General features: G+C 47.3%; 1 long non-coding RNA gene across 4 annotated transcripts; it reads left to right on the forward strand.

The window, feature by feature from the left end:
- The first annotated feature begins 5,898 nt into the window (after positions 1-5,898).
- On the forward strand, positions 5,899-54,512 carry LOC131405009 (uncharacterized). 4 transcript variants are annotated; one of them, XR_009219896.1, is made up of 4 exons: positions 5,899-6,050; positions 51,055-51,176; positions 53,777-54,089; positions 54,261-54,512. It is a non-coding gene; the product is annotated as an uncharacterized LOC131405009 (long non-coding RNA). The 4 variants fall into 4 exon arrangements; XR_009219895.1 differs by lacking the exon at positions 5,899-6,050 and adding an exon at positions 40,929-41,060 and having other exon boundaries at positions 54,261-54,510; XR_009219897.1 differs by lacking the exons at positions 5,899-6,050; positions 51,055-51,176 and adding an exon at positions 40,930-41,060 and having other exon boundaries at positions 54,261-54,487.
- Positions 54,513-72,089: the final 17,577 nt, after the last annotated feature.

The following is a 72,089-nucleotide window of genomic DNA, read 5'->3' on the forward strand; positions in this document are numbered from 1 at the left end:
CAATACCAATTACTGGTGAGGGGTTAGGACAATAAGAAATCTCATTCACTGCTGATGGGAATACACACAATACAACCTCTTAAGAAGACATCTTGCTAATTCTTGTGAATCTAAATATAGTGTCACTATATGGTGCACCAATTGTGCAGCAGTGTATTTCTCCAACTACTGTGAAAATATACATCCACACACAGACCCCTAAGAACATCTAAAAAGCAGCTTTATTGACAGTGGCCAAAACCTAGAAGGAACCAATATGTCCTTTAACAAGTGAATGACACCCAAGCGTGGGACACTGAGTGAAGACACTTGAGGCACACATGGGCTACAGGCACAGGGTAAGGAAACACACGAGTTCAGACAAGGGCTAGAGGAACAGTAGATGAAAACACTGGTTGTCTAGATAGGCTGGAGGCACAGAGAATGTAGACAAACACGAGCTGGCATGGGCTGAAGCACAGCGGACAGGCACACTCAGGGGTGGAAAGGGATGCAGACACATGGAGTGAGAGAGACATGTGAGGTCTGGTATAAAATGTGGGCACAGGAGATAGAAACACTCGAGGAAATGTATGCGCTGCAGGTACATGAGAGAATTACATTAGTTGTCTGACATGGGTTTTAGAGAGAGGGGATGGAAACTCATATGGGTTGGCAAGGGCTACAGGAACAAGGAATGGAGAATTTTGAGAGGTGGTATGGACAGAGGGGAGAGAAAATCTTGACAAAACAAAAGGGCAGACATGGGCTGCAGTCATATGAGATGGTGACACTCGACACAAGATATGAGCTTCAGGTAGAGGGACGGAGACACACAAAGGCTGGCATGGTTGCAGACCATGGGCTGGAGACGTTATGGGGCAGACATGGCTTGCAGCACAGAGTTTAGTAATACACTAGGGAAAACAAAAGATACCAGCTACATCTGTGTGTAGCCTTAAATGAATGTATGAGTATGGAAGAAAGACAGGAAATCCACAATCTCAGCTTCTGTCCCAAGAATTAAAAGAGAATAACACTGGAAAAAATACAGATAGGAAACAATAATAAAGATAAGAATCAATGAAATAGAAAAATACTAAAGAAATAAATCAGGCTAAAAGTAGTTATTTTTAAAATATTAATAATGTTAATAAACCACTAGCAACACTGATTAAGGAAAAGAAAAAGAAGTGAAACACAAATGACCAGTATCAGAAATCAAATAAGAAGTATTGTCTACAGAGTGCTTAGATCTTAACGAGATACACCATTTTGTGAAATACTTAGCACTATGAATTAGACAGCAAAGGTCAAAATTCACTTTATAAAAAACCCATATACTGAAACTGACACACAAAAAACATAAAATAGGAAAACTGACATATCTACTAAATAAATTGAATTGTTAGAACGTCAAGCCAACTAACCAACAAGAACAACAAACACTTTCCACAAGCAAAACTCTAGGTCTGGGATCATTAACTATTCCAGACAGTAGAGGGAGGGAGGAAGGAAAGGTTCAGATTCCAGATTAGACTGAACACAAAAGTAGTATAGATTTTATTCACATTGAGTACAGTACAAAGATGATTCTTTACCACACAGGACCTCTGAAGTCACCTTTCCACTATACTACCCAATAAATTGAACCTAGAGAAGAACTGCAGAAAAAAAGCACAACACTTAATAAATATTTTTAATACAGTAAAGAAACTGAGGTTATCTAAACAGAAGAGGAAAAGGTTAATAGGTGACAATTACCATCTTCAATGTATGAGGAAGTCCAGAGAAGGCTAACTTTAAAAAGTGGATATAAAGTGAAAATTATTTAAATAACATGAAGAAAAATTTTATCATATGGCAAAGTAATATAGCAGACAATCAACCAATCAATAAAAAACCAATTAATTAATGTATATCATTGATTAGAGATATTAATATTCAACAGAACTAGTTTCTGGAGGTTGTGGAGTTTTTGTCCCTGGAAACTTCTCAGAAACCAACATTAAGCCATTTGTCCTGGATAGACTTTAGACCTTCTCCTGCTGGGGTTCACGACCCCTTCAAGTTTCTTCTGTAATTTTAATCTACTGCTAAATTAAATGAAAGAAGGCATGGTGAAGTCAAATATGAGTGTGGTCTGGGGGGTTCATTAGAGGAGTGGTGGAGAAACAGTGAACACACATGGGATGCCATAGGGTTCTGAGAAGCAGAGGAATAAAAGTATGTAAAGGGCTTGAGACATATTACGTCCTCAGTAAATAACCATTGTTATCACTAATAATTTGTTTCCAATAGTGTAGATAAAAGAAAGTTGGCTATTCTGTCAAAAAAAATCTTACTCAAAAATGTCTTAATTGACTGAAGATTAAATAATCAAAGCTGGCTTTGTTTTTAATATTCTTTCCTAGCCAGGTAGGGGACAAGGGAAGCAAGCAAAGGAATTGGGCGACACTTAGGAGAGTCACAAACCTTGAACTTAGCGTAATCTTTGCTTTAGTCTCTTACAATTCAGGAGCCTCTAGATCCAAATGCCAACACATTGAAGTTGTTGGTGAATCTTGATTAAGATTTTGATAGTTTTGGCTGTCTGCTCAAGGAAAGCATCCTTTGAAACCTAAGGTTTCTAAGCCGTGGTTCTCAATGTGTAGCTGGTTCAGGAGCATCACCTAGGAAATGGTCAGAGACGTAAATTCTTGGGTCCGCCATCCTACTGGATCACAAACTCTGGGATGGGCTCAGCATTCTGTGTTGTAGGGGACCTCCACACAGTTCTAATGCACACTGGAGTTCGAGAACCACTGTCTTAGGAGAAGCCAGTCCTAGGTACAACATAGGGTTAGCAAGGATTCCTCTCTCACGAGGGCTTCTCCTGAGGCCCCATGGACAAAATAAGGATTCTTTTTTATGGTTCTTTTTATAGGAAGAACTATCCACTCAACTCCAGGCAGCCTTCTTCAGGAATTTTTCCAATACAACCAGGAGCTCTGAAATTTGGATTCAAAAAAGAAAAAAATATAAAAAATTGGTTCAACGTTCAAGAAATTTTCCTGCTTCAGATTGAGGGTGGAGAAGTAGCTGAAATAGAGAAAATTTTCCCAGAACACTGATCTATCATTTCTTGATGGAAACCACTGACTTCTTTCAGTGGAACTAAACAATGACCAGGAAGGTTATGGTTAGTCTGATGTGTTAGAGGAGAAAGCACAAAGAGGAAAAAAAAAAAAAAAAAGGAGAGAGGGAGAGTGAGGAAGGGAGATAGAAACAGCGACCATCAGTCAGTGGTAGTGAGAGGCGGGGTAAAGGAATAGAAGATGCAGAGGGAGAGAAGCAGGTGCCGCTCGGTAGGAAACACACCTGTTGATACTGTGCACGTGTGGCTTTCGTAGAAAGGTGTAAGGTTTCTAAAAAGCAAAGAAAATAAAAACAAATCCACCCAATATAGTAATTTGTCCTAAATATTAATTGATCAGGTCTGATCACGCTGATGTCTTCCTTCTCCTTTATTTCATTCCTGTCTCAAAGTCTATGTCCTGCCCTTGTCTAAGGCTTCAGAAACACACCACAATTCAAACTGTCACAAGGTGAACTGTTTAAATCATTTCACCTTCTTCTTTCCTTGCCCTTCTGCACAAAATAGATGCCTTACACTGTTAAATTACCTTTCAGTGCCTTTCAAAAAAACTTTAAAAAATTTGATTCTTAAAAGTACAGTTTTAGATTTACAGATAATTGAACAGAGAGTACATAGCATTCCATACACCCACCGCACTGCCCCTCTCCTCTCCTCCAAGCCCCATCTCCCCTATTATTAACACCTTGCATTAGTGTGATACATTTGTTATAATGAATGAACAATATTGATACATTGTTATGAACTACAGAGCCTAGTTTGAGGGTCACTCTTTGTGTTGTACAGTTCCATGGGTTTTGACACACATATAGTGACATGTAGCCACCATTATGTACAGAACAGTCTCACTACCCTAAAAATCCTCTAAGCATCAGATTAGCTGTTAATGGCTTTTTAAAATATTAAGTTGTCAGAATAACGTAAATTTTTACGACGAAAAATGTTCCACAGGTGCTAAGTTTTGTTAGTTTCACTATTATGATCACTATTAGAAATAATGGGAAAAAAATGAATCCCTATATAAATAGCAAAAATCATAGAATTTGAAAGATAAAAAGATCTTGAAGATGAGGAAACCCCATATTCTTCAAGACCCTGCCCTCCAGTCTCTCAGCTTTCTGTGTCATTTATCTGCCAAATCCACTGAGGAGAAAGAAAGACATCGATAAAGAAAAACAAAGCAAAAAACAAATTTTGGTTCTAAGTGGTCCTCTTGAGCCCAATTTAATCAAATACGGATTCTTTTTTATTGCCTATTTGCATCAGGAACATAATTACTAGCTGGAGCCTAATTTGAGAACACTCATTATGAATGAAATGTCATATCTAAGAACAGAATGGAATTCACTGAGGCTTTATTCTTGGGACAATTGTAGGATTAAGTCAGGACACAGTGTGAGAGTGATAAATAAGTTCTGTATATTTTTCTTCTCCAAGACCATGGATTTCAGCCACACTTTATACCCATGTACTTTGCAACAATGAAAAACAATTAAACAATGACCTTGAATATTTAGCCCTCAGATTCATTAGTCTTTAAAATATCAATTGAGCAATTTAAATGTAGATGACTGAAAGACTATGGAGATTTCTAGAATGTCACATTAGGTCCTTTAGAAGTGAAGAATTGACTCTATAAAACATTTCTATTCCTTCTCATACCTTGACAATAGTGCTACTGTGACTCTGTTTTAAAGAGGATAATGGCAGGCTTTACTTTAATTTACACGTTTTTAAGTACATGTACTTAATATTTCTCAGTCTCTTGAAAACTTTTATCATTAAACTCAAACTTCATTTAAATCACCAGACCTATTTGATGAAGGCAACATGAACATTTAAGTAAATGTTCCTCAGAAAATTACTAATTTAACCTTACTTTGGATGATCCATTCTAGAACTCAAACTGGATTTGCCAGGCCCGTCAAAACGGCTCATAGCTCTGTGTTTGTACATTTATCTGGGAAGATAGCAACTAAGGGTAATTGTTCTTCCCAGATGCTTTCTTTACCTCAAACAGCAATACTTCCAAAGTTTTAATGAAAATGTGGACAATTTGGTGAAAACCAAGTGACTTGTTTGTTTTAGCATGCCAATGAGATTAAGAAAATAAGTATTTTAATTATTGTTATTGATTATAAAAATCAGAAGAAAACAAACTTCTTTGTCCAAAGACATTTCTGCAAGTGAAATTGTCTAAAAAACTGACAGCTCGCCTCCTCTTTTAACCACTAAACCATAAGAAATGTAATACCGTGGGCAAACACTTGAGCACTGTCACCTGCACAAGTCCCCAGCGCTGTCACCCCATCAAGGCCACAGATCAGGGTGAGGAGTTGGCGGAGGGGAGACGGCTTCGCACTCAGCGTCTTTCCTTCCTGGGTCAGAACTCGGTCCCAGCTGCTCGCTGTCTAGTCTTCTGGGGAAGCAGAGAATTCTTCTGGGGACACGACACACTTCAGGTGTTAAGAATGTCATCATTCTTTTTTAAACAAATGTTAGATCATGTGACGCACTTCTCAGGACAGGAGGAGCCGCCTCAAGGGAAGGCAGATCTTCTCCAGGAGCTGACGGTCATCCAGGGAGAGCAGAGTCAAGGGCTGCAAAGCGCCAGCCAGCTCCTGCTCGCGTCTCATGGACACCTCGGTAACCACGCGCCCATGCCCAGGCCGTACCCCCCCCCAGCCGTTCTCATTGTAGCCTCAGAGGCCCGCGCATGCGCAGAACCTGCGCTCAGAGCGGCAGAGGGGCCGGCGAGCTGGAGAGCTGCGTGATGCGCGTGCACTGGAGGCAGGGTCCCTGGTGCGGAGGTGGCGGCTGCGCTGGTTTGTGTGTGGGGATTGGCAGTTTCTGGATCCTTCCTCCAGGATTTTCAGCGCTGTGGAGCTCTCCTTTCTGCAGTGTGGAGGAGCGCTGGGCAGGAGGCGGCGCCGAGGTAGGCGGTGGGCGGTGGGCGGTGGGCGGCGGGCTCCGCGAGGAGATCTCCGCCGCTGATGGCGGGAGCGCGGTGTCGGGGGCGGTGGATGGGGACGGGGCTGCTGGCGGGCTGCCTCAGGCGGGGGAGCCAAACCTCTGTCCCTTGGAGGAGCAGAGGAGCATCGCCTGGCCGGCGGGCCCCTTTGCCTTGGCGGGGCCCCACCTCGGCAGGGCCTCCTGCCCACCCAGCAGAGGTGCAGGGGGCGGCAGGGAGTCGCCTGCCCTCTGTGTGCGCCCTTGAGTTCGCGCTCCCCCAGGACCCCGTCTAGGCCAGGTCGCGACATCCCGGGGTGAACACTTTCCTTCAGAAGACGCCCGTGGTCAGCGCTCCTCTGCCTAACTTCGCGCAGGCTATTGGGCTCCTCACTGCGTTCTTTAAACAAATAAGCGCTCCTGCTTCCTTGGGACCACCTTTATAGAAAAGCCTAATCCCATTAATGGTTTCTGATAATTGACTCTATATTTGCAAGGGGAACTTTGAAGCCTGTAAATTGTTGTAAACTGCATTTAATGAAAGGAGCTTCAAACAATCCTTGGTGAAAATTATGTAACTTCCTAATAATAACTCACCTTTGGTTAAGATAGATTGATGACTGATCAATTGATGATTGACATAATGTGTATGGAATTTAGGTTTCAGTGGAAAGGTTTTTCTTGGCAGTTGGTGCTAAAATTAAAATCGGATAAGGAGGAGGTTTTTAGAAGTAGTATGTAGTGTGTGTTTTGTCTCCGTACTCATTTAGAATCGTAAGAATTTAGATTTGGAAAGCCCATAGAACAAGAATTTTGAAATTTTGATTTGACTGACATGGTGAAAGGTCAAAAGGCCAAATACGGTAGGATTTCATTTATATGATATTCTAGAAAAGATAAACCATAAAGAAAGACAACAGATCGTTAGTTGCCATTAGTTTTAATATTTAGTTAATTATTTAATTTAATAGTTTAATCATTAGTTTTAATATTTCTGATTAAAAAATACATTTTAATGATAACATCCTAATTATGCTTTTGGATGATTACAGAAGTTAATAACCTATTAAATTCTGCAGTAGGAACAAATGACTTGTTATTGGTGTCTTTGAAGTGTAAGTATTGGTGGTACTGAAATTTTTAACTAAGCTTTTTGGATTCTGAACTACTGGTTTTTTTACTAGATCATGTTGGACGTGGCATATTACAAGTTTCAAAAGGCTCTTTAAATTATTGTAGCAGGCTGAAGCTATTAAATTGTAATGTAAGAGCTTTATAGATGAAACAGGCAAAATACAAAAAGCCATTCATCATTTTATCTTTGTTAAAAAATCAAGTAAATCTTATCATATACATGAATGACTTTTGGCTAGACAGACCTGAACTTGACAAGATGGACTCATTAGTATGGGGAACTTGTTTTGGAATGTTAAAATGGGAGAAGATATATTAGTTTTACCTGAGGGTGACCTGAGTCAATGTGGTGGGTTTAGCTGCTTATATGCTCTTTCTGAGTTACGATCTTGATTAACAAGCTGGTCATAGACATACCAAGAAATTTGGACCATTTTATGTATCAACATATTAAGAAGTCCTATTTCTCTGATAGTTTCTGATTTCAGGGTATCTGGGAAGAACAGTTTCTCAACATAGGTACTTTGGAATATAATTTTTGATAGTTGGCTTATTGAATCATAGAATTGTGGAGATGGAAATAATTTCAGTGGTTGTAGAGCCTAAACTCTTCATTTTCCAGGAAATGGAAAGTGAGGTTTCTTGAGTTAAGTCATCCATAGTCTGACTGCTACTTAGTGACAGAGTTGGAAGTAAATGCTCGGATGCTTGTCTCCAGATTCTTAGTACAGTGCTCTCTGTGCTGTATACATACTATTAAGGAGACAAACTAATGAGTTGCCTTCTCAGATCATATATGTAGCCAGCAGGGTTGATTCTTTCCCATATGCATTTTTTCCTTTCTTTTTAAAGTAACTACTAACTACAATTAATTCATTCTCCTACCATGTCTAATGACTATCCTTATGTGTGTCTCCTCGAGCACACATGGATTCCCTAGAATGGACACCTGCCTGTGAGTGGATTGCTGGGCCAAAGGCTGATGTGCATCGGCAACTTGACGAGCTGCAGCCAAATCATCCTCTGAAGTTTTAACAATTTCCATTCCCACCAACAGTGTATGGGTCATCCTTGCCCTGGGAATTGTCAGATTGGCATTGTCAGATTTTTAAAGGTTTGCCAATCTGATGGGTGAGCAATGATGTATTTGTTTTCCTCTTGTTACAACTCTTTTGACAAATGCAGAGAGCTGTGCCACTACCACCTTCAATATACAGAACAGTTCCAGCACCCAGAACTCCCTTCAGCTGCTCTTTTGTAGTCAACTCTTCCCCCACCCTTAACCCCTGGAGACTAACGATCTGCTGTCTTTCCCTATGGTTTGTCCTTTCTAGAATATCATATAAATGGAATTCTAAAGCATTTGGCCTTTTGAGTCTGGATTCTTTCATTTAGCACAATACATTCATTTTAGTGTTCATCCATGTTGTTGCCTGTATCAGCACTTCCTTCTGTTTTATTGCTGAATGTAGTATCCATTGTATGAATGTACCACAGTTTGTCCATCCACCAGTTGAAGGACATTTGAGTTATTTTCAGTTTTGTCTTTTTTGACTATGAATAAAGCTGCTATAAATCTTTGCAAACAAGTTTTTGTGTGAACATAAGTCTTCTTCTCTTGGGTAAGCACTTAAAAGTGGAATTGCTGGGTCACATGGTATGTGTATGTTTAACTTTATTTTAAAAACTGTTTGTGTAGCAAAGTCATGGCCCACAAATGTGTCTTAATCCCTGGAACATAGGAATATATTAGTTTACTTGCCAAAGGTGAATTAAATTTGCAGATGGAATTAAGGTTGCTAATCAACTGACTTCAAAATAGGGCGATTATCCTGGATTATCTAGGTGGGCCCAGTGCATCACAAAGGCCCTTAAAAGGGAAAGAGAAGCAGCAGAGTAGAAAAAGATGCAACAAGGGAAGCAGGGCCAGAGAGATGCAGAGTTTCTGGTTTTGAGGGTGGAGGAGGGGGGCCACAGCCTAAGGAATGTGGTTGTCTCTAGAAGCTTGAAAAGGCTAGGAAATGGATTAACCTTTAGAGTCCCCCAAAAAGAACCCAGCTCTGCCAACACCTTGATTATAGTCCAAGGAGACCCGTGTCAGACTGTTAACCTACAGAACTGTAAAACAATAAATCTGAGTTGTTTTTAAGCCATGAAATTTGTGCTAATTGGTTACAGCAGCATAACAAACTCCACTTTAAAACTGTTTTCCAAAGAGGCTGAACCACTTTGTGTTCCCACCAGCAATGTAGGAGTGTTCCAGTTACTTTCCATCCTCATTAACACTTGGTATGGTCAACCTCTTTAATTCTAGTCATTCTAATAGGTACGTAGCAGTATGTCAATGTGGTTTTTATGTGCATTTTTCTCATGATTAATGACATTGAGCATCTTTTCATGTGCTTATTTGCCATCTGTGTATCGTCTTTAGTGAAGTCTCCAAATCTGTGCCCATTTTAAACTTGGATTTTCTTATTGCCGAGTTTTGAGAGTTCTTTATAGTCCTGTCAGATATGTGATTGGCAAAAGTCTTCTTCCAGTCTGTGGCTTGCCTTCTCCATCCTCTCACCAGTGTCTTTGGAAGGTCTGTGTAATGTAACTCGAGAGGCTCCACATGAACTTGTCTTCCTTGGGAAACAGAGTGAGGTTGGAGCACCTGAGTCCAATCAGACGTTGATCAGAGTTGGGGCCGGGTCTCACTTTTAGTAAACCCAGCCCTTCCGCTTTCCCCTGTTCCTGTTTGCTGTGCTCCTCTCCCTCTGGTTCTAAGTCTGGTAGATCTCTGTCTCCTCTCGTTTGGGAGCCCACAGAAAATTCAGCTATGCCCTTCAGACATCTCAGCGCAGTTCTCCAACCTCCTACCTTACATCGCTTCACAATATGGCACATTCCCTGAAGGTCAGACTAATAGTATGTTTGGCTTCGGCCACTTCCACCACTGCTGGAGGTTTCACTTTGCTTCGTGGAAGCTTTTGGCCTAGTTCCCCAGATTCCTGTGTTGTACCAAAACTTAGCACAGGTGCTGTGAGGAAGAGCAGTTTGTGTGTCTGAAAGCCCTCAGGTTTCCTCTGCCACACCAGTCCTGCAGAATCACTACAAGTTTGGCTAGTTTCTCTTTTCCCTAGCCGAGACTCGGGCTGAGCAAGCCAGATCCTCGGCAAGCACCCTGAATCAGAAAACGCCTGCAGGAGAAAGAAAGATAAAAATCCTTGCTCACATAAAAGTGTTTTTCTTCTTCCTGGAATTTTAGTTGGTTGGTTCTGAAGCTCTCTGATGCTCTAAAAATATATCTATAATTTATCTGGCTGTGTCCAGTTTTGCAGCAAGTGTGCTTTCCTGTCTTAGTCTACTCTAAAACAGAAGCTCCCTTGTCATTAGTTTTTAACTCCATCAGTTATACATTGTCAATATTATTATTGTTTGGTAAAGTCATGCTTTCAATGATTTATTCAGATGTTTACCCTTTTTTATCCTGATGATCCATTTTTACATCTTAGCATTTCTTCTATCAATTTTTTGTTAAAGTACATTCATTTTACTTTTTATTTTTTTTCCTTGAGTAATATTAGCTCTGTGCTAACATCTGTGCCAATCTTCCTCTATTTTGATGTATGTCACCACCGTGGCATGGCTGATGTGTGGTGTAGGTCCACGCCTAGGCTCTGAACCCATGAACCCAGGCCTTGGAAGCAGAGCGTGCTGAACTTAAACCTCTACACTGGGTGGCTGGCCCCCTTAAAGTACATTCATTAGAAGTTCCTTAATGAGCATATGTTGGTGGTAATACTCTTAGTAAATGTTTGCATAAAAATATCGTTAGGGGCCGGCCCGGTGGCGCAAGCGGTTAAGTGCGCGCGCTCCACTGCGGCGGCCCGGGGTTCGCTGGTTCGGATCCCGGGCGCGCACCGACGCACTGCTTGGTAAGCCATGCTGTGGCGGCGTCCCATATAAAGTGGAGGAAGATAGGCACCGATGTTAGCCCAGGGCCGTCTTCCTCAGCAAAAAAGGAGGAGGATTGGCGGATGTTAGCTCAGGGCTGATCTCCTCACAAAAAAAAAAAAAAAAAAAAAATCTTTAATTCACCCCAGTTCTTGAGATATGGTTTGATTGGGTATACACTGAAAGTTATTTTCTCTCTGTACCTTGAAGATTTAATCCAACTCTCTCTTGCCTTCCATTGTTAAGAAATGTATCATAGGTCTAAATGTAAGTGTTCTGTCCCTCTGTGGGGCTTTGAATATCTTCTTTTGTATTTGGTGTTCTTTGGTTTCCCTGGATGGATCTGACTCTAGATTTTTTGTTTTAATTGTGCTTGAGATGTGTTCAGCTGCCTGAATATAGAATAGAAGTCTTTTATCAATTCTGGAAATTTCTTTTTGTGTGTGTGTGAGGAAAATCAGCCCTGAGCTAACATCCATGCTAATCTTCCTCTTTTTGCTGAGGAAGACTGACTCTGAGCTAACATCTATTGCCAATCCTCCTCCTTTTTTTGTTTCCCCCAAAGCCCCAGTAGATAGTTGTATTTCATAGTTGCACATCCTTCTAGTTGCTGTATGTGGGACACTGCCTCAGCATGGCCAGAGAAGGGGTGCATTGGTACGTGCCCAGGATCCAAACCTGGCCCATCAGCAGCAGAGCGCGTGCACCTGACCGCTAAGCCATGGGGCTGGCCCTGGAATCTTCTGTTATTATGTCTGAATATTCCTTTAAATCATATATATATTTATATTATTTGTGAATAGCTTCTGTTGGAATATGAATGTCCTTTTTCTTGTGTCTTAGAGGAGGAGAGTTCAATAGGGGAAGCTCACTCTGCCATGATGCTGATGTCACTCTCTTCTATATATTTATATGATTTAATTCAAATATATATACACATACTTATTTATACACATTCAATATATATTCATTAAATATATATTATTTAATTCAACATATTGTTCAATATAATGATTTATATTATTCAAAAAATGTACATATCTTATTTCTATATATGATCCTGCACTTGACCAAACTCAAGCCAGGCTCCATTGAGCCCTCTTCTTGACTAAGTCTCAATCTTGGCCAATTATAACTATGGCCTCTCAGTACAAATCATTTCACCCCCCGACACACGTTATAAGACTTAAACGCTGACATAGTTTCTAACAGCTCAAATCCACTTCCTTAGGATGACCCCTGCCCCCTTAAAGTGCCTGCCAGAGAAAGCTCAAGGCAGCCAAAAGAATTGACTGTTTGTTCTGGCCAACACTCGATCATTGGCCCCTGACATCCTTTTCTTAGAGCATTTACCCAAAAGTGCTTACAACTGTGAATATTTCCTTTGTCCTTTTCAGTTCTATATGTGTCTCCAATAACCCAGGAGTGCATTTCTCAAGGTCCTGAGAGCCATTCCTTGAGCTGAGGACAGGGTGTCTGTCCCAGACTCTGTGAGAGGAGAGAAGTGAAACTTTGATCATTTCCAACCAGCAGACACAACTGGCCAGATCACACTGCACTGACCAACACTGTAACTTTCCCCTCCCTGACTCGACTGAGCCCCTGCTCACCCCTCTGCCTGCTCCCTCATTCTCCCTTTCAAATGGCCAGTCACTTCTGTACAAATCAAATTGAGTTCAGTTCATCCTGTTCCCTCTTCCCTATTGCAGTGGTATATTACTGATTAAAATCTGTCCTGACCACTTTAACTAGAGTCTGGCTTTGTATATACTCTATATTTAACACACATACAGATAATCTCATGCATATGCATATATATGCATATACCAACATAACCATGGGCCCTCCAGGACCAGTTCAACTGACTCCTTATCAACAGAGTAGTTAAGAGTTTTCTTTCAGGAACTGAGACCCCCTAGTCCAGTTAAGGCCAGTTGAGACCACCAACCCATCAACTAGGCCTGCGCAAATGCTCAATAAGTGCCATTTTTTATACCAAGGAGCTAAAAGCTCCATCCTCAGATCATCATAACACTGCCAATTTCTGAACACACATCCGATGAAGAGCCACAAAGCTTGACTTTGTTTGTGATGATCATCAATTACCTCATTTCTCCTTACTTCCAATCATCTACCTCCACATGTCAGACCACCTTGCCCTTCATCCCATAAATTGTGCCCCAAGCCTTGCATCGGGGAGACAGATCTGAGACAGACACATGAGCCCTGTCTCCTTGTAGATAAATCTCACAAAATAAAGCTACAATTCTTTTCCCAAAAGTTGATGCCAGAATAATTGGCTTTTTTAATGTGCATTGGGAAATAGAGCCCCAATATTGTGCAGTAACATCAATACATACATATACACTTAATGGATGTTTTATCTTTTCTTTTTTTCTTTGCTGAGGATTCACCCTGAGCTAACATATGTGCCAGTCTTCCTCTATTTTGCATGTGAGTTGCCACTACAGCCTGGCCACTGATGAGTGGTGTAGGTCTACTCCCAGGAACGGAGCGTGGGCTGCTGAAGTGGAGTTCTCTGAACTTAACCACTAGGCCATGGGACCGGCCCATGTCTAATTGTTTTGAAGATGTTACTAGATATGCAATTGAAGTTTCACTATGATCTCTGGATTTCCTTGCTGCTCCTTTAGTCCCTCACTTCAGTGTATGTGTTTCTTGCTGCATTTTTCATGCTAGAGGAATTCTTCAAATATCAAGTGGTCCTTGGCTACCTGTTCATATTTCTGTGATGGGAACAAAACAGCTGAGTAGGATCTCTGTGGGCCTGATGGGGCCTGTGAATGTCTGGACTCAATGTTTCTTCAGGGATGTTGAGTGTTGAACTAGTAACAGGCAAACAGTGTTGGTGCCCATGCTAGTCTGTAACAACATATTTATTCCACACATTCCTACAATGACAGACATCATCTGAACACATGGAAATGCTGACAACAAACCCACACACACACTATTTGCAAATGACCATCAGCATTCAGACTGTAAACTACACCTGATAATGCACACTGATACTCAGAACATACACACAAACTCAGACACACATACAGACCACTCAGAGCCCACAGTGACTTGAATTCTCTAAACACACACAGACATCAACAAAACACACCTTCTGAGTAGTTTAAGCCATGAAATTTGTGCTAGTTTGTTACAGCAGCATAACAAACTCCACTTTAAAACTGTTGTCCAGGTGCCGGCCCCATGGCTTAGCGGTTAAGTGCGTCCGCTCTGCTACTGCACCGATACACCGCTTCTCTGGCCATGCTGAGGCCACGTCCCACATAGAGCAACTATAAAGATGGGCAACTATGACATACAACTATCTACTGGGGCTTTGGGGAAGAAAAAAAGTAGGAGGATTGGCATGGATGTTAGCTCAGGGTTGATCTTCCTCACAAAAATATAAATAAATAAATAAATAAATAATGGACTGTTTTCCAACCACTTTGTGTTCCCACCAGCAATGTAGGAGTGTTCCAGTTACTTTCCATCCTCATTAACACTTCTTATGGTCATCCTCTTTAATTCTAGTCATTCCAATAGGTACGTAGCGGTATGTCAATGTGGTTTTTATGTGCATTTTTCTCACGATTAATGACATTGAGCATCTTTTCATGTGCTTATTTGCCATCTGTTTATCTTCTTTAGTGAAGTGTCCAAATCTGTGCCCATTTTAAACTTGGATTTTCTTATTGCCGAGTTTTGAGAGTTATTTATTGTCCTGTCAGATATGTGATTTGCAAAGGTCTTCTCCCAGTCTGTGGCTTGCCTTCTCCATCCTCTCACCAGTGTCTTTGGAAGGTCTGTGTAACGTAACTCGAGAGGCTCCACATGACCTTATTGTGCTTCGATGAGAAACAGAGTGAGGTTGGATCACCTGAGTCCAATCAGACGTTGATCAGAGTTGGGGCTGGGTGTCACTTTTAGTAAACCCAGCCCTTCCGCCTTCCCCGTTCCTGTTTGCTGTGCTCCCCTCCCCCGCACAGGGGTCTGGTTCTAAGTCTGGTAGATCTCTCTCTCTTCAGGTTTGGGAGCCCACAGAAAATTCAGCTACTCCCTTCAGACATCTCAGCGCAGCTCTGCAGCCTCCTACCTTACATCGCTTCACAATATGGCACATTCCCTGAAGGTCAGACTAGCAGTATGTTGGACTTAGGCCACTTCCACCACTTCTGGAGGTTTCACTTTGCTTTATGGAAGCTTTTGGCCTAGTTCCCCAGATTCCTGTGTGGCACCAAAACTTAGCACAGGTGCTGTGAGGAAGAGCAGTTGTGTGTCTGAAAGCCCTCAGGTTTCCTCTGCCACACCAGTCCTGCAGAATCACTACAAGTTTGGCTAGTTTCTCTTTTCCCTAGCCGAAGCTCTGACTGAGCAAGCCAGATCCTCGGCAACCAGCTAGAATCAGAAAACGCCTCCAGGGGAAAGAAAGATAAATATCCTTGCTCACATAAAAGACTTTTTCTTCTTTCTGGAATTTTAGTTGGTTGATTCTGAAGTTGTCTGATGCTCTAAAAATATATTTATAATTTATCTGCCTGTGTCCAGTTTTGCAGCAAGTGTGCTTTCCTGTCCTAGTCTCCTCTAAAACAGAAGTTCTCTTGTCATTAGTTTTTAACTCCATCTGTTATACATTGTCAATATTATTATTGTTTGGTAAAGTCATGCTTTCAATGATTTATTCAGATGTTACCCTTTTTTATCCTCACGATCCATTTTTACCTCTTAGCAGTTCCTCTATCAGTTTCTTTCTTCTTAAAGAAGAAAGTTTTCACTTTTTAAGTTTTTTTCCTTGAGGAAGATTAGCCCTGGGCTAACATCTGTGCCAGTCTTCCTCTATTTTGTATGTGGGTCACCACCATGGCATGGCTGATGAGTGTTGTAGATCCACTCTTGGGATCCAAACCCACGAACCCAGGCCTTGGAAACAGAGCGTGCTGAACTTAAACCACTACACCAGGTGGCTGGCCCCCTTAAAGTATATTCTTTAGAAGATCCTTAATGAGCATTTGTTGGTGGTAATACCCTTAGTAAATGTTTGCATAAAAATATCTTTAAGTCACCCTAGTTCTTGAGGTATGGTTTGATTGGATATACACTGAAAGATCTTTTCTCTCTGTACCTGGAAGATTTATTCCAACTCTCTTTTGCCTTCCATTGTTAAGAAATGTATCATAGGTCTAAATGTAAGTCTCTGTAAGTGTTCTGTTCCTCTGTGGAGCTTCGAATATCTTCTTTTGTATTTAGTGTTCTTTGGTTTCCCTGGATGGATCTGGCTCTAGATTTTTTTTTTTTTTTTAGTTGTGTTTGAGATGTATTCAGCTGCCTGAATCTAGAGTAGGAGTCTTTTATCAATTCTGTAAATTACTGTTATTATGTCTGAATATTCCTTTAAATCATATATATATTTATATTATTTAATTCAAATATATATAAACATACTTATACATATTCATTATATATTCATTAAATATATATTTATATTATTTAACTCAAAATATTATTCAGTCTAGTGATTTGTATTATTCAAAAAATATACATATATTATTTATATATGTAGATTCCTGTACTTACTGTTTGTACTGGGAGAAACACAGAAGAGATAGAAACAGACTGGATTAGTCTTGTCTGAACTCCTATCACGTAGGACTTGAATCATTCAACAAATGAGCCATTAATGGCGGCTATACCACTGGGATCACTTCTCCTTCCTTACCATCGCCTCCCCTCTGTGCTCCCACTCTAGTTCCAGGGCAAGTTACCTGTGGCTCCTGAGTGCTGCTCCTTGGCCTGGAAGGGCCTTCCTTTACCCCATCCACCCTGTGAGCTCACCTTACCCTTCAAGACTCGACTCCAGTGATGCCTCCTTGGGAAGCCCTCCCTGACGTTCTATCTCCCCAGACCTGCTCTAGGCCACCACCCTGCCTCCTGCCCACGTCCATCACTGCCTGGCACCTTGCTGGGCCCCCTTGTCTGGACTTCATGTCCAGCCCAGCCCCTCAGGAGCGGAGGAAATGCTTAGGCTCAGGGCAATGGAGCAGATTCCTGGACTGTGGTGACACTGCCCACCCCAGGAGAGGTCATTCTTTGGGCCTCTTCCAGCTTGGGCCCCATGCAGCTCAGGGGGAGCCAGGACACAGGGAGGCTGGCTCTGGGCCCAGCAGATCACAGGGTGGGCCTAGGGAAAAGGCACAGGGGGCCACACAGAGGGGCTTGGGGCAAAACTCCAAGTCGACGATACCCTTGCTAAGGGCAGCAGGGGCCAAAGGCAGCTGCGCAGGCCGCAGGACGTGCTGGCGAGCCTTTCATCTGCTCAGAGAGTCCCAGGGCTGGATAGAAGGAACTCAGGAGACCCATCTGAGGTGGAGGTCACCTCGGGGGCATGCAAGCAGAAGCTGAGGGTCCCACAGCAAGTGGAATCTGAAGAGGTGACCCTCAAACTCCTTGCGGCTCTAACGTCTCCGAGTTGGAAGTCAGTCCCCTCAGTCGCAGCCTCTAGCTGCCCCCTCACAAGGCTGTGCCTCTCAAACACCACTCCCAAGGAGAGTGGAGGCTGAGGGTGAAGGCAACCTCCTACCCCTGAGAACCGTTGTGATCACAGCCTCCCGCAAGGGGCCAAGGATGATGAGAAAGGGACAGAGGGACTGACCCACATGACTTCCCCTCAGATGCTGAACATGCTTGTGATTCACCAGGCCAATCAGTATCTGTCCCCATCCTCCACTCCTCTCTCCCCAAAAGGACATGTCAGTGTTTACTATGACATCCACAGACACATCAAGGGCATCTGGGAAGAATCATGTGTACATCTGGAGAGAAGGGCACTGTGAAAACCAGTAATATCTGCATCCATGTGTGCAGATACCGACATCCACATACAGCTGTCACATTCCTCCAGCAGCCCTGGAATACTCTGCAATCACGCTGGCAGATTTTGGCACATGGTAGCCAAACCAACTTGTGGTGTCCCCAAGTGCCACCACTGCTGGGGCCTACCATGAGGGTGGGAGTAGGCAGGGTGCCATGCCCCATCTCACAAAACACTGGCTGGTGTCCAGGAGGGTCTCACAGCCTTCGACAATCATGCCCCACATGGCTATGTTTTCCTGGATGCTCTGTGTTTCATTTACTTCATTGTGCATTATTCTGTGGAGAAAGAAAATGTCAGAGACAGGCTGCCCCCACCTCTCAGCGAGAAGGTAATGCCAGGCCTCTGGCCAGACCTAGGAAGAAAGCCTAGGATTCTCAGGTGGATCCTGTGTTCACAAAGGGGGAGAGAGCATGCATATTGAATGCCCGCTCTGCAGGGCACTCTAGGGGCATGATCTCCCATCATCATTTTCATAGCCCAAGGAGACAGGTGTTGGAAATGTAAATAGAGATTAATAGCTAGAAAGCAGGTCTGATTTAAAAGTCTGAACCACGTGGAACAGAGATGGCAAAACTGGGAGGACAGGAGTACTGGAAACAACCTTTCTTCATTACTCTGATCTCCACACCACTAGAGGCTTATCTCCATCCATAGAACTCCACCCACCCATCCTTCCTCAGGGCCTTTGCACTTAATGTCTCCACCCCTCCCCCAATGCACTTTATACAGTTGCTTCCTTAATGTTCGGGCCCTGGAATGACTTAGTTTTGGAGCACCTGGCAATCCAGCTGGCTCACGGAAAGACTGACTCCATTAGGCTCCAGCACGTCTTGGGGGGAGCAAGACACACCTTGCCCCTTAATCTAGAAAGAAGGACAACTCTCTTATTTGTCCTGTTCTGACTGCCGCAACACCCCTCCTCCAGGAGGTGGCGCCATTTAACTGCTTTTTAAAAATAGCATTGGCGGTGGGGCCGGCCCCGTGGCTTAGCGGTTAAGTATGCAAGCTCCGCTACCGGTGGCCCGGGTTCGGATCCCCGGTGCTCACCAACGCACTGCTTCTCCAGCCATGCTGGGGACGCGTCCCACATACAGCAACTAGAAGGATGTGCAACTATGACACACAACTATCTACTGTGGCTTTGGGGAAAAAAAGGAGGAGGATTGTCAATAGATGATAGCTCAGAGCCGGTCTTCCTCAGCAAAAGAAAAAAAGGAGGATTACCATGGATGTTAGCTCAGGGCTGATCTTCCTTACCAAAAAAAAAAAAAAAATAGCAGTGGTGGGAAAAGAAGCCTGTGAGTTACCAACTTTGCTAAGAGCCTTGGTGGGTTTTCAGGAGTCTTAGGAGGTTAGTAATCATGTGGGGAGGAGCTTCTGGAGAAATTACCCCACCTACTCCAAGAAAAGCACAAAACCTCTTATTTGTCTGCTGATGCCTCAAATTCTACAACCACGACCAGATCACCAAGAGGGCTGGTTAATGTGTGTGGTAGTAGACACTGTCCAGTTTAACCCTCCCAGCAATGAGAGATGACACTGGTCGAGCTGCATCTCTAATTAATGAACTCAGCGTGATGAGCAAATTACTGGGCCCCTCCGACCCTCAGTTTGCTCACCTGTAGAAGGTCGGAGTGATGATGGAAGAGAATGCATTTCACTTGCTGACCTCAGGCCCAGCACATGGCAGGCGCTTGAGTAAAGGGCCGTGATCGCTGTTGCTGGTATCACTGGTTGCAAAGGTGTTATTATAAAACTATTATTATCCATTGTTTTCTGATTATCAGACTGGGGCATGGAGATGCGGTCTCTTCCTTAGGAGCGTCAGTCTGTCTCTCCCAGCAATGCTCTTCTCAGCAGCCCAGGCCCTAGCCCTCTTCTGGAAGGGACGGGGCACAGGGAGGCACCTTTCAAGGATATGCTAGTTCCCTGGATAGGGATTCATATTTGGAGGTGAGCAAAAGTAAGCAGAACCATTTCTTTTGACGAGGGTGGGGATTTTGCTGAGGAGGGCTGTATTTGCTACAAACAAGGGGGGATCCCAGAGTAGCAACACTAGTTTCACTGTTAGACAAGTGCCAGCTGCAGCTGCTCAGGACTCCTGCCAGCCCCAACTGGAGTTGGTGCTGAGAGCCACACCGTCCAGGCAGCTGGGGAGGAGTTCCCAGGGCCACAGGCTCCCAGGGGAACTGGAAGTGACGACCTGGGTTACAGTGAGCCCAACAGATGAGATTCAGGAGAAAAAGCGGGACAAAGGCCAGAGGTAGGAGAGACCCAGCCCCAGGCGAGGAGTGTTTCTGAGCACAGCCAGAGAGGGTTGGTTATCTGATGGCTTCATGCCTGGCTGGGAGCTTTCCTCAGTCCCCCAAGGGGAGAGAGGAGCATGAAAGGGCTGCTGTCAGGGCGATGGGAAAACTCACTTCTGTGCCATTAAGGTTGTGTTCAGGTCAGATGCAGGTGATCAAGTGGAACAAAGGATGAGTAGGCTTTGGGAAAGGGGATCAGAATCTTAGGATAAATGCCTTGGCACCCATGTGCCTTCCTCGCAACTGCCCGCACCGGGACAGGGCATCCCGCAGGGATGAGGAGCCTCGCTGGAGCCCCAAGTCTTCTCCTTGGGGAAGTGTGCAGGATTTGTCTCCTTGGGGTATGAGAGGACTGGGGTCCCCACCCCACAATGGTTTCTGTTAGTCTGCAATCACTCTCTGATTACATCTGCTCCCTGAATGAACCTCCACTCCGGGGCCTGTGCTCTGCCCTAGTCCAGCCTGGTCCTCCCACTGCCAGGCTGGGAGACATGGCCCTACTGGCTGCCTTTTGCTGGACACGGGAAGACATTTAGGGCACTGAGTGGTTGGCAGGGCTGGGGACTGTACCCCACATGCTGCAGAACCACACTCCCTTGCAGCTTCTGGCAGCCCATCACTGCGTATGAGGCTGCTCATCATCTCTTGGCCTCCATAAGGTGCAGACCCCAGGGCTCAGCTCTTGGTACGCACCTCGTTCCTGCCTAAACTCACTCCCCTGGTGATCGCACCACTCATGTGACTTCAAATACCACCTCTGACCTGATGGCTCCTGAATGGCTCACTCCCTTACACTCCAGACCCAAACGTCCTCCTCCCTTCTTGTCCTCTCCACCACTGTTGTCCATCTCAAGTTCAACACGCCCCCAGTAAAGCTCCAATGAAGCAAGAAAGACTTCCCCTCCACACCTGGCCCTCCTGCACCTTTCCCCATCTTGGTTAGCAGCAACTCCAACCTTCTGCTTGATCAACCAAAAACTCTCGAATCACTCTTGACTCCCATCTTGTCTCTCCCCACATCTAATGCATCAGAAAATCCTGTTGTTTCCATCTTCAAAACACACCCAGAATCTGAACCTCCTGCTCACCTTCATACCACCACCTGGTGCAGGCCACCGTCAACTGCTGCCTGTGCTGTTGTAGGCGCCTCCTCCCTGATCCCTCTGCTTCTGCCCAGGCAGAGGAAGTTTCCCCTTGGGCTTTGGGGACTGAAAGAGGGGCAGCAGAGGGGCCTTGACCAGAGGGCTGGGGCCTCTGACACTGGACAAGTCATGGGCTTGTCCACCCATGTCACTGCCTGCTGTTGACTGCAGCCTTTGGCACTTGAAGGCCCATCACCCAGGACCCCCTCTGGGGCTCCTATACCACAGGTTGTGACACACTGGCACTGGAGAACAGAGGAAGTTGGCAGAGTGCCTGTGAGTCCCTTGGCGGATCCCCACCCTGGCAGGCAGGCCCACGTGAGTGCCCAGGGCCCTTCCTCGAACCCCATCTGTGCCAGGGACAGCACACCACCCACACAATCCCACCAAGTGCCCCCTGGGCTTGAGCTATGAACTCCTCAGATTGCTCCGTGTCCATGCTTCCAGGTGGGAAAGGCTGGGGGTCCCCCAACACCCACCCCTTGGGATCCTAACCTGAACATGACATTTTACCATCTGGGTCTCAGCAAACTCCCACTGGGGAGCATCCTCAGCCCTGGCCTGTCCACCAGGGGGGGCACCTGGGAGCTGAGTTCACCCAGACAGCACCCCCAGTTTAGCCCTGGCGTTCTCCAAGCTGTTGGCTCGATGTGCTCGTGAAAAGTGGGCCAGGATCTCGTGCAGTGTCAGAATATGCCTGGGAATCTGCAGCAGGGAGAGGCAGGGGGACAGGGACAGAGGCAAGGATGGGGAAGGACAGAGGGACAGGGAGACAAAGGCAAGGAGAGAGACAGTGATGAAACAAGTCAGAGATATAGCAACAATGGAGAGAGGGAGAAAGAGACACCAAGTGGACGAGAATGGTACTCGCAGCTCCCAGCACTCCCATGAGCAGAGCTGAGGACGGACACCCACAGCACTTCTGATCTCAGACTCTAACGTGGAGGCTCTTCCAGGGTCTTGTCTGGGCCAAGAGCCCAGAGCTTGAGGCTCTAAGCCGGCAAGCAGAAGGGCCTGGAGGTGGGCTCAGGACCAGGAGCTCCCCCTCGCCTTCCCACACTGCCTGCTCTGTGAGGCTGGACAGGCCTGCGGTCCACTGGGTCAGGGGCTGGCTGTAACTTCATTCTCCAGGCAGCCCAGACCTGGGGACTGTTAGGGCCTGGGGCCTCCTGGCCATGGCCCCCTGGTGCCCCCAGTTGTGGCTTCCTCCCAGCTGGGGCCGTCACTGCCATGGCCCCCCAGCAGGCTCCCCAGCCATGCGCCCTCAAGGACAGGGCTAGGTGCCAGCTGGAGCATGGGGTCAGTGAGAAAGGTCTCCAGAACTATCTCCTTGCAGTCAGTTTGGCCTCATAGTGCTTCAGCAGCTTGTCAAAGTCACTGTTCTGCTTGCAGTGGGCCAGGATCTGCAGGCTGTACTGGTGGCTGGAGACCAACTCCTGATAGAAATTGACCATGGGCAGCAGGATGGCCAACAGGTCTGCTCGGTGGGATGTCCCACAAGCCCTTGGTCACCCAGCCCCACCCACGGAGGTCAGGGCCAGGCTCAGACCTCCAACCCAGAGACACCCTTGCCTTTGGGGATGACTCTGGCACCACTGCCCTATCCAGGGCCAGATAGGTGGCCTCAGGCAATAGGACAACATCAGAGTCACAGATCTTTATAGAGATGGGGCCCCGACTAGTCTGACTCCTGTGTATTGGAAGGTCGGAGGGGGCTGTTGTGGGTGCTGTGGTGTGCCTCGCCGCCTGAAGGGTCTGAAGGGCCACCCAGCTCTGGAGCTTTGGGGGGGTTGGCTGAGGTCTCTGTGGTAAGTGAATTGCAGCTCCACATCCCCCTTGGCCCTTTCCCCCCCATGAGGCCTCCCTCCCAGAGTGCCCCGCCAGTGAGAGAAGTGACCCATCCGAGGTCATAAGGTGAGTCAGTAGCTGGCTTGGAACCAGGTCTCCTGAGTCCCCCATTCCAGTGCTTCCCCCACATGACATGCCCTCCCGAGTCTCGTCCCCTCAGCTGCCTGTCCACTTATCCATGTGTCCCTGTCCTTCCATGCCTCCCAAGGTTCAGCAACTTGGGTCTGCTGCTGGCCTGCTCTGTCCCAACCTCTTGGAAACAGTCCCCTGCCTTCCAGCCTCCGAAAGCCCAGCCAATCTCCCCAAACCTGCCCTTCAGTACTTGATTGGCAGGGATGGGTCCACTGAAACCTCTGCTTATAAACTCCATTGAAAAAGAGAAGCATGCCTCCTTTGCGATAAACTCTATGTGGGAGCTTACACAGGGCATTCCACTACCCAAGGGACGGCACCTTCAACCACGTAACTACAGGAAGTGCAGACCTCGTCTTTCTAGGGCCGCTTCCCATTGTGACCTTGGGGAAAAGTGGGGCTCTCTGACTTAGGGAAAGTGAACAACAAAATGTCACACTCAGTGTGGGAGAGGCGCAATGCAGGGGTCCTGCTGTGCAGCCCTCGGGGCCGTCAGGGCGGTTCACCCCGCTCGGAGAGCAGTGACGCAGGGTGGACGGAGTGGGAGCCTTGACCGTGCTTCTACCTTTTGTTTCAGTCATTCTACTTTTGGAAACCTGTCCCAAGGAGACGCTCTCTCATATGAACATTTCAGATGCAGAGATGAGTGTTTCTAGTAACAAAAATTTGCAACAACTTTAAGAGCCAAGGATGGGAGATGGCTGCATGGATGATGGCATGCTCACAGGTACTGGGGCATCATACAGCCATCAAAAAGCATACTTTCAGCATGAGAAAACAATTGTGCTACAATCTTAAGTAAAAAAAAAAAACACATTACGATTCAAATTCAATATTCATATGTGTGACATTATGTAAATAAAACGGGGAAAAATCCCAAGATCTGTGCATAGAAAAAATTTGAAGAAAACACAACAAAGTGTTTACAGTGGTTATCTTTGAGAAACATAACTATGGTTGATACAGCTTTTAACATTTTCTGCTTCTCTAGATTGTCAGATTTTTCTCAAATGGGTTCATATATATTATTTTTAAAAGGGAAATGTAGATAAGAAACCAAAAATATATCTCTTCCTCCTAGAAAAACAGCTTTTGCCAACTTGTCTTTCCTCTTCTGCTCCCTCTGAGGGATTCTGTGTTTTTAAGGGGCCACTGTTACACTCGGGGAGGATGGAAGTGCCGCCAGCCTGGAGGAGTGGGCCCTGGAGAGGGACTTCTCAGGTGGAGGCCGGAGCAGGAGGCCTGGGGACCTCTGCCAGGGCTGCCTGCTCATCCAGGCCCCAGTGGGCCAGCTGGAGACTCAGGCCTTCAGCCCTTGGTAGAGATCTGGTGCAAACACACGATGGCCTCACTGACAGAGGAGGCACAGGGTAAGCTCTGGCCACGGAGTTCCTGCCCCTCCAAGGGGCCCTCACCCCCAAGTCCAGCAGAGCTGAGGGGACCAGGGAGAGGGCAGGGGCTGCCACCACCGGTGGGACTCTAGCAGCAAACACCTTTCTCAAGTGACACCTTATGTGAAAACCCCATCAGCGGGATGGACTATGTAAGTTGTGAGGCCCAGTGCAGAGAAAATATGCAGGACCCCTTCTTTAAAAAATGACAAAATTTCAAGATGGTGACAGCCGACCACTAAACCAAACACAGACTTTTGTAAACATGGGTCACACGCCCCAGAAGCTGGCAGAGGACGGGAGCTGCTCTCACTGCCAGCCCTCCTGGCACCCTCAGTGCCCACCTGCTGGGGTAACTCTAAGGGATCTTAGAGGAACTCAGGGCTCTGGAGAATTCAGAGGAAATTCCACTAATGATGTGAAAAGAGCTAGGGCTTGAGACCCACGCAGAGCAGGCTCAAATCCTCCTTATGCTGCTTCTCAGCTGTGTGACCTCCAGCAAGATGCCTAACATCTCTGAACCTCAGGCCTTTCCTGTAAAATATGAAGGTGAAATGAGGTCACCCCTGTATGTAATGGGAAAATTTGAGGGCTTGGTGCAGAGAAGGTGCTTAGTAAATGCTAGCTCTCCACCACCCCCTTTTGGGGGAAAACTTAGAAAAGCAAAAACACCCAGATTCTCCCAAGCACCTGCCCTGTCACCACCTAAAGAGCCCTGGGGATCATGCCTCCTCACTGGCAGCTTAGCACCAGGCTGGGTAATGGGTCTCTGAGCACCCTCCAGCCACATTGCTGTGGCTCCCCTCCCAGCACCCTTTTCCCCGCCCATGCTACCCGGCCAGCCAGCTCCAGAACACAGCCCGAGTCTCCTCTCCTAGGATGAGCTGTAAGGATGCCAGAGAGACTTTTGCTACTTCCTGCAGCCCCCTCCCCTCCCAACTGTTCCTCCTCTGCCCCTGCTCAACACCCTCAGCTCCTACCACCCTGGAGACCTGGGAACCTCCCCAATGTGTCTGGGATTTGAGCTGAACGACAGAATGGAAGCCAAAGGGACTCTGTCATACACCCCATTTGTGGACAGGCAAACAGGCTCAGAGAGAAAGAGTGAAACCCCTGGGAGTCAGGGCAGCCCCAGCCTAGAAGCCTGTCCCCCTCTCCCTGCAGTGGTCTCTGTCTTTCTCTGCCACATCAGATGCCCCTCCCTGGTCCCTTTCTCCACGTGTGTTCTCTGCTCCATCTCTCTGTGATGACCCAGCACTTTGGCTGTTGGAGGTCCCTGCTGTTGTCCTCCTTGGGGAGCTGTCACAGGGGTCTGTGCCCTCTCCCAGCAGTTTGTGCACTGAGGGCAAACCCCCACCCTGGGGTCTCACTGAGTACAATAAGAGCAGGGGGTGGAAGGTGCTGAGTGGGCGCAGAGACAACCCTGAGCTGTGTGGCAGACGTCCAAAGATAGTAGCTCAGGAAATCACAAACATGCCACAGAGCCAACTCGCCTCCCTTTTCAGGGCATGTGGCTTTGTCCCCTCAAGACCACTTGCTGAACTGCAGGATGAATGGGCTCTGACCATTGAGCCTATGGAGCACTTTGAGAGCAAAATGGGACAGTTACCCAATCTCCACTTTCGGGTTGCTAAAACTACCCCGGCCTGTGCTTGAAGAGCTGCTGAAAATATCTAATGGAGAAATATTCAGGGCTGATGCAGGCTTTTCTGTTTTTTCAATTCTCTGAGAACCTTGGCACATGAAATAATGGCTGTTCTTGGATCTGAACTCTAAAGAGCTAAGGGACTCACACACACATGCTTGTGGAGAGCTCAGAGACTCGTGGATGCCCAGTCAGCACCCTCACTGCCCTCATGTCAGCACCCCCATCCCAGTCTGCTCTCGGCCAGTTCTGGGATTTGCACGCGGTATTCTTTTCTCTTTAGGATGGCAGGGTGTGTGTGTGTGTGTGTGTGTGTGTGTGTAAGACTAGTCTGTATGTTAAACTGATGGCGCTCTTCTCAGAGACATCTACAGGACACCTACTCCCCAGGGACCAGAGCAAAAACCAGATGCAGTCAGGTCAGGCTCTCTGCTCCCTGCAAAAGCAGCACTGGCAGTCTGGGAGCCTAATTTAAGGATCGGGCCGGGTGGGCAAAGCTCTGGAAAGCTGTGAGCCTGTGGACCCTGCAGAAGCCTTGGGACACGGCCCACCCCTGCTACGAGGCAGTGTCAGGATGGCGGGAGGAGCGCCAGCCCCACTGACCTCGCAGAGGCTGCCTTTCCCTTATCCTGCAGGTCCCTTCTGGGGATGCATTTGCTTTGGATCTGGGTTGGCTTGGCTAACATCCAAGCCTGCTCAGTTGACCTTTGTCAACGATGGTCATGGAGAGTTGGGACTTTGGCTTATAGCCCAACTCTCTGGCTACAGTCTAGCTCTGGCTGCCCAACCTGGCCCAATGCCTGGCATCTCAGCTGAGCCCTGCCCACTTGCCACCCCACAGTCTGGCCTTCTTGGCCCATCACAGTCGAACCCTCGTTTGCCACACCCCTTAGGTGCACTGCTCGTTGGCTCCTGCCCCACCCCACTCCCCTCTCTAGAGACAGTGTCTTTAATCCAGAATTCATTTAGTCAGTGCAGTCATTGACGGAGGAATTAGTCCATGGTTTTCTCTCTTTTGTTAGCAGTCAAGGTTTTGCTAAAGATCTCTGTACTTCTTTCTTTTTAAACAGCTGCCACACAACTCAGTTCTCTCTCCTTCATTCTCGATTCCCTCTGACCTGTTCCAAGCCTAAGAGATGCCCATCTCTGTCTCCCTTTGTGCCAATCCTGTCAGCATGTCCTGATGGAGTCTCTGTGGTGGGCACCATGCTGGGCACGGGTGAAACACAGCCAGAGGTGGATAAGTCAGATCCCTTCCCTGGAGGAGCTTCCAGCCTAAGAAGCGGGTCAGATACCCACAGAGGTAACTTATACTCCAACAAGGTGAGGCCAGACCAGAGGTGCACACCTCCTGCAGTGGGAGGGTCTCACCATGGAAGCCACAAGCACTACCCAGAGGTTTAGCAGGACAAAAAAGGAGCCCAATTGGGCTGGCCTTGTGGTGTAGTGGTCAGGTGCACACGCTCTGCTGCTGGCGGCCTGGTGTTCTCGTCCCAGGCCTGCACCCATGCACCGCTCGTCAGGCTATGCTGTGGTGGCATCCCATATAAAAGTGGAGGAAAATGGGCACAGATGTTAGCCCAGGGCCAGTCTTCCTCAACATCAAGAGGAGGATTGGCGTGGATATTTGTTGAAGGCTGATCTTGCTCACACACACAAAAAGGAGCCCAGCAGGTGTGTTATAGAATGGAAGGAATTGGAGCAGAGGGGATGGTGTGAACAAAGATGCAGAGTACGACAGGGTGTTGAGTGCAGGGCAGCAGGGGTGGGGATGGCAGGAGGAACATGGGAAACAGGACTCAAGGCACAGAGTGGGCCCTGCAGAGGGGCTGACTGGGGAGGGGTCAAGGCGGCCCTCTCCATGTCAAAGTTGGTTTGCAAACCTGATTCCTTGGCTACAGTTTTACCTTAAACCCTGAATTAAGATCTCTGCAGTTTCTTGCAGAGTCAGGCTTCCAGGATTCTGAGTGCTTCCAAGCCAGGAAAATACCACGACCATCTCTAAACTCCTACCCTGCCTTCTAGGGTTGCTTGAGCGGTCCCAACTTACTTCCAATCATAAATGGGAGAAAAATAGCTATTAAAACAATGAAATGGTGCCAAACTGAAGATTCTAGAGGAGGGGAGGATTCTTCTCAGAGGAGGATGCTCCCTTTGTTTTAGATGGTCCTTGGAGCTTTCTGGTTACAAAAGATGAGGTCCAAGAGGCCTGTTAGGTGGGAGAGAAGAGACTGAGCAAAGCTGGATAGTTTTGGTTAATAAATTTTGTGCAGACTTTTGTTTATGTGTCATCTCCCATTACCTCTAGGAAGAGATGGCTATGGGTGGAGGCTCCAGGGCTGGAGAATATAGAGGGAGTAGAGACAGGGCCGATGTCCTCGAAGTGTGACCTGTGAACAGCCCGCTTAGAAGGGCCTAATACCTGGTTTAAAGCTTCACTGTTGCTGCCCTGAAATTCTTAAGAACACTGCACTTTCATTTTGCACTGGGCCCAGCAAAGTATTTAGCTGGTCCTGAAAAAAGATATAGAGAATCGTATATTGTTAAATGATTAACCACCAGCTCTCTCAAATAAAAACTCTGACTGGTAGCACCGGCCGATTTCCATGGTGTAAACATTCCTACCTTGGCCCATTTTAAGCTACCGAAGGGTGAATAACAAGCTTACAAGATTCTTGAAAATTTCACAAGTGACTTGCAAGTTGGTATGAGCCAGCTCCAACACATCACTGGACGGGGACGAGGGTCTTGGCAGATAGAGGGATTATGAACACCCCCACCACCAACAAAATGGCAGTTGGGAGCGTGTGGAGAGAGGCCAGTGTGAGGAGAGGAGGTCAGCAAGAAATCCCTGTAGCAGAAAAGGCTGAGTGACAGGAGGGCAAGTATGTCTTCTATTCACATTTAAGCTGTTTTCTGTTTCAGTACTGGAAAACCCCTTGACTGTATCTAAACCATTCAGAAAGTCTGGTCCATACTTGGCTGGTGTCAGGGGCTTGGGGACTGAAGGAGGAGCCAGTTGGGTGTCATTAGGGCTTTCCTGGATACTCTGGTTCTCCTCCTGGTACAAGGCAGGACTGTACAGCCCAGGACCCTGAAGTCCGGGTGTGGTCATGTGACTCACTTTGTCCAGTGAAACATGAGCAGAGCTGTCAGGCATGATTTGTCATGATCCTTCCCCTGCCATGGGACTGGTGAATTTCCTGATGGTGGAGCCCCATCAGACTGAGTCCCTGTCTCTGAGTGAGAATGTTGTGGAGCAGAACACACAATGGACACACAATGTGAGAGAGAAAGCGATCTTTGTTGTTTATGCCACTGAGATTCGGAGGCTGTTTGTAATTGCAGCAGAATCTAGCTCCACCTGATGGGCACGTGGAGTGACCACACGGGGGCAAGGAGCAGTCAAGACTGAGTGAAGACAGCCACTGTGAGAAGTGATATTAGAAGTCAGGAGAGCAGAATTGGAAACCAGACATGGTTAGGAAAATGGAAGACCCTGAAAATCCTCAGGAATATGTGGGATGGGGTTTGAGGAAGTTTTCTGGCTATCAGGTGGACCATGAGAGCTTGACGCCCTCCAGGTGACACAGTGGTTCCTGAACATGCACCTTTTAGATGGCCCATCTCCCCAGCAAGGAAGGAATCAGTTGTGGGGCAGGTACAGGTGAAGGATCTAAAGCCAGGAGACCCAAGGTTAAGCCTGGATTCCAGCGCTGGAAGTGACCTTGGAGTGACCTTGGATAAGTCCCTTCCTCTTCTGTGGACATCAGAATTCTCAGATCCCTCCCAGCTCTGACGTTCTAAGACACTCTGTCTTTGTCATGGGCGTCACTCATCACTTACTTGTCTCCTTGGCACCTCCTGCCTACCTGATGGCCTACTTCCTGGGAAAAGTGCTCTGTTTCACCTTCCTGGAGCCCCTCCAGAGCACACAGCTGCCCTCTGCCCTGTAGGATGTTTATGTGTGTGTGTGTGTGTGTGTGTGTGTGTGTGTGTTAGAGAGAGAGAGAGAGAAATAGAGAGACTATAGCCAGAAAGCTTTACCAAAGCTGATCTTTTAAAGTCTTGTTTAAAGAAATCGTTTGCCCTGGAGAGTAATGTACTCAGTTGGAAACATTGTTCCAAATTCCCACCAAAAAGGCCTCTGCTGCCACACTGACACACACACACACACACATACACACACACACACACGCACACACACACTTTCACTCAAAACTGACCAGTTTGGTGCTCTCCAGCACCAGAGAGGGCCCTGCCCTTTGCACCCACCCCTTCTCTGGCCTATCAACCCCCGAAACCTTTCAAGGTCATATGCGACATGAACCCGCACCCTCTTTGGCCATAAAGTGACTCATTTTCTACCTGGGTTCACACCGAAAGCTCTATTATGGTGCCAGTCACACTTTACCACAATCAGACCTTAAGTGTAGAAACTTCCATCTCTTACTGCCTACCACAGAGCCTGATGTCCATTCATTCATCAAGCCCCTACAGAGTACCTACTATGTGCGAGGCAGAAGGGACACAGTGATAAAGGACACTTCTGCCTTCAAGGAGGTCCCACCAGGCTGGATGGGGGACAGACACCCAAGGACCTGGCTCTGACGTGGCATGCTGAGGGTGGGAAAGCCGAGGGAGCAGGGGATGTGGAGCACATTCTGTGATGAGAGTCCCCAGGAGGAGGCATTCAAGCTTGGTAGGATTCCACCAGGCAAGAAAGCGTGGGGGTGGCAGGAGCACTCCAAACAGAAGCCCCAGCATGTGCCAAGGCCAAGAGGTGCACAGCTCATGACCAGGGACACTGGCTGGAGCCCAAAGTGATGGGGAAAGAGGAGCCTGGGGCAGAGGATGAGGCAGTGGTCAGCTGATCTTAGGCAGTTAGTGAACGAGTGATTGAGTGAATGAATGACACCCTTGATCATGAAGCCACTAATCTGGTGCTGGTCCCTAGACCGATTCCCTGGTCCCTAACAAGGACTCAACTTGGCTTCAGGGATATGTGTAGGGCTAGGATAGATCTCAGAATGAACCAGATGGTTAAGACATGGGACAAGCCCTCATCCCAGGAGCCATGTGAGAAGAGGCTACGAGTGGCAAGACTGGCAAGTAGACACTCAGACCTGGGTTCTAGTCCTGGCTCTGCAACCTCCCAGCTGTGTGAGCTTGGGCAGGTGACTTGAGTACTCTGAACCTGCTTCATCTTTTGATCCTATGAAGGTGGCTATGGGGACTGACTAAGGAAGCTTGTCTGACAGTGCCTGGTGCAGGGTAGAGGAGGTGTGTGGAATCTTAAACTTTTGTTCAAGCTCAAGTTCCAAGCTTATGTGACCATTAGTTCAGAGCTTGGCAGCGGTACCATAAGGTGGAATTGGAAACTTTGGATCTTTGAACATTCCAGGCAGAGCTGGCTTCAAGGGCGTGTGATGGGGTCCTATGCTCAGAAGGCCCCATGCTTGGGGCTTCAAGTTCTGCAGTTGCCACCCTGAAGTTCTTAATCATTTCTCTTTGAATTTGTTTTCACGAGTAACATCTGATGGAACAATGGAGCACTCCCCAGGGGCGTGGAGCCTCAGCCCTCATGTGTTACTGCCTCCTGCTGCCTCCCTGGGATGGTTTCTCAGCTGCTCGCTCCCCAAACGCCGGCACCCCAGAACCCATGACCTCGTCTACCCTCTGGGAGGAAATGGGTTGAGTCAGCCAGGAAGACACACCTCCCACTATGAGTCACACTCCACCCTCTGCAGGGGCCTCGGGGTAAGTGCAGAAAGGGTGAGTGCAGTGCACACCCGATGGTGTCTCAGGGCAGAGTGAGAAGACAGTGTCTGGCACTAGGTGGGTGACTCAGCACGGGCATCTTACCCACCCCTCATCTAGGTACCAATTGTATCATGGCACAGAGGTTAGAGGAGGTTGGAGGTTGAAATTGGGGGGTCGCCTGTCTGCCATGGGTGGGTTGGTGGGCTGTGAGAAGGAGAGGTCGACTTCCCCGACTCCACCCAGGGCCTTGCATTTTTCCCTTGCATCAGGCCCTACAAATCATGCATCCGACCCTCGTTAGAATCTATGTTTCCATTTTCCCATCCTCAGCTCAGAGTCCACGGTCCTCGTGTGATGTGGCCAAATGGCTCTGAACATCTGGTGAGCATGGTGAGATGAGAGGGGAGAGGCAATCAGATCATTCGGCGCTGGGGTAGACAGCTGGTGAGGGGCGTCTAAGGGACAGAGAGCCAGCGCCTCCCAAGCTTTAATGTAAATGGCAATCGACTGGGATGTTGTGAAAGTGCAGATTCTGATTCTGGAGGTCTGGGCAGGGCCTGAGATTCGCATTTCCAACATGCTCTTGCTTCATGGACCACAGTTTGAGTAGTGAATTTCTACAAGGCTTAACCTAGGAGCAGCGTGGCCTCCAGACTCATGCGCGGTAAGCCCCTGTAGGAGCTCTTACAACAGGCAGAAGGAACGAATGCTTGGAACTGAGCCAGGATCCCACACTATGACGACCTACCCGGGACTCTGTGTCCCTGGACTCCAGCTGATAATGTGGGAATGCTTAGTCAATGTGGTCATCAGAAAAGTAACTAAAAACTCGCCCATAAATAACCTCACTCAATCCTCACAACCTGGCCAGGCAAGTATAAAAAGGCTGTTGTATAGATGAAGGAATGGAGGCACAGAGGATGGGGGGATGTACTCCAGGTTGCAACTGTCAAGTGGCAGAGGTAGGATCTGAACTCAGATCTAACTAAAGCCCTTCCCACTCTGCCAGCATCACTAAATTTAAGTTTCGAGGCTGGCATAGCTGTGACTGGAAGCTGCTCCCCCTGCTCGTCATGTGCCCCCTGGTCCTGCAGGAGCCTGGAGTGTGAGGTGTTGGGCCTGTGCCCTGTGTCCCCTGGCCAGCCTCCTCTGCACCCCTAGCCAGCAGTCACCTCTGCCTTCAGCCGCTCGATATTGATCTCCCCATCCTCGATCTGCTGCCGTAGCTGCTTGGCCACTGTCTTCTCGCCTCCACGATCTGCAGCAGGTGCAGGTACTCCTGCATCAGCGCTTCATGCTCCCTGGCCAGGGTCTGGTAGCTGTGGACAGTCAGACGTGGTAAGACACTGTCTTCTTGTCCCCCAGAGATCCAAGCAAAAGTGGGGCTCCCCCACTGACTGCTATTAGAAGATCCTGACTCCCAGACATGGTGCACAGGGCCTTGACCTGGCTGCTGTGTTGTTACCGACTGCTCTGGCCCCTTCTCCAACTCCTGTCTCACACTCTGACCTCTGGTCCCTCTAACTGATCCTGTTCTCTCTCCTCCCCATCCAATCCACCCCCAGGCCTTTGTACAGGCTCACTCTCTTGTTAAGGGTAATGCATCTGGTAACTTTAAGTTAAAGTCAACTCTCAAATGGAAGAACAAAGCCCAGAGGACAGCACATCTGTTTACAACACGGTTCACTGAGTATTTTGAGCCCACTGTTGAGACCTACTACTCAGAGAAAGAGATTCCTTTCAAAATATGACTGCTCACTGGCAAGTGCTGTGATTCCCATGGAGAGACTGATGCTGGTGTGTGCCCCCCTCCACACACACACAGAAGTTAGGAAAAGTCTTATGACTCGCATAATAGAGGTCTCTGAGGAGAGCAGGGCCAGAATCACATGCAGCTCTGAAATGGCTTGAGGGTGCAAAGAAAGGTGCCTGGCCTGGGTTTTTATTGTGGTTTGGGGTTTTAAACAAAAAATCTTCAATGAAATTTGTCAAAGATGGTAACGCATATTTTATTCAGAACCACTGTGATACACAGAGACCCCTGTGATGTGATTCACAGCGGGGGAGAAATGAGGTTGGGCTCGACTCTAAATGCAGCATGGGCAAGTGGGTTTTCACAGCCAGGCAGCATGGTGGGGGTCAGGGGATGGAAAATTACTAAGAGAAAGTCAAGTGTTGGGGTTTCTGGCTAACCTGACCTAATAGGATTCTTACCAGAGACAGGCCAGAGTGATCAGACACCACCTGAGGGATGGTGGAGGAGGAGGAGGTGCCTGAGCAGATCTCAAGTGTGATCAGACATTCGTGTGTGGGTTCTGGTTAAACTGACTTTGCAAGGTTGTTGCTAAAACTGGATTTTACAAGGAAGTGCACAGACAGGCATACAAGAAGGTTCAGGGGCCTGACTAAAGTTTGGTCAAAGCGAAAAATCTTTGCCAGGGCTGAGACCAGGGCAAGACTTCTGCACACAGACAGGGATTGTGTGGTTGGATCCAAAGCCAATGTCAGAGAACAGAGCCTCCGGACTTGTTCCTCAGCTTGTCCAGGTGTGGACACGAGAGGAAGAGGGAGAGGAGAGGCGTAAGTTGTCAGCATACATCAAAAAGTGCGGAGTCTGACCGCTCATTACAAGGACAAACATGCGTACAAAAATATGCATTCACAATGGCTTGTTTTTATAGAAAGAAACACCAACAGGAAGCTCAAGAATGATCAGAACTGTGCACTGGGGGTGGCTGGAGGGGACCCAGAAGTGTTGGCAGTGACTCTTCTGAGGTTAGACTTTTCTATCTTACAGATTTATCTAATATAAATAGAGAAATTTACACATACCATGTTTTCCCATTTCATAGCTTTTCTTTAATTTAAACTTCTGTACATAGGAAACCATTCTAAGATTTAATTTCTTTAGCACACTAACGGTTACAAAAGAGTAACCATACGAAATGACATTTTCATATCTCTCGCTAAGTAAAAGGACAAGCTGCATCCTAGTTTGTCCTCCACTGCGTCTCACACAGGCAGGATTTTCAAGAGTCAGTGGCACATTATAATGCAAGAGGGGTTTGGGATTAGCTCCTTAAACATAGTGGGATTAGTTTGATTAATTTTCTTCACATCAATTAAAATAGAAATTCCATTGTTTTAGCTTTTTAAATCTCAATGTTCTCTAGGGACAAGCACATGCAAACACTGATGTAAAAATGAAAATGCACCTGAAAACTTCAACACATTCATTTCATATCTTGAGATTCTTTTGCCTAAAAACAAAAACTCTATTTAGTTCTACAATTTTCTTGCCTTACTGACATTATATCTCTCCATCAATTCACATTTTTAATCCCAAGAAACTCAAAATGTTATTTCTCATACAGGAAATAAAATTACAAAGAGCTAAGGGAAACCAGAAATATAGGGCTGCACTGCTCAATCGATACAGGAATCCAAAGCAAAGAAACACAAATATTGGGATCAGCACAGATAAGCTGCCTGCTTCCCACAGGACAGAAGGAAAGCAACATGCAGAAAGTTAAACACATTCTAAACTCTCCTGGTAGAGACAGAAGCCCTGGAGTGGGTCAGTCCCTGGTGCAGAAGGGTGGCGATACCTGAGCAGCCACAGGAATGGACTCTGGGAGCTCATACACCCTCCCCTGCCTGGGAAGGAAAAGAAGGGCTCCCTCTCTCAGCTTCCACTCTCACAAGTGAGGAGACTCTCGACATGATGCAGTTTAATGTTGTAACTCAAATGAACCCTAAATTCATAAACTCTAATCCAGACACAGAACTCCTGACATTCACAGACTTTCTCAATGTGAACAGATTACACTCTGCGGGGCCCCTACACTGTGGGTGCAAAACTCCACCCTACGTGTAGACACAGGCTCAAGGGAAGCAAAGGGACAACCTCAGGAAGGGCAGCAACTCCCTCCCCCTGTGCAGGTGCCTTCCCAGCTTTCCAGGGCTCTGTAGCTTCTCTCAGCAGAAACCCTCCTTCTGCAGTGAGTATGAGCAGGGAGGACACCCAGGAAGAACGTGTGGGTCTCAAGTACTTCTCTGTGCAGGCTCAAGGGGGGCTTATCTTAGAGACTCTGACCCCAGGCCTCTGCTCCCAGTCACGTTGCTTTGGACCACAGTGACCTTGTAAATGGCAAACCCAGTGTTTGAAGAATCCAGCAAATTCACACAAACCTACACTTTAATGGAAAGGAGAGAAGAAAGTTGTAAAGCATTTTTCTAGTTCAACAAGAAAAGCCACATGTATTTATTACTTTCAGAAAATAATGTTAATTAACTATTTCCGTGGAAAGACATTGTTTTATAAACAATTAATCATATTACAACTTGCTGTGCAATTGTAAGCCCTGGAATTCCATTTGAAAATACTGCATCACAAGGAAAAGAACAGAACAATATGACTACACACGCTCAGGGGAGGCAGAAAGGGAAACAAGAATTTTTAACACATACAATGTAATACTAGAATCTTTTTTTTTCTGAAATTTACCTATTTCTTGCGTCTTTGGAAATATTTTATACTGCTTTTCAAGCCCACTGATTACATAAACTTTAACTTTTGAAAACCTGAGGCTCCACTAAGTGAGTAAATCTTTTCAAGGTGACAAACCCAGGGAGGGGCAGTGCAAACAGGCCAGAACACCCAAGAAAGTTGGCACAGAGGAACCTCCACTCCAAGGCCTTCCCATAGGATGTCTGTGCCAGGAGGGAGCCTGGGAGGGGCACAGGGAGTTCATACGACAGATTCCAGGTGGCCATTCTCTGCTCTCCTCTCGTGGAAAAGAGCCACAGACAAACTATAAATCTCACAGTCAACTCAGCCAAAACCAAACTCCCACAGCTCCCCACCAAGCAGGACCTCTCCAAGTCTCCCCAGCTAAGTTTCTTGACTCAGGCCATAAACTCAGCACAGACTTCAAGTCCTCCCTCCCCAGCCCCACCCCTCACCACTTCCCATCTGTACACAGTCCTACTGTCTCGATCTCCAAACACACCCAGAATTCAACCTCCTCTCCCCACCCTGACCTACATCTCCAAGGCCTCTTGCCTGGCTTATTGCAACAGCACCCTAACTGGTCTCCTTGCCTCTTCCCCGGCCCCTCTGTGGTATGTTCTCAACAGAGCAGCCAGATCAAGTCTGCTAAACCTATGTCCAGCCATGTTACTCCTGCTCTCAAAACCTTCCAAAGGGTCACCATCTCATTCAGAATAAATCAATGCCCGAGTCCTCGTTATGACCAACAAGGGCCGACGATTGGGCCAAAATCACAACTCTGCTTTCAGCTCCTGCTGCCGTCACCGGCTGTGCCCTGACCACACTGGCCTCCTTGCTGCTCCCAGAGCAGGCCACTTGCTCTTCCTCCTGCACTGCTTTTGGAGCTTGTTCAAAATCTACCTCTGCGGTGAGACCTTTCCTGGCCCTCCTGGCTACAACTCCACCCCCCTCCAGGCTGGCACACATCACTCTCCCACATGAGCCACACCATTGGTGTCACATCTAGAACGTCACCCAGGGCATGCTTTTTGTGTTTTGCTCACTTCTCTGGCACCAGGGTCTAGGACAATGCATAAACCAAACCTTGCGCTCAATAAGAAATGCAGCTTAATGAATGGATAACTATAAAAACTACCAGGAACTGCCTAACCCTTGGGCAAGGGAGGCCGAATCTGTAAGAACACCAGGGGCCAGGAGAGGCTGATCCATTAATCAGCCCTAAAAGGATGCACAGCATCATGTTAGAAAGAAAACTCCCCACCCCATCCTACAAATACCGTACATGTTCTTATCAGCATCAACAGAGGCCTTCAAACACAAACACCTTTTCTACTTTGAAGCAGCCTTCCGTGTCTCATTACCACTCATCGCATGTCTTTTCCTGACTTTACCATGATGACTTTCATATCTAAGGTAATATGACTGATATTAAACTGTGTTTTCTACCTTAACCAAGTCTCTCCTGGGAATGGTCGTAGGTATGTAAGCGGTAATAACCTGAGAACAGATGGAGAAGTAAATAATTCTATTCCTTCCCCCACCGTGTGCCCCCAGCAAACAGTGCATCACTGTCTGATTCTTTATCTTTTTTAAACAAACGTCACCAGAAATACATCTGCTGAACATGCTCCTTTGGAAGTCAGCCACCTCACGTTTAAGTGGCCAGATGCCACAAACCATTGAAATATTGCCTACTAGTCTACTGTACCGTTCCCAAACTGAGATTTCAGTAAATTTACGTTGCAGCTGCCAGGAAAAGAAAAAGGAATTAAAAACAATGCCATCCTGCCGCCTGGTCAGCCTGCTTCGAGGTTCAGCCTGAGGCAGGCGGCACTCTGTGCTCAGGCCCTCCGGGCCGGTCCAGCAGGTGAGTCAGCACCGGGCACTGTGTGGCCTTGGTCTGTGCCACCATCTCTGCTCTGGGTGCCTCGGGCCACTATGGCCTCCCCATGGCCACCAGCACCCACCTTATGGCCTCCACCACCCTCTCAGTCCCACCCCATGACCACCGTGCTCTCCATTGATTTGGGCTGAGGCCTACAATGTCGGGAAAGAGGGTATTCTGGAAACGATCTTCCTTAGGTCACTATCTTCTGGCATTTGCTGTGACTTTTCTGCTCTTTTGATGGCAGTGAGCCTGCCTTGATCTCTGTGATCAGGAATGTGGCTGAGCAAAAGCCGCTTGTACCTCCGGGATGGACGCACCTCCCAGATGCTCTTGCTAGACGGGTCCTGGCAGTGCAGGGAAAGGTGGCTCTGCACTGGAGGTGAGTCCTGGAGAGGCATCTGACAGTGGACTCTGCATTTGACAGCATCTTGGGTGGTGGAGGGCATGGCCCACTCCTCACCCGGGGGTTTACCCTGGGGACACGGGGAAGGGGCTCTCTCTTCACTTCTTCCTTGGGCTCCGACAGCATGGTGAGGAGTTTGCCTGTCCCCTGGCTTGGCTCCCTTCATGAGGGCTTCTGGAATTCAGCCAGTTCAGTGAGTCCTTTCCTGCGGACTCCGCACTGGAGGTCCCAAAACAGTGCACTGAACACATTTTACTTTGAAAATCTCCTGGCAGATCCTTTTGTTTTGCATTGCAGGTTCTTGTTGTATTTTGAAAGAGCTGAATGCCACTTGTCTGTAGAATTATTGAAGGTTTACAGTGGTTTGTTCTAAGTCGGAAGTTGTTACAATCTATCCAAAGAACTAGTAATGTGAGCTTGTTTCAGAGGTCAGCCACCCTGCTTTCTTGACAGTTCCTTCAGAGCCTGTGTCCCATAAGTTTTGTTACTGTTTTTGAGAATGAGGCAAAGCACTGCAGTGAAGGTTGCTCTTGGCATGTGTCATTGTTTAACGTGGTCTGGGGCAAAGGAGGTGGGGGTCCTTTGGTAACTAGTCACAAAGCATTGAGAAAGGTTAGAAGGTCATGTTGCTTGGAACTCCCTGAGGACCTAGTATCCACCTGGTCTGGTCCACAGCGGACTCAGGGGGGCTAGATGACCTCAGGTGGAGCAGAAAGCCCTTGAGAGAGACCCCCCAAACCCCCATGTGCAGAGTTTGGTCTAAATAGAGAATTTACCTTAATGAGGAGAACAGATGATGAAGTGTCTTGGTCAGTACCTTGCAGGGGCTTGTTGCTTTGTACAGAGAACAGCTTTCCTCCTGGTAAGGGGAGGACAGGAGGAACACGCAACCACAACCCTTGGGGCTGACCTTCTCCTGGCGGCAGTCCTGCATACCTCAGCTACTTGAGCAGAGCTGGGGCCAGACGCCCCGCTGAGTGCCTGGGAGGCTCTGCTGTCCGACACCTGGCCTGGCTTTGAAATAGGGGGACCAACCCTTGCCATTTTAGCACTGCGTCCCATGGACAGCAGGAGGGTTGGGTAGCCATGAGCTTCTAGGAACTATTTCTGAGGCTTCCTGAAGCCTTTCCTGTTGTCTTGATGCCATCCTGTGCTATCTGCCCGAGTGTCTGTGTCCCTACAGGGCACTTACCACAGCCTGGGAGAAGGTATTCACCTTTCTTCCTCCTCTGCCTTAGATGGTCAGTTTCTTAAGGTAGACAGTGGGTTTTTCATCTTTCTATTCCAGTAATAACTTGCAAGCAGAAGGTGCTTCTTAAATCTTTACTAAAGGTTTAAATGGGTAAATTGGCTACAGGTGTCGGTGTTCCCAAAAACACTTGTTTTGTTTCTATACTTGATTATTTTAGGGGTAGACATTTAATCCCTTCTTTCTAGTTACTTTTTCATTTATCCTTGCAGGCTCCACATAAGGGGCTCAATGTCTGGTTCAGTGGTTAAAAGCTGTTCACAGGGATGACTGGACCCCACTAAGCATTCTTTCGTCTGTAGTGAACGTTTCACCAAAAAAAGCTCTTGGAAAGGCTGGATGGTCAGTATTACATGCTCAAGCCATGGCCGTGCCCTCCATCTTCCACCTGATTGAGAAGGGGGGGCTGAAGTCCGTGGCTGCCCCAGGAGAAAGGACACCAGGAAGGCCACCGGGGACCTAAGGAACAAGCGAGTGAAGCAGATGGGAAAGGAGCTGCAGGTTCATCGTTGTCCTTGAGGGAAAACCTGAGGGCCTAGCAGGGCTCCCGCAAGTTGAAGCGAGCCACTGTGCAGGGTGAACCTGCACCCAGGGCTACCCAGGAAGCCGCCAGTCAGGAGCAGGTGCAGAGTCTCTGGAAGGAACTCCAGGATACAGTGTGGCCTCCACAGCATCAGGCAGCCAGGGAGATGCAAACATGTCTGCTATGGATGCTGACAATGAGACCCCCCTCTTCCCTGCCAGGGTCTCTTAGGTAAGAGTGGAATTTCCGTGGATGACTTTATCCCTCAGGATCTGGGGTGTGCAGATTTATTGGCTGGCAACTTTCTTACACTTTCTTCTCAGAGCACACTCGAGAAAGGTCATCTGTGCCCCACGAGGCTGTTGACCGAAAGAGGTTGAAGAGAGATGTGGAGCCCAGCTGCAGAGGGACCAGCCTTGTGCCTGACTAGGGCTTGGCCCAGAACCCTCAAGTTCATCATTCACAATGATGCCTCAGAAAGCCTCCCAGAGCCCCTCCACCCTCCAACAGATGTCACCTTAAAGCCAGACACAGAAGCTGTGCAGAGCAAGCACAGCAACACCGGCCCCACGTCTCTCAGAAAGGTCATCCTGTCAGCACTGGGGGCCCAAGAACTCCTCAACTCGCTGCACTCCTACTGCTTCTGCTCCCAGGGGAACAGGAGCACGGGTGCCACCTGTGGGAGCAGGTGGAGAAGAATGGCGAGCTGAAGAGGGGCAGCCGCCGACAGCCAGGTGCACACGCTGCAGGAGGAGCTGGACGAGCTGAAGGGAGGGGGCTCCCTGCCTTAGCAGACTGCTGCCCCCCGCCGAGGTCAGTGCCCGTGCTCGGGGCTCCCCCACTGCCTGCTCATCATGAGGGGTTTCCTGCTCCGCAGCAGACTGCCACTGACCACTTCTTTGTGCAGCATGCCTGCTGCTGTCTTGGGAGAAGGCTCTGCGGGTAGCTGCCCCTTGCAGACAGGGAGCCCAGGCTGCAGAGCTCACCCCACCAGTTCTAGGGTGCTCGAGAGGCAGCGGTAGTTGTCAAGGTTTAGCCGCTGGGAAAGGAGGCATTGCAGGTCTGCTGGGAAAGCCAGACCTACACAATGAACGGTGCCTGGATCCTTGTTTTTCCACTTGAACAGGAGAAAATCAGCTTCTGTTGCATCCCTCACACAAATGTAAATTCCAATGAGTTAGGATCTAAATGTGAAATAAAATCGACATAGTAACGATTAGAAAAGTTATAGGAGACTCTTAAAGTCATGGGGAGGTTCTTTCCATTTGTGTTTTAATGAATATCCATGAACTGAAGTCATTTTGAACATTTTAATAATTTCTTTAAAATTTTAAACATCTTTTTGAGTAGAGTACAATCTCTTTTGTAAATATTAAAGCACTACAGAAATATATAAGGTAAGAAGTGGTAAAAACTCCTATTTCTCACCTACCTCCCAGCTTTTATTCCTTGTTGGTAGTAAAATTTGGTGTGTAATCTCAACTCTTCCCTGTGCTTTACATGCATATTTCTCCACCTGTACGAATAGGTTGGATATATTTTTGGTGTGTTTATTGGCTATGTTTCTGATTTTCCCACTCTCTTACAGTTTAGTAGTTGTAAACATTGGTTTCTCAATATTCCTTATGTATTGAGGGTACCATCTTTTGCCTGTTATATATCCATGGAAAACATTTCCCTACCACATAGTTCATTTAATCTGGATCAGTGCTCGTCTTCCCAGATGTCAGTAACACTTCAGGAGGGAAACGACTCTATGTGACTGGCTGTTCAGGATCTCCGGGACCCCCCAGGGCAACAACCATTAGGACAACACAAAACAAGAAACAAAACCCATCCTGCGTGTTTCCAGATGCATTCTGGTGGAAGGACAGCTCCAATTGAGGACCGCTGATGTCTTGGTCAGAGTTATCCACTATGTTCTCCTATCACGTTAAAGCAGTTTCGGTAGTTTCTTGTACCTGATGGTACAGTTTGTTGCCTTTGTCTGTTCCTCTTGGTCAGACTGCGCAAGGTTTCTCACTGGTACAAGTCTTTCCAGAGAGCCAGCCCTTAACTCCATTGCTTAGGTCTGCATTGTTTTTCCTGCCTCGTGAATCCTCACTTCATTCTGCTGTTGTTGGTTTTATTGTGGTGTTATTCTGGCTCCTGGAGGGAAGTGCTCAGCTTCTTCATGTAGAGTTGATATTCCCTGATACCTGCAGTGGAGGCTGTGTCTCTTCTGTCCCTTAGTCTCCACGCCATGGATTTGGCTCATGCTGCTCTCGGTGCTGCTCATTTCTAAAGAGTTTGTCCTGTCTGTCTGGATCCCCTCTGTAACCTGAGAGATTTAGAAGGGTGTGGACAGATTGTCAAGTGGATAGGTTGGGGGAGTGGAGCCAATATTTTGTGATTATTTTTTATTTTTATTGCTTTAAGGTCCCGTAATATGGTTACTTATAGATTTCTGCTTTTTGGACTCTTTAGAGATTTCACTGTGGCTTAGCACACAGTCCATTGTGGTGACTGTTTCATTGTGGTTTGAGAAGAATGTTTCCTCTCCACTAGTTTCTTATGTTGTTGTCCCTCAGGCTGAGGCTAGATCTAGCTTTTTTGTGTTTGTCAACAGATCTGTTTCCTAACTTATTGTATCACTTAAGGGGAAGAGGAAAGTGACTGAATTGACTTAGTATAAGGAAATAGGAGGCTATCAGATAATGGACTATCTCATACACAAGATTTTTTGCCCAAACCTCAAGGTAAACATTAAACAAATAATCAAAGCAAAACCACATATGATAAACAAAGAGAAAACTAGAAGAATCATAAGACAGAACAACCAAACTGAATTGGCAGTCCAAAACAAATGGGACAAGAAACAAAAGAAATGCAAAAGAACCAGAAAATAAGTGACAAAACAGCAACATTAAGCCCTCATATATCAATAATTACCCTAAATGTAAATGGATTGAACTCTCCAAATAACAGATACAGAGTGGCAGGATGGATTAAAAAGCAAGACCCAACAATATGCTGCCTTCAGGAAACACATCTTAGCACTAAAGACAAGCACAGGGTCAGAGTGAAAGGATGGAAGACAATACTCCAAGCTAATGGCAAACAAAAGAAAGCAGGTGTTGCCATACTCATATCAGACAAAGTAGACTTCAAGATAAAACAGGTTAAGAAAGACAAAGAAGGGAAATATATAATGATAAAAGGGACACTACATCAAGAAGACATATCACTTATAAATATATATGCACCCAACATAGGAGCACCAATGTACATAAAGCAACTATTAACAAACCTAAAAGGAGAAATCAACAACAACACAATAATAGTAGGGGATCTTAACACCCCACTTACAGCAATGGATAGATCATCCAGACAAAAAGTTAATAAAGAAATAGTAGACTTAAATGAAAAACTGGACGAGATGGACCTAGTAGACATATACAGAGCACTCCATCCAAAAACAGCTGACTACACGTTCTTCTCAAGCGCGCATGGAACATTCTCTAGGATAGACCATATGTTGGGAAACAAAGCAAGCCTCAATAAATTTAAGAAGATTGAAATCATAACAAGCATCTTTTCAGACCATAAGGCTATGAAACTGGAAATGAACCATGAAAAAAAAATTGGGAAAGTGACAAAAATGTGGAGATTAAACAACATGCTACTGAACAACCAATGGATCATTGATGAAATTAAAGGAGAAATCAAAAACTATCTGGAAACAAACGAAAATGATAACATGCCATATCAAACCATATGGGATGCAGCAAAAGCAGTCCTGGGAGGGAAACTCATAGCGATACAAGCTGCTATTTATTTTTTAAGTAAACACTCTTTTCCTTTATCCCTGTCTTCTCCTCTGGTACTTTAATAATGTTTATCTATTTCTTTTCATGGTATCCCATAATTCACACTGCCTTTCCCCATTCCTATGCAGTACCGTTTTTCTTTTTGTTTCTTTGACTGGATGATTTCAAATGACACATCTTCTAGTTCACTAATTATTTCTTGTACATGGTTGAATCTGATTTAGAACCTCTCTATTAAATTCTTCAGTTCAGTCATTGTGTTCTTCAATTCTAGGATTTCTGTTTGTTTTTCCTTAATGATTTCTGTTTCTATAATGAACTTCTCACTTGTTCATGCACTGTTTCCTTATTTCATTTAGTAGTCTATCTATGTTTCCTTAGAGTTTTATGAATTTCTCAAAGAGGGTTGTTCTGAAGCCTTTGTGTCATAGTTCCTATATCTCCATTGCTTGGTCGGTCATTGGAGTTTTATTCTTTTTCTTTGGTGGTGTCATGAGTCTTTGATTATTCATGATCCTTGTGGCCTTCCATTGGTGTCTGCAAATTTGAGGAAGTAGGCACCTCTTCCACCCTTTACAGACTGGCTTTAGCAAACCAAAGCCTTCATAGTCATCCCATCTAGGGGTCCTGGGTAGGCCATCTGGTGGTGTCCAGGGGCAAGCTTGCTGCTGGAGTCCTTGGACAGCCTGGTACTGGGGTGAGTGGAAAGCTTGGGTCTATGGTATTGTGTCTGGCCCTGGGCACAGCTGGGACCCTGAGATCATGAGTAGCCCCACTGGAGCCTGTTTTGGCAGGTCTTCATTGAGAGCCTGCAGCCACAGGAGTCATCCAGGGCCATGAGAGTTCGCCAGTGCTGGGATGAGCTGAGAGCCTTGGTTCATGGGAGACTGCCAGGAGCCTGGCACCACGAGAGACAGCTTGTGCTGTGGTAGGCCAGAAGTCTGGATTCCTGGGAGCCTGCTGGGATCCTGGGGCCACAGGAGCTGCCTGAGGCTGCAGAAGCCAGCAGGCACTGGGTCAAGATGGAAGCCTGGGTTCATGGGATCCTGCCGGTGCCTGGTGGCATGGGAGCTGCCTGGGGCCTCCTGAGTCAGCAAGCACCTGGGTAAACTGGGGGCCTGGTTCTGTGGGAGCCTGCAAGGAGCCTCGTTCCATAAGAGCTGTCTACAGCTGCTGGAACTGGCAGGTGGTGTGGTGATCCATGGGCCTGAGTTCCCAGCAGCCCCCTGGTAGCCTGGTGTCATGCAATCTACCTGGGTTGCTGTAGCCAGCAAGTGCTGGAGTGACCTGGGGTCTTGGGTTTGTGGGAGCCCACTGGGGTCTTGGGTTTGCCCTGTTACAGAAGCTGCCTGTGGCTGTGAATGCTGCCTGGCATACGCAGGACCTTGGGTGAGCCAGGGTCTGGATTCACCAAAGCCCACCAGGAGCCTGGTGCCAAGGACACCACTTGTGGTCACAAGAGCCACCTTGGGCTGTTGAAGATGGCAGCCCCTAGGCTGAGATGGGGCCCTGGGTTCCCAGGAGCCCGGTGGGAGCCTGGTGTCAAGGATGCTGCTTGGGGCCGCCAGAGCTGGCATGCTCCAGGGTGAGCCAGGGGCCTGGATTTGCAGAAGCCTGCAGGGAGCCAGCTAGGTCCACAGGAATCAGCCTGGCGCTGGGGCAGGCTGGTTAAGGTCAGGCAGAGTGGAGAAGTCCCTTCTCATTGGGAGGTGTTTGATTACTGATTCAGTCTGCTTATTTGTTACTGGTCTATTCAAGATTTCTATTTCTTCATGATTCAGCTTTCATAGGTTGTTTCTAGGAATTTATCTATTTTGTCCAGGTTATGCAATTTATGAGTGTACACTAGTTCAGAATAGTCTCTTCTGATCTCTTTCTTCTGAAGCATCCGTTGCAATGCCTCCTCTTTCATTTCTGATTTAGTTTGAGTCATCTTTCTTTGTTTTCCTAGATATTTTATCTAAGGGTTTCTCAATTTTATTTTTTCCAAAACTCAACTTTTACTTTTATTAATCGTCCATACTGTCTTTCATTTTTTTTCCACTCTCCTCTTGGTGACTTCCATCCTTCTGCTAACTTTGGGTTTCATTTTTTCTTTTTTTAATGCTGTGTGTTGTAAGTCAGGTTGTTTCTTTGACATCTTTCTTCTCTTGTAATGTACAAGTTTATCACTATAAATTTTCCTCTTAGTACTACTTTTGCTGCAGCCTATAAGTTTTGGTGTGTTTATTGTTTCTTTTTTTTTTTTAAAGATTTATTTATTTATTTTCGCCCCAAAGCCCCAGTAGATAGTTGTATGCCATAGTTGCACAGCTTTCTAGTTGCCGTATGTGGGACGCGGCCTCAGCGTGGCCGGAGAAGCGGTGCGTCGGTGTGTGCCCGGGATCCGAACCCGGGCCACCAGCATCAGAGAGCACGCACTTAACCACTAAGCCACAGGGCTGGCCCATATTGTTTCTTTTTGTGTGTGTGTGATGAAGATTGGCCCTGTGCTAACATCTGCCAATCTTCTTTTATTTTATTTTATTTTTTGCTGAGGAAGACTGGCCCTGGGCTAACATCCGTGCCCATCTTCCTGCACTTTATATGGGATACCGCCACAGCATAGCTTGCCAAGCGGTGCGTTGGTGTGCACCCGGGAACTGAGCCGGTGAACTACGGGCCGCCGCAGTGGAGCGCACGCACTTAACCGCTTGTGCCACCCGGCCGGTCCCTATTGTTTCTTTTTGTATGTTTTGAGCTGTTTTCTAATTTCCCTTTTGATTTCTTCTTTGATCTACATTTTTTGTGTGTGAAGAAGATCAGCCCTGAGCTAACATCCATGCCAATCCTCCTCTTTTTGCTCAGGAAGACCGGCCCTGAGCTATCATCCTTGCCCATATTCCTCCACTTTATATGGGATGCCACTACAGCATGGCCTGACAAGCATGGGTTGGTGCGTGCCCAGGATCCGAACCCAGGCCACCAGCAGCGGAACACATGCACTTAACCGCTACAGCACCTGTCTGCACCCTGATCTACTTTTAAGTTTAAGAGTTTTTGTTGAACTTCCACATATCATGAATGTTCCAGTTTTCCTTCTGTTATTGACTTCTAGTTTCATGCCATTGTGTTTAGAAAAGTTACTTGGTATTATTTCAGTCTTCTTTAATCTTGTTAAGACTTGTTTTGTGACCTAACATGTGATCTGTTCTGGAAAATAGTCTGTGTGCCCTTGAGAAGAGTGTACATTTTGTTGCTGTCCAGTAAAATATTCTGTGTGTGTCTGATAGGTCCATTTAGTATTTAATGTTTTCATGTCTGCTATTTCCTGATTTTCTGTATGGATATTCTATCCGTTAAAAGTGGTCTTTGAAGTCTCCTACTATTTGCAACTTATATACGTGAGAAGGCTCTTATATTGGGTATATATAAAGATCTCTTAGAACTCAATTATAAAAGACAAGTCAATGAAACGGGGTAAGCAACTGGAATAGACATGTCTCCAGGAAATACATAGATGGCCAATAAGCACAAGATAGTTGCTCAGTATCATTAATTATTAGGAAAATACAAATTCAAAGCACAGTGTGATACTATTTCACACTCAAAATGAAGGCTATATTCAACATAATGGAAAATAACAAGTGTTGGTAAAGATGTGTAGAAAGGGAAACCCACATACATTACTGGTGGGAAAGTAAAATGATGCAGCCTCTGCAGAAAACAGCTTGGCATTTTCTAAAATCTTAAACTTAGAATTACCATTGACCTGGAGAGGCCCATGGTAGATATGTCCAAAAGAGCAAACTTGCCCATAGACATTCAAAGTAACAGTGTTCACAATGGTCCAAAAGTGAAACAAACCCAAATTTCTATCCAGTTATCACTGCATAAACCAAATGTGGCCTATTCATAATATAGGATATTATAAGCCATAAAAAAGAATTAAGTACTGCTACATGTTCGGCCATGGGTGAATCTTGAAACATGTGTGCTCACTGAAGCCATCCACAAAGGCAATAGATAACATGATGCCATTTGAATGAACTGTCCAGAATAGGAAAATCCATAGGGGGAGAAAACAGATGAGTTTTTCCATGGGTTTGGGTTAGCAGAAAATAGATTGTGAATGAGTATGGGTTTGTTTGGGGGTGTTGAAAATGTTCTGGAATTAGATAGTGGTGATAGCCACATGACATAATCATTGTGCTAAAAGCCACAGAAATGCATACTTTGAAATACTTAAAACGGTGTATTCTATGTTAAGCAGATTTTCCACATAAAAATTTTGAATTTTTTAAGTTAATCAGGGTATTGGTTAATTTTAAGTTGCCTGGTATATTTAATAAGTGTAATTAATGGAGTTATTAGTGGTAGGGCAAGTTGTAGCCAAGAGAGTAAACATCCGACGAGGGCTATAGTAACAAATCCTAAGACTATACAAGCAACAGTCTAAAATCCAGTCCATTTCCATTGTCCACAACTTGGAGAGACCAGCCATGAAAATAGGTCAGTGACCTCGGGGGCCTTTGGTATCTATTCAAAGATTTGGGTAATATTATGCAATATTTTAACCTCTTGGGCCATTTGGTGGAGGTAGGTTTGAACTTCTCTGTTGATGTACACTCAGCAAGTGTGGTTCTAGGAAAGGCACCAACCCCTCCTTCCTTGGCCGGTATAGACAGTCTAGGGCCAGGCCATTTTCTAAAACCATTTAGGCGAGAGACTCATGAGAGTGTTGTTCAGGGGTTAGGATATGTTCCTATGGAGTTGTTGTCCATGTTCTGTTAAGGTTGTTGATACTTCTTAGTTGCCTCAGTTTCCTGATTTTGTGTGGGTAGGGCCACCGCACCTGTGCCCAGTCCAGTCAGTCAATCCTAGTAGAACTGAACACCCAGTGCTATAGGACTGACATTGTTTCTATGGCTTGGTGGTAGCCTGTCAGGGCAGGAAACTCAGGGGACCTGCGACCTGAGGGAAGCAGGCTGAGAGAGAAACAATAGTGCGTTGCACAATATAGCCTGGAGAAAGCTGCTCAGAGAGCTGGGGAGGAGAGACGCTCACTGGGTGAGAGCCTTGTGATATCAGCCCACAGTGAAACCCAAAAGTGGATGCTCCTGGTGTGAAATATTCCTTAGGTGTCTTGAGGTAAAATAATTTGCACCCATTCACTGGTTACCTGTGCTATATGATTTCAGGGGGTATGGTTAAAGTGTTTGTCGACCAAGAGCTGTTTGTGCCTGGGCACAAAATCACCAAGGTGGCCTCGAAGGCTACCCCAAAATGACCCCTCAAGGAGCAGTTGGCGCAGAAAGTGGGTGGAGCATTTTGAAGGAAGCCTGGGGCAAAGATGTTGTTCGATGGAGTTGGCTACAACTGAGTCTCTCTGCAGGGTAAGCCCTTCAGCTGGGGTACAGTAGGTGATTGGAGGCCAAGTGACAGACCCTGTGACTCCTGATTCCCAGTGCACGGTTAGACCTCTAAGCCCATTGGACATAAATGGTTGTGGTGTTTGTGAAGCATCTTGCTGGCAGTGTGGAAAGTATAGGGGACGTGTGGTGGGAGACGTCATGATAGTGTCGGGAGGAGCTGTGTGTGAGATTACGGTGTTGAGGGGGAAGGACTGGAGGCAGGTGCAGTGGGTGTGTGACTAACAATGGTCAATGAAGGGACAGCTGGGATGTAACTGGGGAAATCAGGGACCAGCAGAAGTAATGTGTTTAAAACAAGACACCAGGGCAGGCCCAGTGGCTTAGCTGTTAAGTGCGCACGCTCCACTACTGGCGGCCTGGGTTCGGATCCCGGGCGTGACCGACGCACCTCTTCCCCAGCCATGCTGAGACTACATCCCACATACAGAAACTAGGAGGATGTGTAACTATGACATACAACTATCTACCTGGGCTTTGGGGAAGGAAAAAAGGAGGAAGATTGGCAATAGATGTTAGCTCAGAGCTGGTCTGCCTCAGGAAAAAGGAAGAGGAGGATCAGCATGGATGTTAGCTCAGGGCTGATCTCCCTCACAAAAAAAATAAATAAATAAAATAATAAAACAAGACACCAGGCCCTAATAGAGCCACTTAGCCTAAGTCTCACGTCAACAAGCCGAGATTTAATTAGACTTTTTGCCCTCCCAGGAACAGAATCATAAACCAGTCAATTGGGAATCGCCTGATGAGCAGCAGGTAGGTCACCTTCCTAATAGAGCCCTGCCATCCCCTAAAGGAAGGTAACCTTGCAGTAACCAACCCTCTTTTTGGTGTAGTGTAATTTCCTTGTTCCTGCTCCCTTCTGCCTATAAAAGTCTTTCATTTTGTACAGCTCCTTGGAGCTCCTTTCTCTCTGCTAGACTGGATGCTGCCTGATTCATGAACTGTTGAATAAAGCCGATAAGATGTTTAAAATTTACTCAGTTTTATTTTGTTTTGTACCAGTTTGGTGGCAGCAGTGGGATCCAAAGGAGACATCTGATGGCTCAGGGGATGAGAAACACAGGCATTGGTACCTGCAAAACCTTTGAGTTCTCCATCTTTGTCACTGATTCTGAGAGCCATGGGTAAGTTACTCTCAGCAAGTGCTGTAGAGAAACACAGCAGGGGGCTGTGAGGGAGGGTTGGGCGTCACTTGGTAGGAGGGTCTGAAAGGCCTCAATAGGGTGACATTTGCTGGGACCAGAATGACAAGAGGGAGCCAGCCCTTCAGGGGTCTGGGAGCAGTGTGTCAGGGAGATGGCACCACCGGTCCTGAGTCTCACAGGCAGAAGTGAGTTTGGCCAGAGGAGGTCAGAAATATGGCCAGTGCAGCTGGAGGGAGGCTGGGAGGAGAGAACAGGAGCTGGGGTGGAAGGTAGGGCCAGGGCCTGGTAGGCTGTGTCAGTTACCTTTCCCTCTCTGACTTCATTGCCCCTAACCTTGCTTTTCAAAACTACAAATGTTGACTATCTCACAATTTGTGTGTATCAGCAATGAGGCACGTTTTAGCTGGGTGCCTCTGCCTCACTGAGTTGAACAGGTTGGGGCTGTGGCCTCAACTGAGGCTCAACTGGGGGAGGACAAGCCCCCAAGGTCACTCTCAGCCTTCAGGGTTCAGTTTGGACAGAGAGCCTGAGTTCCTTTCTGTCTGTTGGCCTGGGCACTCCCGTGCTTCTCTCCTCTATAGGCCTCCACATTGGGCAGTCCCAAAACACTGGTATTTGATTCCTCAGTTACAGGGATTCGACAGAGTGAGAGAGAGAGATGGAACATGAGAGAGGGAGTAAGAGGAAGTGAGAGACTTGTGTAGTTAAAATTTAGACAAGACATCCCATCACATTGGCTCTTATTATGTTCATAAGCCAGTTACTAACCACTTAGTGGTTCCACAGGGATGGCTGTGCCATGAGTGGGGTTTACTGGGTACCATTGTGGAGGCTTCCCACCTCATAGGCCAAGATGAGGCACTTGGGTCTCATTCTCCATAAAACAGGAAACAGTTGAATGGTTTTATGCCACAGAAGGCAGTATCTAAATTTCCGTTAGTTTCAAACCCCTCATGATGCTGACCTGAAAATGAGGCCAAGTTGGAAATGACTGTTCCAATATCACATTGGTAGAATCCAGGCCTGTTTTGAGTGGTGTTCTGTGCTACATGTCACCCCTTCTTGTTATTCTTCCATCTCTAAGTTTGTGCCTTAAGTACATGTGACCCCAGCCCACAGGGGTAATAGATATTATCTCATATACACCAGGTGAGGTCCCTAGGAAGTAGATTCTAGCCTGATCCCCATGGTGCAGGTTTGGAGACTAGGGAGGACCTGAGAGGCACAGGGACTTTCCCAGGATGCAGAACTGGTAAGAAAGAGGAGGTCTGCATTCATCTCTGTCTCCTCAAAGCTAGGACCTGAGTTAGGTTTCCAGGGAACTGTGGCTAGGGCTATGTAGGCCCCTTGTGTACAGTTCAGGAAGTGACATGAGAGAGGAGGGTGAGCAGCCCTGGCTCAATGGGCAGCTCTGGAGAAATCTGATTGAGGTAAGGGTCCCAGGTAAAGGAATCTTGAAAAATGACCCCATCTCCTTGGTCCTAGGCCTCAACAGATCTTAGAACTCTGGTAACCAGGCACCCACAGCCCCCCATCCAGCTCACTTGAATGGAGACAGCCAAGAAGCAAAAATGTTTTGTTGTTGTATCCAAACTTTTGCAGGATCTGGCCTCAAAAAAACCCAGAAAGAGAATCTTTTTGATTGTTGCCGATGTTGGCTCAACCCTCATCCCTGACGCCTCTGGGTGTCTGACAGGAGGCAGTGAAGGGTAACATGGGGGAGCCCAGGAAAGGCTAGTGCAGGCCAGGACACAACGGTGATCCCACCTGATCAACCCCACACTCCAGGCCCCTCATAGTGTGTGTGTGTGTGTTTGTGTGTCTGTGTGGAGTGGGGAAGGCAGGGTATGTGGGACAGGCCATTCCTAAGCAGGAGCTTGTTGTTAGGTGTCGGAAACCTGGTGGGTCTGTCACATTCATACCCCAGATCATGGCTGACAGCATGAGAAGGTGAGCTCCTCTACTCGTATATTATTGAGCCCTAGAGGTTTCATTTCCTTCCCTCCCTGACCAAAGATCTTTGCCAGGATGCCCTCTGTGCCTGAACTGAGGAGCAGACTTTCTCTTGGGGGTTGGCCTCTGTGGCAGTGTGCAGGCAACCCCTGATTCCCTCTGGCCCAGCTCCCAGGCAGTCTTTGCAGAACTCCACTCAGGAGGTCGTCGAGTAGCTGCTCAATGGTTTCAACTCCACCAACTCACTAGACAAGGAGCAGGTACATGAGGCCACCCACACCATCCAGTGCTGCTCTGAGATGAGAGCAGGAGCAGAGGGCCTCCACACTCAGGACCTTGAGATGATGGGGTTGGACCAGAACTAGGGTGGGACCAGTCAGGGGCTGTCTCTTTTTCAAGCTAAAGGGGACGTACATGCAGGTAACCTTGTCTGGTTCAGAGCTGTGCTCCCTTGACCCTATTTCCCTTGTCTGTTGTGAGTTTAGGAGGCCACTGAGGCAGAGCCAGAGGCTAAAGGGGACTGCAGGCTGGCTATTCCTGGAAGAGAAGTGGGATCTTTCCTGTATTTAGAAGGACACATGGAAAGTCAGCTATGTGAGTGAAGCTTTCTCTTTATCCCGCTCCAGAGTCAGCTCCAGAGTTTCAGCCAGCAGCAGAAGCAGAGCTGTGGGCAGTGGTGGAGGTAGAGCTGGCTCCAGCTCCGTTGACACCACCCCCTCTAGCACTGGAGCCAGTGTCCCCTCTACCAGCAGTGTTGGAGGTGGAGCAAGGGCCAACATGGGCTCCAGCAGGAGTGGGAGCTGCTGAGTTGGAGTCACCTGGACCATCATTTCTAGTGGGAAGTCCATCTCCACCTGTGGCTAAGAAGCGTGAGAAGAAGCCCAACCTACGGCCTTCCCTCCTAAGCTGGTGGTGGAGCAGTTGATCGTGATGGATGCAGTGAGCAGCTGGGCTCTGAGAGCGGGGTGGGGTAGGCCTTCCCTCTGCCATCGTTGCCCCAGACCTCATCCAGTCTCCTATGATCTGGGCCCGAATCCTGGCTCCACCCCTTACCAACCATACGACCTGGGCAACTTTCTGAACCCCTAAGCCTTTGCTTTCCACCTGCAGAGCGTAGAGGTGGACACTAACAGGACCTGCTGCACAGAGTGGCTGTGCCGGCTCCTTGAAGAGAAGGAAGGGTGAGCAGGGCCTGGCACATCAGTAGTGGAGGGGAACTCACTGTATGCAGCCAGGTCCCTGGTGGCCCAACCGTCTGCTCAGGAAGCTCAACAGCCTCAGGACTTATTAGACACCTGATGTGTACTCCACTACAAGGGAGACAGACAACGCCCGTGGTTGTAGCTGCCAGGGGAGAATGTGCATCAGAATGGGGAGTGTGACCAGAGGGAGATCAGTGTGTTGGAAGATGCCCCCTTGGGATGAGCCGAGGTGAGCCACCATCTGGAGCTTGGAGTTGGCCAGGACGGGCTGGATGCAAATGTCCCTCTCCCTTCCCTGCCAGTATTGGGTCCTGGGTCATCCTCTGGGTACCCTCAGTGGACAGAGAAGAAAAGCCAGGGACTCTCACAAGGCTCAGGCCACATCATGAGCTTCCTGAGCTCCAGCTCTAAACTGTGACCCCTGTGTGGGACTTTTGGGGATGTGGACACAGAGCTGGGGTGTGGCAATGTTGGGTGACACTCCCCCTGTTCCCCAGGAGCTCTTCCGGAAGGTGGTGCCCTCTCAGTGCCTGGGCTCCACCTGGGGCAAGAGGAACAAGCCCAGCAATGAGCACCTGGCACACACCGTCCGGGCCACCATCGACCACTTCAGAACGGTGGCCAGCCTCGTCGTCACCACTGCCTCGGGGACCCGAGCATGATGGCCCAGGACAGGGTGAGGGTGGTGGAGCGCTGGATCCAGGTGGCCCAGGTGTGCTTTTGGAGGCCCAGTGGAGCCCCTCTCTGGAGCCTTGGGAACTGCCTCCACCTTTATCAGATCCCAGGATTGCAGTGTGTGGTCTAAGCCCCTGCAAGTCCCTAGGCCCTTCTTGCCAGGGGAATGCTGACCTTGACTCCAGGTCCCACTGCAGAGATGCTCACTTCCTACCTGGCTCCCTCCCTGGGTTGAGCTAAAATCCTCCTCCTTGTGAGTGTTACTCTTTGGGTCCTAAATGTGCCCTTCTGGGGCTCCCTGAGCATCTGTCTCATCCAGGAGAGGAGATTTAAATAGAAGGGGACTGAAGCTAGAGCAAGCAGGACTCCAGCGCCCCACCTCACAGCTCATTCTCTTCCCTTCCCCAGGAGTGCAAGATCCTGAAGAACTTCTCCTCGCCCTGCACTGTCATCTCTGTTCTGCAGAAAACATCCATATGTCACCTGAAGAACACATGGGGGAAGTTTCCTGGTGGGTAGGCCTCTCTCCATAGGAGGACCAGGGTGGATGGGGGATCTCGGGTATGTCTGCCATTGGCCCCTCAGTCAGCTGGGAACTCCTGGGTGGCAGCAAATGCTTGGAACAGGGCCTGGGCCTCAGCGGTGTGTCTCTAAGTCTCCTGGTGTCCTTAGTGCACCAATTCTGCTTCAGGATTCGGTTTCTCTAAATGCCAGGTACTGGGTTGAGCCACATTGGAGATTTTCAAGTGTTTATAGCAACAGAACTCTATGCCCAGTTGAAACTGAAAGTGGTCAAAAGAGAGCTGCTCTGTATAGCGGGGGAATGGAGACCCCAGTGACCAACAGGAGAGCCCCCTCCCAGTCTCACAAGACCTTAGCCCTCAGAGGAGCCCAGTGAGAGCACTCCTCCAGGCAGTTTGAATCTCTCAGGTTGTCAAAGAAAAAGATTTGCACTCAGACCCCTCACATTATCCCTAAATTTATCCTTCCCTCTTTCCCCTCTCCTCAGGGAGAGCTCTGAAAAACTTAAGGAGCTCTATAGCCAAGACGAGTCCTTGAGCAGAGAACTGATGACCAAGGTAGAGTGGAGGCTGGGGGTCTGGAAAGAGAGGAAGGGCCACGGGGGGAGGGGGACTGGGCAAGCTGTGGTTTTGATTGTTTCTCACTTGAACTTTCTCTGAAACGTTCCCATCTATCTTCTCCAGGTTAACAAGCTTAGGGATCTGTTTGGCCCATGGGCAGGTGGGGTGCCGTTTGTGGGCAGGAGGCCCTGGTCATGGGACACAGTGGTGTTGGCTGTGCTGTTCCAGGGCGAGTTGCCGAGCTGGCGCCATCAGCAGATTTCTGGCTTCCATGCACTTCCGTCCTGCTGAATGTAGCTTCTCGCAGACTGTTGGGTGGTTGGGTGGGTTTATCCCTCAGCCTAAACCTGTCCTCAGGAAGCCAGGCCCCTGCTGCTCCTTCTATCTTCACCATGTCTCCAAGGGGAGGGCACACTGCCTACCCCAGGGACGGGCACAGCAGGGAATTCCCCTGGCCCAGGTGGACAAACAAGATGCTCATCCTTGGATCTGAACAGCTGGACCAGAGACAGATGTGTGTGCGCTCTGGGACCCCCCCTGGACGCCTAGAACAGTCACTCGAGTCAACAACGGAGTCTCACCTGAATGCCTGGTTGGCAATGACATATACCCCAAGTGGCTTATGAGTAGCGCCTAGGCAACTGATAGATTCTTAGTGGATCCTGCTGAAAGGAAGTTAGGAGCTTCATGTAAACAGGGAAGCAAAATGTCCTCTCACCCCTTCCCTGTTGATCAGAGGTGGCACCTTGGGGGTCCAGTTTCTGAGTGGATAAAGAAAGAGTTCAGTGCAGGGGAATATCCTGAGTGGTTCCTTGGGGAGGAGAAGGGTTTGGCATTGCCTCTGTCCCAGCCTGGGGGCCAGACACTCCACGAGACTGGGGCAGGCAGGAGCCATTCAACCAGACTCCCAAGACACCACATCCTCTCCATCCACGCCTCGGCCCACGACCAAGCTTCGAGAGCTCGGGGGTCAGGACTGTTGTCAGTGGTGGAGCTGGGGGTTAGGTGAGGATGTTGGAACAGGGTCTCTGGCTGGGAGGGCCAAGTGGCCTCTCCTCTGTGGCCCCTGAGCAACTCACTGCCCCTGTTTGGGCCTCTGTCTCCCCATCAGGGAAATGGAAGGATGGTGATCGTGTGGTGCAGGCCTCACATGGGGGTGATGAGGTAAGAGGGAGGAAAGGAATGTGGGAGCTTTCTGCCTCCTCCCTGGAGGGGTGAGGGCAAGAACAGTGATGACAGTCATGCGACAGTGAGTCCTCAGGAGAACCTGTGAAGTAGCTGGAGTTCTCACACTTTCCAGATGAGGAAACAGGCTCAGGGAGTCCAGGACGCAAGCCCAAGCTTACACTCAGAGAGTTGAAACTGGGCTTGTTCTGGAATCACAAGACCTTGGAGGGTGGAGTGGCATTGGTACCAGTTGACTCGAGTCAGATATCCAGTGTCGGAGGCGAGTGGTGCTGGAGAGAAATGCTGTGAGGGGACTATGGCCTCACTGACACTGTCCTCGACCCTGACAGGAGGGGCCTTCCACGTTTGCCCCCCGGAAATCAACCCCCAGAGGGTGCAGGAGAAGGAGCAGCAGCAGCAGCAGGTGAGTGTGCCTGTGGGGAGGGGCTCTGCGTTCCCAGCTGGAGGCCTCAAATCAAGAGAGGAGGGCCCTTTCTCTTGGTGCCACAGTGTCCGAATCCCCCAGTAGAAGTGACCGGGATGGCCTGGAAGAGCTTGTGCAGGATGGGTTTGTTGTGGGGAGGGACAGGGACCGCATACCCTGTGATTTGCTAGAAGCCTGCCCTGGGAGAGGAGGAGGAGGAGTGTGGTGTTCTTGGGGTGTGAAGCAAGGAGGAATTGAGGGGAGGCTAGTAAGGGTCCTAGGCTGTTCCCCGTGGGAACCCTGGGGTGGGCCAGGAGGCTGTGGCTGTGGACTTTTCAGGGGAGGGTCTGCAGGGGGTCGACTTGAGAGCAAGGGCTCATCCCACCCGCACCCCAATGTCACAAGGTGTCGTCCCCTATCTTGGCACTTTCCTTGGTGACCTGCTTATGCTGTGTCTGGCGATGGGTGATTATCTCGAGGTGGGTGAACCTGAGGCCAGGCAGGAAGGACCACGATCCTGAACCTTGGGATGCAGGAGCCCCCGAAATGTGCTCCGAGCTCTCAGCACTTGACACATCTCTCCTGGGAGCCTCGTAGCCGCCCCTGGGAGCTGGGGCATCAGGCCCATCTTAGAGATGGGTGAACAGAGGCTCCACCTGAGACACCCATTCCGGTTCCCCAGGCTGGGGAAACTCAGAGCTGCCTGATGGCACAGCCGCGTGAGGTTTTGTCTGAGCTGGACTCAGCCTCTAACTCCCATGCTCCCCATGGAGGGAGAGAGGGGTCGGTCCCCCCCCAAGTCAGGCAGCACATAAGTTGCTGAGCAGTCCCCTCTGCCTGAGGCCTCAGCCTCCAAGTCTGTCATCAGAGAGGGTTGTGCTGCCAGGTCCCTCAGCCTCCCCCCATGTCCTCCTTCTCTGGAGCCCAGAGCCCGGCCTAGGTCCAAGTCCTGTTTTCTCTGCATGCTCCGCCCCCTCCGGGGACCTGGCTGTCGTGCACCATGAGAAGGGGTGGACATAAGGGGCTAGTCAGTCTATGACATTCTGTCTGATGGACTCTGGCTCTCCACCTTCCAGGGGAATGAGATCAACCTTAAGAAAGGGATGAGGTGAGCAGCTGTGGCATTCCCTGCAGGGGAGGGGAAGGAGGTGGAAATCAGAGACCCTCTGGGCAGAACAGTCCCTGGTTCCACCCCCTGTATCTTACATTGAGTGGAAGACTTCGATAACAGAGAAGTGGGAGACCCATCCAATTGGCAGGTTGGTTGAGGGGAGGATGGCATCAAGGATGACTTCCTGGAGGAGGGGCTGATTATTCCCATTCTGAGAACAGGTAGAGCCTGGATAGAACTGGTGGGAAGGAGCGTTGCCAGGACTGGTCCCCTGCCCCACCCCTCACCCCCCACAAGGCCCCTGCAGCATCCCCCACCCAGGCCCTGTGTGCATCCTCTCCTTCCCTCTGGTCCCAGGAATACTGAGTCATGAGGGAGATGCTGCTGCTCCCAGTGGTTGCAAAGAATTACAACCAGAGCTGGAGGAGTGATTTGGGGCCTGATTCCAGGACATGGAGCTGCTCAACGAGAATGATAGTTGAGGCTGTGCAGGAGTTGAGTGAGGGCAGGGGTGGACTCTCCATGTTGGCCAGTCCAGAGAGCCTGTCTCCATGGCCCCCTGCTCAGCCCCAGGCCTCATTGCTTGGCGAACTCTGGGACACCCAGACTCCAGCTGCTGGGCAGGCAGTGGGGGGACACCTGAGGTGTGGCTCCTGGTAGGCTCAGAGGTGTCTCTCTGCTCTGTAGCTACAGCCTGTCCTGCCTGCTGGATCCCCAGATCTAGTTGGCCAGCAGAATATTCAAGGCCAAGAAGAGCCGGCCATCATCAAGTTCAGGGGTGAGTGAGTGTCTGGGCTGGGGTGACTGACTCCTAGGAGTTCAGTAAAGCTTTGAGCTAAGCGTGGCCTTGGGGAGTCCGATAGCTGGCACTGGGATCCCAGCTCCACTACTGAGCAGTCCTGTGACTGGGGTGACTCTCTTCAGCTTCCTGAGACTCCGTTTCCTCCTCTGTGAAATAGGTGATAGTAAACGATTGCTCCCGTGGCAGGGACAAGTGGGGTACTGGTGGCTAACAGCACTGAGCACAGGGTCTGCAGCACCCAGTGCAGTGGGGCCAGGGTGGGTGGCCATGATTCTGAGGGAGGCCCCCCAAGATAACCCGACACTTCTACTCAGCCCCCAGGCCCCAATACCGAGCCCCATACCAGTGGCCGATCACAGCCTCATCCTCAGCAGCCGGGACACAGCTGGGAAGCTTGCGATGCACCGGGCCAGCTCCTCCCACCAGACAGGAAGGGGAGCATTGTAAGCTGATTCCTGGAGTCCCCTGAAGCCCAAGAGAGAGGGAAAGACCCCATCTCAGCTCCCTGACATCCCCCAGCATCTATGAACCCATTGGGGAGGGACAGTAGTTATTTGTTGTAAATAATAAATGCCATGTTTGAATATTATATTAAAGTCCTGTTCCCTTTACAGCCTGGAACTTGTGGTGTGGTTCTGTCACTTTCTGTAGGCATGTGAGGGAGACACAGAATCTCACATTTCTCCTTGAATCAAGAACTCTTCCGGGTCATCAGCTTATTGTATGTGGGAGAAGGGAGAAGGGCCAGCCCCTTCTCTGGCTAGTGGGGACAATCCCAAGTCCCCCTAACACCGAGGACCAGTTCATTTCAGTATCATTCAGCTCCTCCAGGAGCAGACACAGCCCACCACCCCTTCTCCTGAGATTTAAAGGTTGAAGGTACTTTCACAGGCAGAGAAAAAAACCACTGAAATGTGGGTGACTTTAAAACAGCACTATGCAGGACCATGTCATGCCACAGGCAGGGGCTGCCTTCCTAATTCTGGAGGAAGAGGGAATGTTTTCTGCTTCTCTTCTTGAGGTTTCTTTTGACCAAATTTTAGGAACTTGTTGTTTTCTAGTTCAATCTCTGGGAATATATCAGCTCTAAGTGGAGAAAACAATGGAAAAAGATCAAAATGTGCACGTTGAGAGGACAAGACCCGAGGAAGTTCATTTGCAGATGGACTAAAGGCAGGCAGGACTTTCCCTCCTGAGGGCCCGCTAGGGGCTCCATGTTCACCTCTGACCTAGATTTGAATCCTGCTGGAATCCTTGTCCAGGACCCTGAATTCCTTTTCCTGCTTGATTTGTATCCAGGAGGAAAGATTTGTGATGCAGCTTTTAAGGCTACAGCTGGGCCTTGTTACATAAACATTACTGCTCCCTGTGAACTAGGATTTTCAGCACCCCTGCCTTCCTTATGCAATTCCCTTTAGGACAGAATTTCCCTAGAAAGCCCCAAACCTCCTCCCTGACTTGGCCTGATGGATCCCGAGTGAGCTCTACTTTGCCAGGATAAGGGACCATAATCCTGGCCAGTCAGTGACCCCACATTGTCCCTTGCTGTCCAAGGTGACTTCTGAGCCCGTGTTCCTCTGAGGTCCATGGTCTTGGACAATCCTCAAGTTTACACACTCAGTGTTGGTGTTCCAAACTCGTCCAAATGGGGCAACTGGGCCCAAGCCCTTAAAGTGTGTCAACCCTGGGTGTCTGTGATTTTTTCCCCAGTCTTGTGTTGTGGTTACATTACAACCAGCTGCTGGGGTGTGAACCCTGTTTGGAGCTTTGAAAGATCAGGTATGACGGGGGTGTGGGGGGCTCCAGCAGGGAAAGCCACGGAACTGATGATCCATGGACGTACATGAACACAGCCTTACCAATTAAAATACTGAAATGCTCCCCATCTGGTGGTGAATAGACACTGCTCTGAGCTCACACCGAGAACCCACCACATGACTAGAAGCTTTCAAAGGGTTACTAAGTGGCATTTTGAAGCTCTTCCCTTGGGAACACCCTGTAAGACGAGGGCCAGATGAATCGCTTGGCACTTGTGAGCTATCCCCTCCTTTCTGATGGCTGCAAGTGTCACCCAGACAACAGGCTGAACTCTGTCAGGGAAGCCTTCTCAGGACAGCCAGAAGCTGAGGATGAATTCTGGTTCCCGGCATCCCAGGCCCTTCCTGACACAGCATAACCACCCAGGAAAGTGGTTTGGTAATGAAAAAACTGGGAAGGCCATACTTTCCCTCCAAAGAGAAAGAGAAGTGCCAACAGTGAAAGATTGATGCCCCAAATAGACAATTGAATCCCAACAAGCAGTGGGTTCTTGTCAGATTACTGATGCTGAAAAGGCCTCTTTTGATAATAGCACGATCCCCCAACTGCCGTGTCCATCTACATGAATCAAATTTCCAACACATATGGATCTAAAAAACTGAGGGAAATCTGGTATTTCCTTAGATGCAACTCTGAAGTAGCATGCAACAAAGAACATAAAAATGGAGACTTAGAAGTAAATATCTAATTTGAGAACATAGACATCGAAGTGCTTTTGAAATAATATTTTGGAATCTATTGCAATATTACACAAAAACAATAATCCACTTTAAGTAGGTTTTACTGTGACTGTGGGGAAAAACTGAATCATCCCGTGACGTTGATAACTCTCTGCTGACTTGAAAGTAAAAATAAATAATGTGCATAGTAAAGGAAAATGAGAGAACAGCATGAAAAAAGAAGATTTTTCTCTCCTCACCTGAAACTCAACCTCTCACCTCAGAAAGAAACCACTGTCTATATTTTCTATTTCACGCAGCAGAGTTTAATAAAAGAAACGTATTGGTATGTTTTAAAGTTTCAAGAGCTCAAAGCAAGGAAACATTAGGGACGCTGCCAAGAGACCTCACTGAGGTGCCTGCTCCATTTCATCTGCTGTCAGGACGTCCTTCTTGGCCCCTCACTTTCTCTGCCTCGCTAGCAAGTCTGTCCGCCATCAGTGCTACCACCAGTCTCTCTCCTGTGCTCTTCACTGCCCTTTCCTCCTTCCTGATACCTTCCTCAGTCGCCAGAAATTGTTGGCAGTGGAACTGTGGAATGCCCAGATCAGCTCCTGGAATGATCTCTGCCAAATCTGAAGACCGGCAGGAGTGGGCATGGAACCTGGAGTGCAGACTACCTGCGAGCACACCTGGCAGGGATTCACCTGTGTGACTAGGTGCAAGTTTTTGCAACGCTTTGGCAAGATTGAAAGGAGTTACCAGTTGTCCTGCATTGCTGCAGGCCTGGAGTCCTTGCGGTCTCTCGGGCCAGCAGACCTGGTGGGGCTGGTCCAAAGTGTCCTCCCAGAGACCCGTCACTGCCAGAATAGGATGGGATTCTAGTATCCGGCCTCTTGAATATGTCACTGGACATCCTCAAAGGGTTGAAGATGCTTAAACCAGGCTTTGGTTTGGACTGGTTCCCACAGTTACACTGCTTCCTCTGTGAAGACGTAACTATCATCCTTCTTTTCCTCTTACCTTACAAAAATAAATCATGAAATTGGGTCAAATGACAAAGGAACCCTGACTTTTTAGGACAATTTTCCTGGTTGTTTTGTACTTCCACCCTCCCTCGGTCCTCCAGGGATAGATCTGACTTGTGTCCTGGGATGTCATCAGGCTAATTTGCATCAAGAACAGAAAGCTCAAGGTCAAAATTCAAGGCTACTCCAGATCATTTCTCCTCCCCCATCCTGTTAACACCCCTCCCTGTTTGAGTGTGTTTCTATTATATTCTTGTCCTTGTCACTCTAAACCGCACAAGTCCTGGCACTCCCTCTCAGGACAGTCTGTCCCCAAACCTTTACTAAATCCCAAATCCTACCATTTCTGTGTTTTCTGACTACTCATTTGCTTAATCCATTGACCACTTGGTGTTCATAGAAGTTAAATCAATAGTGACGTTATCAACCACCCCCTGTTAACGACTTACTCCCATATCCCAGATGTTCACATAATCCAAACGGTTATGGTCAAAAGTAAATAATTCAGAAAACGTATTCACTCACCACAAATTCCTGATCTCTAATACTTTTATTCAAACACTCATACAGTAGATACCTGTCCCTCAAGATCAGAAGTAATGCCAGATCACCGATCCCCACCTTAAGTTCCTCCTACACCTATCAATCCTGGATTCCATGGACTATGATCTCAATACTTTCCTTGGAATAATAAAAAATTCCTTACCACTCATTTATGTTGTAAACCTCCAAACCAAGACGTTCCCAGTTATCTGCCATGCCGTAGCTACTGCTGGTCTTATAACAAACTGAAGAAAAAACATGAAACATTATCTTTTGGTACCATTGTAAAAACAAAACCATCTGCATCAACTGGGAAGCATCCATAATGCCTGAAAATTTTGTTCTCTTTTTTTGTGTTGGGTCAATAACAAAAAGAAAAATCAATTAAAAAATGGGCAATGGACCAGAATAGACTTTTTCCAGTGAAGACATACAAGGGACCAATAGGTGTATGAAAAGGTGTTCGGCATCACTAATCAGGGAATGCAAATCAAAACCACAATGAGCTATCACTTCACACCTGTTAAGATGGTGATTATCAAAAAAACTAAAGATGGCAAATGTTGGTGAGGATGTGGAGAAAAGGAACCCTTGTGGGAATGTAAATTAGTACAGCCATTATGGAAAACAGTGAGCTTCCTCCAAAAATGAAAACTAACATATGATGCAGCAATCCCACTTCTAGTATATACCCACAGGAATTGAAATCAGGGTCTCAACGAGATACCTGCTCTCTAATGTTCATTGCAGCTAATTCACAATAGCCAAGACACGGAAGTAACCTAAATGTCACTGATGGATGAATGGATAAAGAAATGCAATATTAGTCAACCTTGAAAAAAGAAGGAATTTCTGCCATTTTTGACAACATGGATGGACCTGGAAGACATTATGCTAAGTGAAATAAGGCAGACAGAGAAAGGCGAATACTCACTTATATGTGGAATCTAAAATAGTCAAACTCATACAAGCAGAGGTTAGAATGGTGGTTACCAGGGGCTGGGGGGATGGATAAATAAGGAGCTGATGGTCAAAGGATACAAAATTTCTGTTATCAAGATAAATAAGTTCTGGAGATGTAGGACAAGCATAGTGCCTACAGCTGACAAGACTGTATTGCATACGTCACATTTGCTAATACAGTAGATATTAAGAGTTCTTACCACAGAATAATAGTAATAAAGGAGGTGAGAGAAAACTTTGGGAGGTGATGGATATGTTTGTGGCCTTGATGGTGATGACAGTCTCAAGGGTGTATACTTAGGTCCAAATCCATCAAGCTGTATATGGAAAAATAAGACATAATCGTTGATTCCTCTGCACCTTGAAATACACCGTGTCCTCATCACAAGAGAAAAAAATTTGTAACTATGTATGGGGATGGATGTTAACTGGACTTATTGTGGTGATCATTTCAACATATATACAAACAATGAATCATTATGTTGTACCCCTGAAACTAATATAATGTTGTATGTCAACATTACCTCAATAAAGACAATATAACAGAGAAAACCATTTGAATATTGTAAATGAGTTCAGTGAATCCCTGAAACTGCCCCATTCCCATATGAGAATTACTGGAAGCAGAGAGGATGAAGTAAGATGGAAGAAAGTTGTACAAAACAGTAATCAAATTAAAATCATTTAAGTTGCTATGAGCTCCTTGTGGCAAAGTTCTATGAGCACTGATCATTCACCTTTTCTTGGAAAAGCATACTTTCAGATCCAACCCATAATAGTTTCATCATTGGCTCTAATAAGAAAATTTCAACTTAATAAATAAAACCAAAAGCATCCCTTATGTATGAATAAAGTTAGTGAACTTTACAGAGAAAAGAGCATATTTGCACACTCAATAAAGGAAACAGAAGAACTGAATGATGATTGATTCTCATTCAAGCTTATCTTTGAAAGCCAGTAAAACCAGGTTATCTTTTCAAGGATGTGTGTAGAGCTGTCAGCCTTGGAAGACAGAAATAGTGACCTCCTCTGGAGCAAAGGGCAGGCTTGCTTACTGCCCAGTATAATAGAAATAACACCCCTCCCTGGGGCAAAGGTCAGCAGACTTCCTGCCCATTATCAAAGATTTGAGTTCCTTAAGCTCTGAGTTCTTGCAAACCTCTGCATGTCACCCGGCCCACTGTGTATCACCCTGTAAGAAGTGGGATTTAGTGAACCGGTGCAAATGCTGATACTCTGGCCACTGCTATTGTTGTGACATTAAGTCCTTTGTCTCTGACCCATGGGTCTCATGTCTTTTGCCAAGATCTATAAGACCATGGTAGGCTGACTTATTAACTTGCAGGTAAGGTAAAATATCAGGCCTTTCACAGTTCCTGACAAGCGGTATAAGTAACTAGTAGTCCTAGGAACAGAGAGTTACCCAGAACAATATGCATGGATGGTCATCATAGAAGACTTCATGCAACCAAAACTTTAATAAGGCTCTCTGACCTCTTTTATTTCTACCCCAATTAGAAGGAGAGGCACCAAGCTATTACAGACCTATGGCTTGTGCAAGCCACCTGGAGACCTAGTGACCAGAAACTTCCCATGGGGAGCAAAGACAGATGGGCATATTTCCAAAATGGACCCATCTGCCTCCCTATCATCCAAAAGACAGTACATTATCTTAATTTATGATGATTTCATTCATTAAAATCTTGTGATGGGCCAAAGATACACTTCTAAGAGGAGTGAGGCACATGGCAGTTGTAAGTAGATTAACAGATTTGGTGAATATGAAACTCTAAACTAAACTTAGTGTTCTAATCAATTATAAGGTACAACAAATTTAATTAGATCAATTAAATGATATTTAATGGTATGCCTGATTATTACTCTGCAATAATGATCAAGAAGCTCATATAAATAACTATAATTGGTCTTACTTTAAAATATGATAGTCAAGACTTTTTGAGATAAGCTAGAGAGAAGGTAGGGGAGAAATAGATAGCTGCTCTAAAGCCACTTTCAAGACAGCTGGATCTACATGTAACCCAGGAGATCGAGGCAGATGGCTGTGTGCCTAGATCCTCCCTGAACTGTGGTTCTCAGGGATGTCACGGGGCTGAAGCAGCTTTCTGAATCGTGTTTACATGTCCATGTGTACAATACCCCTGACCATGAGGATGAAACACCATTCAATCATCACTTACACCCCTCTAATTTACAATTAGATTTCAAAATCATTGTATCATTACATGATCATTTATTCCTCAAACCTGTAGGATGCCGAGCTAAAAGAAAATCAAATTTCAATGGCTTCTTTTCTTTCAAGGACCAAGACGTTCTTTCACAGTTGGAATACGGATTAGAGGATAAATCCAAGTCAATGGAAACAACTTAAGAAATGAACAGAGGAATATTTCATTCCTATATATACACAGTTTTCACTGTGGCAAAAACAGAGTTACATTTTAAAAAATGATAATTTTTTGAAATTTTATAGATATTAAAGACATTGTTTTGCTTATATTCCCTTTGGTTTACCAAATGAAACTCACTCTTTAATGGGCATTTCTAACATTGAGTGCTAATAACAGCAGCTTTTTAAAATTCTTATTTTTCCCCGGTCAAAGACCAAGGGCAGAGGTCATCAAGAGGTCAAGTCTAATCTACCTACAGATGTGGCAGGCTTAACTATGGATGTTCAAGCCAGACATTGCCAGCAGAACCAAATCTCTTCACCCATAGGTGAGTTTTTACTAGTAATCACAGAGACTTAAGAATATCAAAGGAAATTCTGTTGTTTTTGTGTGTGTGTGTGTGAGAAGGACCAGTCCTGAGCTAACATCCAATGTCAATCCCCCCCTTTTTTGCTGAGGAAGACCGGCTCTGGGTTAACATCCGTGCCCATCCTCCTCTACTTTATATGGGACACTGCTACAGCATGGCTTAAGAAGCAGTGCATCGCTGTGTGCCTGGGATCTGAACCGGCAAACCCCGGGCCGCTGCAGCGGAGTGTGTGGGCTTAACCACTTGTGCCACTGGGCAGGTCCTCAAAGGAAATTCTTTATTAAGAACCAAAGTTATAGATTCCTATCTTGGGTTCATTACTTTGAATTTTTGACCCAAATCATATATATCGATTGGACCATGCTCAATTCTATGATCTTTGGAAGATTCAGCCTACAGCTGAAGAGAAACAGATGCGACACCAATATCTTATCCTCTCTGAAGTCCAACTGAGAGCCCCTGGAGTCAGAAGTTTTCAAGACAAGAAAAAGTCATCCTTCTGAACAGAGAGAGTAGAGGCTATTCAAACATTCAACTTTAAATTGTTAACATGACTCGTTAGAATGTGATGGAGCAAGCATAATACCTTCTAAGTTTCAAGATTTTTCTCCAGAATACTGAGATGGATGACCTTGAAGGCCAATTTCCCCATAAATGTATTTATTCAGTGATAAAATTAATTTCCCTATAAAATAATTCCCATAAAAATGTTAATAATATATCATAGTCTCTCACTAAAAGGAAACAAAGCAAACTGAGCAGTTGAATAGCAGTGCAATAAATTCCATACAATGATCTTACTGCAGCGTTATGTACAATAGTGAAACTGGATGTAATCCCATTTCTATCAAAGAAGAAGTAAACAGATTATGGTATTCCTGTTCTTTGGAATACCCCTAAAACATTTAAAATGGTAAGTTAGAATGATGTGCACTGATAACGGGAAACGTCTATGATATATGGTTTAGGAAACAGCAAATTGCAAAACGATGTAGTTATGTAATTTATGTTAAAAAACTTTATGTGTGTTTATAAATACATAGGAAATGTCCAGAAGAATAAACCCCACCTTGTTAACAACAGTTCCCTCTGAGTAGAGGAGTGAGTTTTCAGGGAAGAGGATGAAAGTGGAGGGTTTCGCTTTGTATAGATCTGTGTAATTTGACATTTTTAACAGGATGTATTTCTTTCATAATTAGAAAAATGAGTGATGTGGCCATTTTGTGCAGGGCAACAGTATTATGTTCACCAGTCTCTGTGCTGTATGTTACTGCACAGCACGGACTGTAGGAGAAAGCCCAGGGGAGCAATGAAGACAAAGAAGACATGACACCCGCAAAAAGTCAGTGGAGTATTTCTACATAACAAACCTTCCAGGCGAGTGATGGTCAGTGTCCACTGCTCCAGCTCTCGTAATAAACCTAGAACCTTCCCAGGATAAGCCGGAGGACCACGCCCAACTAGTCCACTGCCTGCCCGGGGCCTGTTTATGCAAGGTGACTGCCATCAAGCAGATAATGGACTCAGGATGGGGTGAGAGGCGGAGTTCCAAGTGGAGATTCAAAATGTACCAAGAAATTTTGTGAAGTGAAGGAAGCTACTCGACCTCTCTGAGCCTCAGTGTCCCCCCCCCTGTAGAATGGGGATCACAGGTCTACTTCACAGAGCTGTTGGGGAAGATACATAAAAGTGCCTGTGACAGCCAGTGTCCACATTATTAACAAAGTTGTATCTGACTTCAGAATAATCGATGAAAAGAATAATGTTAATGAGACCAAAGACGAGATGCCCAGCTTCATAAGCAGCATGAGAATGAGAGGAGCTCTGACTAAGCAGGGTTCTTCACAGCTCCACTGGAGAGGACGAACACGGGCTACACCTGGATAAGTCGCTGTTGTACAATGACTCGTGTAGTGAGGGTGGGTCCCTAAAGACACTGCGAAATACAGTTACACACAGTGGCTCCTAGGAAACAACTACAAAGCAGTCAACACAGCAGATAGGAATAGGAAAGGGGCAAGCAGAGGAGGGTAAGAGCCACAAAATCTGATGGAAGACACTGAACCACGATGAGCGCCCAGCTCTGTCAACAGCTGTTGTGGTTGCGCTAGGAGATCAAACTTCTGAGAAAGCCATTGTGGGGACGCTGGGAGCACAGTGGTCACTGCAGCCACACCTCAACAGCAATGCATCGGAGCACACACCCCCCAAAACTTTCCTCTCCATTAATTCTTGTTTTAAGATGATGAATATCCTCATGTTTCAATGTCTCCTTCCAACCCTTGTGGACGAGTGTTGTCAGAACCCCCTGAAAAATGCACAGGCCAGAGTAGGATGGAACACTGGGCGCTGGGGGAGCAGCGCTGCACCTGACCACACGGACTATCACCTGGGCCTATTGAACACGAGAGAAGAATCCGAGGATGTGGTCTAATGAGAATTCCCTGTCTTGCCACATTCAGAGACACCACAGAGTTTCTCGTCCATTTTACAAAATAACATTTTACAAAAATGTTAGAGAATTCATGTGTCATTTATTCATAAAGAGGCAAATTCTTGACAAAGTGACAGGGTCCAGTTTCCATGACCAGGTTTTTCAGTTGTTTTGATAATATCCCACATTCAGGAATCGGAAATGTAACCTACTGGGATGTGTAATATAAACAAGGACTTTTTTTCATGTAGATCAATGCCCAGATTTTTGGTGAGGACATAAGTCTTGAAAGCTGCTAACCACTCCTCCACAGGTTTCAATAGAACTTTTAAATTAATTTACCAATCTCAGGAGAAGAGATTTTGGCCATTCAAATTTTTTATTTCTGCATTCAAGTGTACAGTACAGCCAAGAGAATAAACAGAAAAAAATTGACAAGAAGATCTTGCTTGCATTTCATCTTTTGCAAATAAGCAAGCTATTTTATGCTCTGTTCCTTTCACTATTCTAATCAATTTTTAAAGAATACGGTGCATCTGACTATCCCTGGGCGCGTTTATCCGGGAACTTTGCCGGAATCCAAAGCAGAGATGTTAAAGCTGACGAATTTCAAATGGTGCCCAAGTGCTGTCTACCTTACACATCCGTCTCCCAAAGGTGGACCACCGGTCTCTTCCTGAGGGATCAGAGTCGTCACCTGTGTCTCTGAGAGACTGGCCACTCAGGCCTGAGCTGAGATTAGGTGATCAATCTAAAGGGCAAAATGCTTAAGCTATTCTCATCTTAAGGATGCTGTTTCAGAGGCCTCTGCACTGGAATGGGTTGGTGAAAATGGCCTACTAGATACTTTCTTGGGAATTGGTTTGTTCTCCTCTGCTCTTAGCGGATCCTGGGGAAACCAGTGATTAACCTCAAGGATGCCTCAACTTCCACATCTGCAAAAAAGGCAAGCAACAGCCAATGTTACCACCCTGCAAAGCTCTTAAGTTGTGCTTGTAAGAGGGGCCACAAGGGCAAATTTCTCCCAAAAGCTAATGAAATGTTGGCACTTTGGCTGGAGAAGGCAGAGGGCAACATGCAAAGTGGAAAGTTTCTGGGATGTCAAACCAGTTCCCATAAGCATTTTAGAGAAGCACCTGGCCCTGGACTAGGTAGGAGGCTGTGGAAAGACCCACAGGCATGCAGGTGGGAGGAGGAATCAAGCCACGGAGGGAGGCGGTGTGGAAGAGGGATGAGTCTGGCTTCAACTTTTAACAAAAGCAGTTGCACGCTGCAGGCCCGAGGCTGCCCATGCAGCCGCCACACCCTCCTAACTCCCTGGTCCTTCTCGTCCCATCACATCCTTCCGGGGCTCAGTCCACGTGGAGCAGGTGCAGGACAAGTGTCTGCAGCCAATGACGGTTTTGCCCTCAGCCAAACACACATCACCCTGTTCCTCCCCCTAGGGCTAGGCACCGCCCTGTGCCCAGAGCATCCTGGGAGTTGTAGTCCTGCAGCCCTTCAGGTTGCCTGCTGGGAGCAGTTAAGAGACAAAAGCTCCCAGCATGCACAGCTAGGGGCCCCAATTCCTGCCTCGTCCCTCCGTCCCTGGGCCCCAATCCTCTGCTTCTCCACCCCACTCTCTACCCCGCCTCTTCTCTATACCACACCCACCCTTCATGCCCTGTGTACCCCCCAGAGTATTCACAGTGAGGATGGACTGCATCCCTTGAGCCCGGTACTCAGGTAGGAGTGGGGCTCACCAGACTAGCTGTTGCTGAGGATGCTTGCAGCCCTATTGGAAGCACCCTGGTCAGTATTTGAAAAGTAAATTCAATATCTAAAATGGAAATACCCTGTGCCCGGGATCCTGGAATTTGCCTTTTCAAGGCCACCGGTCCTACCATCCCCTGCATCCCTCCAGGCTGCCGTGATCCTCCCTCTGGACCCCGTGGTCAGGGTCGCTGCAGAGATCCTCCTTTTGGATCCCACCCACCTGAAGGGCCCATACCTTGGTCAGGCATCTTAGAAGGACTGCCCTGAGACATGTCATAAAAAGGAGAAAACATCACAGTGCACAGCCCCAATTCCTGCATTGTACAGACAGGAAACTCAGATGCACTGGTAAGTGATCCCTAAGCCACTTTGGGTAACCACACTCATGCCCCTTGTCCGACGCTGCACACAGGCTTGTTCACTGGACTTCTTTATCCCAGTGTGGACCTCTTGGCCTCGTTAACACAGGCAACAGCACCAAAACTTCTCGTTGCTCTT

Source organism: Diceros bicornis, chromosome 4, assembly GCF_020826845.1.
Source record: "Diceros bicornis minor isolate mBicDic1 chromosome 4, mDicBic1.mat.cur, whole genome shotgun sequence".
In the NCBI taxonomy this organism is placed as follows: domain Eukaryota; kingdom Metazoa; phylum Chordata; class Mammalia; order Perissodactyla; family Rhinocerotidae; genus Diceros; species Diceros bicornis.